Source organism: Magnolia sinica, chromosome 19 (genome assembly GCF_029962835.1).
Source record: "Magnolia sinica isolate HGM2019 chromosome 19, MsV1, whole genome shotgun sequence".
In the NCBI taxonomy this organism is placed as follows: Eukaryota; Viridiplantae; Streptophyta; class Magnoliopsida; order Magnoliales; family Magnoliaceae; genus Magnolia; species Magnolia sinica.
In genome coordinates, this window is record NC_080591.1 from 27,341,370 (window position 1) to 27,413,458 (window position 72,089).

General features: G+C 38.6%; 2 protein-coding genes and 1 non-coding gene across 3 annotated transcripts; all 3 read right to left on the bottom strand.

Annotated features, from left to right (window-relative positions):
* Nucleotides 1–7,010: 7,010 nt before the first annotated feature.
* On the bottom strand, nucleotides 7,011–7,629 carry LOC131234567 (uncharacterized). The gene is made up of 2 exons (XM_058231503.1): nucleotides 7,412–7,629; nucleotides 7,011–7,325 (listed from the first exon to the last, which is right to left on the bottom strand). The coding sequence occupies exons 1-2, from the start codon at nucleotides 7,619–7,621 to the stop codon at nucleotides 7,011–7,013; spliced, it is 525 nt and encodes a 174-aa protein (XP_058087486.1). The 5' UTR covers nucleotides 7,622–7,629.
* Nucleotides 7,630–29,403: 21,774 nt separating this feature from the next.
* LOC131235380 (GDSL esterase/lipase At5g03610-like) lies at nucleotides 29,404–44,273 on the bottom strand. The gene is made up of 5 exons (XM_058232545.1): nucleotides 44,126–44,273; nucleotides 43,839–44,051; nucleotides 34,053–34,318; nucleotides 32,102–32,405; nucleotides 29,404–29,762 (listed from the first exon to the last, which is right to left on the bottom strand). Exons 1-5 carry the CDS (start codon nucleotides 44,181–44,183, stop codon nucleotides 29,548–29,550), a joined length of 1,056 nt encoding a protein of 351 aa, XP_058088528.1. The 5' UTR covers nucleotides 44,184–44,273; the 3' UTR covers nucleotides 29,404–29,547.
* Nucleotides 44,274–52,307: 8,034 nt separating this feature from the next.
* LOC131235832 (small nucleolar RNA R71) lies at nucleotides 52,308–52,414 on the bottom strand. Its single transcript, XR_009166352.1, has one exon. It is a non-coding gene; the product is annotated as a small nucleolar RNA R71 (small nucleolar RNA).
* Nucleotides 52,415–72,089: the final 19,675 nt, after the last annotated feature.

Genomic DNA, 72,089 nt, shown 5'->3' on the forward strand with positions numbered 1-72,089 from the left:
TTGACCAGCTCGCAAATGAGTCTGCTATCGACGATCCGGGTAGGTATTGGTAGATTACTGGTCAGGCGGATAGTGTGGTCTCTTCCACTCGCTGGGTTATGTGTCTAGGGAGGCGACAGTTAGTGTGGAGTGTATTAGACCCCGGTGATTTTTCAAAGAGGAACCGTACTGATATGTGAACTTGATATGATGACTGACATGATATTATGACACCCCGTCACTGTTGCACATGTGGGTGGGCACACGTGGATGGACGCTGATGTTGGCAGGGCTGAGGCCTGGGCGATCTACTACACTGGGCGAGCTACTAGTGGTTGGCAGGCTACTGAGCAGGAGTTGCATACTCATTCATTTATCCATTCACTATCCACTCGGGCTAGTGGTGCGCAACTATTTGTTACGTGTACCTTCGCATGACCAAGATTTCGGTTGGGCACATGACTAACCTGAGATTAAGAGTTTACCACATTGAGTCTGACTATCCAAATTTAGGTATGGGACTAGTTTGGATAGAAGTCCCTTGTGATGGACCCCGTAACCTGTGATACTACGTACTGTCATCCCGACCTCACACTCCAGCTTGATCATTTCATTTGCATCGCATATTGCATCCGTAGGCATATGACATTTTGGGTTATTATGTTTTCTGTACTTATATGGCCTAGACGGACTTAGCAGTATCTGCATATTGCATTGCATCCGCAGTATATGATATTTAGCTCATTATGATCTGTATTGCGTACTCTAATATTGTATGACTCATGGACTTATCAATATTTTTACTTATTCTGTTATCATATGATTCATGATCTTGCCAATATTTATGATATTGTATTGCATTAATACTTGACTTTATATTGTGCACACACTTTCACCATCCTCTAAGCTTTCTATAAGCTTATGTATGATAGATGCGTGTAGGTCGCGTTAGGTTGCAACAGCATTGAGCATGGAGTGTGCAGCTGTCTTCTGAAGCTTTGATTTCGATATATGTATTTCCCTTTCAGCATTATATTCAAATGATTATATTAGTGAATATGTGATAATGATGTTGCCTTTGTGATTTGGGTAAACTTATGGTTATGCTTATTACGGACAAAGGTACATTGAAAAATCCTCCTTATAGGATCCCAGGATCAGAATCTGGCGTATGGACGCTGGGAGCTGAGAATGGGGTACTAGGGAGGCTGTCGGCACAGGATTCGGCGATTGGGAATTTTGTGAGCCCGGTTTCCGAGTTTGGGGCATGACAATACATGACGTGCGATCCTTTATAGGATATGCTTGTTTTTATAGAAGATTTATAAAAGATTTAGTCACCTCTCTCGTCCTTTATGTAATCTTCTCCAAAAGGACACCACATTCGAGTGGAGTGAAGAATGCTAGAGAGCTTTTTATAAGCTCAAGGGCATGCTGACTACCGCTTCTATTATGCAACCACACGATTGGAGAGCTCCTTTTGAGATTATATATGATGCTAGTGACTATGCTATTGGGGCAGTGTTGGCCAGAGAAATGAGAAGAAGTCCAATGTAATTCATTATGCGAGTAGAACTTTAAATTCTACCCAAGTGAACTACTCTACTATGGAAAAGGAACTCATAGCCGTAGTGTTTCCTTGGACAAATTTAGCTCTTACTTGATCGGATCCAAGATCATTATCTACACCTATCATGCGGCACTGAAGTACATTCTCTATAAGAAGGATGCTAAGCCCCGCTTAATAAGATGAATTCTTCTATTCCAAGAGTTTGACATTGAAATACGCGTTAAGAAGAGAGTAAGGAATGTAGTGGCTGACCATCTCTCTAGACTTGACCTACCTGATTCCCTTGAAACGATACCAATAAATGACATGTTCCATGACGAACAATTACTTGAACTTTTCCAATTACCTTGGTTTGATGATATTGCGTATTATCTTACTATAGGTTTCACGCTGATTCATTGGACTGTGCAAGATAAGAAAAAAAAATTCTTACTCCAAGGTACGTAAGTTCATTTCAGATAACCTGTAACGCCTCGTGTTTTCAGGACCCGAGTACACGACCTGTTTTCCAAAAACCCGAGTGTTAACTTATAGAGAACCAAATTCCATACTCTTTTTTTTCATCAGAGTTAACAGATAAGCATAGAATTGACAAATCAACGTAAGGTAAAATTCCAATTACATTTAGAATATACAAGAGAGTGCCCATAATGACTTATACAAACCAACGTCTCTACATTAATAATGACAAGATTTACATACATGAGAAATATAAAAGAAATATATAACGAAAGCCACAAGGTCACACAGCTTCCTTGACAGGTACAACCATGTATCCTTGATCATCATAACAGCTCCTCATCAGTCTGAACCTGCATATCACTTAAGCCACCTATACTACCTGTACAGTTGTATATTTGATGGATGAGTGGCGAACTCAGTGTGAATTCCCCTCAAGATTACACATCATCGCATTAGGTAAGTATAGTCATAAAGCAAAGCATACAAAATAATACATGATGCAGGTTTTATTAAATGCATGGATGCGTGAATGCAGTCACACCTCGAGGATGCTCATTCGTGCAGAATTAGGGCTCATCACCCATGCAAATACGCAATCAATGTCCCGCGGTCAACCGTGCATAATGCAATCATCGACCTGGGAAAAACATCCAGTCGGATAGAGGTTAGTCGTCAGCGAAAGCATACTAAGTGCGACGTAACGACTGCCTACTGATAGACGCCGGTCTGTGCCATGTATGCATGATTAGTCAAACCATTATTAGTCCAGTTACAATCAGTTAGTTTTAAATAAGCTCAAGGTCACTACAAGGGCTCGTCACTAGCGTAAGCCGACAGCTCGGGCATAGGTCACTACGCCAAAATCGCCAATTTGCGACGGACCAAATCCGTCGTAAAACCAAATAAACGACGGATTTCGACCGTCGCTGGGTCCGTCGCTGTTTACTGGGTCATTTTTTTTTCGACGGATAAAATCCGTCGTTCAATCTGCGACGGATAACGTCTGTCGTTTCATAGCGACGGATAAGATCCGTCGTAAAAAATAAAAAATCCGTCGGTAAAATTCAAAAAATCAGTCGTTACTAAAAATATTAGCGACGGATAAGATCTGTCGCTAATATGAGTAAGCGACGGACCTCAAATCCGTCGTTGATTTTCAACGGTCAGAAATTAGCGACGGATAAGATCCGTCGCTAATATGAATAAGCGACGGACCTCAAATCCGTCGATGTTTAACTGTCGGAAATTAGCGACGGATAAGGTCCGTCGCTAATATGAGTAAGCGACGGACCTCAAATCTGTCGTCGGTTGTTGATGTTCAGAAATTAGCGACGGATTTGGTCCGTCGCTAAAATATCTGTAAATAAAACAAAATATTGATAAATTATTATTATTATTATTTTTAATCTTGCACCTGATAGTCATTTAAAAAATAATTCACACTACTATTTAATAAGAATCCTATTCACAAAATTGGTAACAACTCAATTCAATAAAAGAGGAGATGACCCAAGTGGCCCACTCCAACAAAAATTGACTTACCCTACTAACTAAACATTTCCCCCTCTTAAACTAGGACCCGTACAAAAGAAATTACCCGGAACTTCAACTGTTGGCTATGCCTTACCTTGAATTGGCTACTTAGTATCTGCTCTTGTCCAACCTTCTTTTGAGCCCTTCCTACATATATTACAAACAACCAGATTCAATCCAAAAAAGAATAGTTTAGTCAACTCTTCATATATTACAAATAACCAGCTCAAATCCATGAAATGTGAAGAGTTTAATCAACTGAAACCAATTAACAAAATAAAAGATTAGAATTCATCCTAGCCATTAGAGGTTCAGGTAAGAGCATTTCTTAATTTCATAGCATTCACTGGGAGACACAATACAGTTTGAAAGGATCTTTAGATGTTGGAATCAGTAAACAACAGTGCAAGGCAATCTGCATTTAATGCACTAGTGTCTAACGACATGACCAAAGGAAAGTGTATGAACTGGGAAATTCCTATTTCTCAACAATTCGAACTCTTTTATGAGCAGGGATAATGCATCAAGTTCAGCTAAGTTGGAGCGTAGGTTATTGTCCAGCCAGTGGACAACTTCTAACTTATCGTGCATGCAACATCCAACTTGTCCAAAAGGTGGGCCTACCATGAGGAGCACCTTGTGCAAAAATCAGCACAATCCATATATCAGATGAACCCTATATGTATAGATGCCCTTACCCATAATTCAGGCTGGTCCCACATGCATGTTGACTGTTTGAGACCACATAAAGAAACTTGATTTGTATACGAAAATATCATGTGTTTAGTCAAGCACATATTGTCTATTTGAAAGGGAAAAAAAAAAAGAGGAGAAAATGTACCCATTTAAATAGATATCCATGGTTTAGATTCCATGTATATGAGAGATTCATGCCAAAGATCCTAGCAACCAATGAATAAATAGAGAGGCAAACAATTCCAAAGCTAAGGAAGAGCTCTAGGTGTAATGGAAAAGAAGAAAAGATAACTAGATCCCCAAACATGCATTGCAACTAAAACAAATACTGTTAGTAGTAAAATGCAAGAATTTGGAGATCAAACTAAAGAAAGAGAATCCAATGCATGTGCAGTTCATTACCAATTTCCTTGTAAAATCTCACCTGAATCAGTTGATTTCAATGACTGTCAAGTTGGGGAAAAAAAAAAAAACCATGATTGTCAATTGCATTAACATCTTCAGTTTTGCGATAACCATCACCATTGGAGTCAGCCATGTATGCTTTAAAAGATACAAAACTTGAAAATGTCCACAGAAGTGCTTAATGCAAGTGCAAGGGATGATATTATACTAAAAAAATCCCAGATAACTTTGGAATGAAAAAATAAGGAAAAAAATAGCAAATTCAATCACATAAACCGAACACTTGCAACCGTCCATCACACAAATCGCATTAAAAGAAGAAAAAATAAACATTAAAGTATCCATTCATTTCCTACCAAAACATGCCAGGTTGGTATTTGTTAAATCTGAATTCCAAAGTATGAATCTGAAGTTGGAAAACTAGTGGTGAATGGATGTTTGGTTTATCCAAAAGGTATCCAGTTTGAAGCTGAAAGGCATAAAAAGTACATCTTCCAAGTTCTTTTACTCGGTCTTTCACTCAAAACAAAATGTTTACTATTGATCTTAGTATTATCTACTACATACTAGTAACATACAACCAATATTGGGGCACCATACCATAAGCTACAAAATTTCATGTCCCCCTAAACAAGGCATCCTCCATTGATAACATATATATATATATATAATAAGTTTTTTTTTTTTTTTCATTTACATTCACAAATACATTCATCATCCATCAAACTATTAACAACATTTACAAAAAATAAAATATATCCAACCAACTCTTAATAATTATTTGCAACTTAACCTGCTGGGAACCGTTATGCACCGTAATGTCTTACGGCAGAGCGGGTTCTAAGGAGTTACAAGTTGACCCTAACGACAGCATATAAATGAAGCGATAAAGATATAAATGATTTGAGATTAATTAAAGGTTTCGAGAAGTTACATCCACCTCGCTCTTATTGCCAAGTAGTCCTGACGAAAATGCATCCACACTACGAGAAGGGAAAAAATAAATAAATTTTGTGGCTGCACCGATACGGTCTAGTATGAACGGCTGCCTACGTACCCAATGTTTGGAAGATTGGGATCAAGCCACTACGTAGTTCTTAATATTTAAATCAGAACATTTTACGCATAAGCAAAGAAAAAATTAAAATAAATCATAATAGAAATATGTGTACCTTCTGTCACGCATAAGAAGATGAAAAGCTGAAACAAATCACTAGATTAGTCAAGCAAAACTACTAAATAATTCAAGATAAAGATTTAGTCAAATAATATCCAAAATAACCTCAAACACAATCCATATGTCCTGACCAAATTACAAAAATATGTTCTTGACTTAGGAAAAGTTTTAAGTAAACTCCTTTAATATCTATATTTTCGTCAGCACTCTAGGCCAAACGAGAACATCACCCACGTCGCAATCGGCTAACGTCTTCTCAATGTCACCAAACACATTCGCACTGGGAACTTCAACAACATCCAATATAACTTTGATGCAATCTGGAGGGATGCCTGCATTATCTCTAATCAGACACCCACGTGCAACAACTCAACTACAAATATCTGTCAAATGACAGATTTGTTCCACCCGTAGAAGTGGAGGTGGAGGTGGAGCTGACTCATCACGATGACTTGAGGTATCGCCAGATCGAAAAAACGCCTACAAGAAATAATTTTTATTATTTTCATGGATAAAATAGTAACTGTACATTATTCTTTTATTATTAAAATACCTGAGAACCAGCAGTGCCTGGAGAGCATTGCATTGGTTGAACTGGAGTATTTATTTGATTCTGAACTTCAAGCAAATGTTCTCCAATGGTCAATATCATGTCCTTGCACTCGTTGATCTTGTTTTCCATTTGCTCTTTTAATAAAATCATCGATGCTTTAACCTCAGCAATTTCGCCCTTTCCTTCTCTAATTTCATTAATGTAAGGGGTTGAAGCAATAATGGTAGTTTTTGCAATATGACCCAACCCCCTTACACGTCCTCTTTTATCAAGACGACAAACCTAAATAATAATCAACCATTATTAGTAATGCATGTATATTAGTAACAAAAAATGTTCAGAAAGCTAAGTATGTCAAAGTGAAGAGAATGAATGAAAAACCTGTGCAACCGGGTCGTGATTTAAATCATGATGTATACAAGCTGGGTCATTGGCAACTATGTCTTTTATTTTTTCCGCTGTGATGCTCAGCTCCTGTGAAGGGAGAGACCCATCGGATCTAGTATGAGTTGCCAGAAACAATTCAGTTCTTGTGATTTGAGCATCTGGATTTTTTTGTTGCTGTAATTTACAATGAGAAATCATGTTAATTATTCTGTATTCTTAAATTGGATTTAAAAGAAATTAAAGTTATATTAAAAACTTACAATCAACTCTGCCGTCCTAGCAGATCCCCGTCGCCCAGTCGTGTGAGGGAACTTCATTTCGCTTCTGGATTCCTTTCCCTTTCCACGACGAGACTTTACCTCTTCTGTAGATTCGTAATCAACGAATTTGACCCAATCTTCTAGCTTTATGCCATTAGGGCAATTTTTTTTCCTCTCTCCATCATTATCATACATATCCAGGACAGTTCCTCGTAATCGGTTCTTCCAGTCCTTCCACATATCATTAGCACGCTTAATTATGGCAGTTTTACAGCTATCACTGTCGTCAACATCATATTTGGCCTACATATTTCATTAAATAGGGCAATTAGTCAACAACAATTATATTATAAACATTAGAAAGTAAAATCATGTATTTAAATGCTTACCAAAACAGTTGACCAAACATTATCCTTGATGGTATCTGACACAAGCCGCCAGTCTTTGTATGCAATTGGACAATGAGTCCTGACCACATTTCCTAGAAATGAGGTGAATTGATTTTTGTTATCTCCAGTAATCTCTCCAACTGGACTAATTGAAACTTTTATCTTTGTGGTGCTTCCTGGGGCAGAACTAGAAGGCCCTACATACGACATAATTCCTAAAAAAAAAATTAAGATTATTAGTCATTTAATGTGTTGCTATACATAATAAAGAGATGACACTATACACATGCATAAGTTTTTACTGAATTTAGAAAAAATGAAAAGGAAAATAATCTAATATAGTAAAAGTAGTTAAATTTATTTCAACCTGATATGAAACTTGATCAGTTTCTTTTTCGCTTCTGAATACGTCGGTTACTTGATACAATTTCTACATATGACCCTTCTTGTATATCTTCACTAGTTGGGTCATACAGATCATCTACTAAGGAAGGGCTCGAGGAACCTGCAGTCAACCTGGCCTCAAACACTAGCGGATCTTCAAATGCATATGCATCTTTTGTTAGTCGCTTCGGAACATCTAATACAACATGCCAGTCATATCTTGTCAGATCCTTGCAATAGAAGACTTGAGCCGCCTGAGATGCATGTATAAATGGCTCATCCTCTTCCTTGATATTCCTTTTAAACCTTCCTAGGTTAACAAATATCAGATTTGTTTCAGGATCTACATAACATCCATTTGAACTATCTTCGATATGCACCCAATCACAGTAGAACAATGTTATCTTAAAGGTGAAGTAGTTTAATTCAAGAATTTGTCTAATGATACCATAGTAGGTGGCTTCCTGTTCTACCAAGTTCTTATCCCTGGCACTCGCCCTGAACATAGTTAAGGCTTTCATAGAGACTCCGCTATTTTGTGTTGTCAAGTTTTTTTCAGAGTCTGATGTGCAAAAAACATATCCATTTACTGAGTATGTACTGTATGATGTGGCATCGTAGCTAGGACCAGTAGTGATTCTCTTAAATTGTGACATTTCTTCATTCTCTAATTGTTCCCTTAACCAAGCATTGTAGTCTACTTCTTTTTGTACCGACGGATTGCCCCTCCTGTTTTGTCCCTTACGTGTTTGGCCATGAATGTATTCGTTGTACTTCCTACAATTCACATATAATATAATATATGAATTAAACTTTTTACTTTATATGGTACAATTTAAAAAAATTAAGGATAGAAACATAGACTTTTGTCAACTTACCCCAGCCATTGAGCATTTTCAGCGTGATGTTGTAATACCCATCTGCGTGCTTGTTGATATTGCACATTAGTAAGAAGATAACTTTTTCCTTTTTTATCGATTTGAAAATTATCGGCATTATCATCACCCTCATCATAGAATATCTTTTTCACTCTCTTATGGCTTCCTAACATCTTATCAGGCATGTAGTCCATGCAGTACATCATAGACTCTTCCAGTATGTAGCGTTCAGCAATACAACCCTCTGGATAAGTTTGATTTGTCACATACTTTTTGTATGTTCTCATCATCCTATACACATTAAAATCAGATATGGATATAAATTTTTTAAAAAATGGAAAAAGAAAGTTGATAAATTCTGATAATTAATGTTACCTCTCAAAAGGATACATCCACTGATATCTGACAGGTCCACAAAGTTGTGCTTCCTCTGCTAAGTGCACCACCAGGTGTGTCATAGGAACAAAAAAAGATGGGGGAAGATATTTTTCGAATACACATAATGTTTCCACTATTTTTTTTTCATATTTTGAAGCTCTTCACGATTAATAACTTTTGAACATATGACGTTGAAGAATCTTGACATTTCACAAATGGCAGTGTGCAATGTCTTCTTCTTTCCTAAAAATGAGTGCATCAACAAAACTGGTAGCAATTGCTGCATCACAATGTGATAATCATGTGACTTGAGGGCCTTTAGCTGACAATCCTCTAAATTGACATGATGTGTCCAGTTTGCACAATATCCTCTTCGGACTTTCAAATTGCTCAGTGTCAGACAAAACATGTTTCTTTCAGATGTGGACAAAGTGAAAGGAGCTTTGGGTAAGAATAACCTGCCGTTTCTTTCTTCAGGCCATATAAACTTTCTTATCTTCATAGCCTGAAGATCCTGATGGGCTTGTAAACCATCCTTAGTCTTATCTTTTGTATCCATGATTGTTGCAATGAGGTTCTCGGTGACATTTTTCTCAACATGCATCACATCCAGATTGTGACGAATGGGCAAATGCTCCCAGTATGGCAAGTCAAAAAGGATTGATCTCTTTGTCCAGACAGTAATGTTGTTCGGGTCATTCTTAGACTTTTTCTTAGTCTTTCCCACTTGCTTTCCGAAAACGGTTTCAATATTATTTATTTTACGTAGTACATCTGAACCTTTCATACGCTTCGGAGCCTTTCTTTTTTCCTCTTTCCCATTGAATCTGGTTCTATCAGTCCTAAAGTCATGACCTGATGGCAGGAATCTTCTATGTCCCATATATGCAAACTTCTTTCCATGTTTAAGCCAAACCGATTCTGTCTCTTCACTACAAATAGGGCATGCGTACTTTCCTCCTGTCCTACAACCAGAAAGATGTCCATATGCTGGAAAATCATGTATTGCCCATAGTAAAATTGCCCTCATTGTGAACATGTTCTTACTGTGCGAGTCATATGTCATAGATCCTTCCCACAATTCAAGCAACTCTGCAATCAACGGTTGCAAGTAAACGTCAATGTCATGTCCTGGACCTTTTCTTCCAGGGATTAAAAGTGTTAACATGGTAAACTCCTTCCGCATACATAAATGAGGCGGGAGATTATACGTAACAATCATAACAGGCAACTATATGAATTGCTCATATTCCCAAAAGGATTGAATCCATCCGTTGCAAGTCCTAAACGAACGTTACGTGGCTCCGCAGCAAAATCAGCATACTTTTCATCTATAATCTTCCACATAGACGAATCCACTGGATGATGCATGCAAATATCGTCTTGAGCCGACTTTGAATGCCATATCATATTCTCTGCAATCTCTAGTATAGTGTAGAGTCTTTTTAACCTCGGTGTTAATGGGAAGTACCTTAGCACCTTACAAGGTACATGTGGGGCGGTTGACCTTACAACACTATTAAATTTCCATCTGCTTGCTCCACATTTTGGACAACACTGCTTATCAACATGGTCCTTCCAGTACAAAATACAATCGTTAGGGCATGCATGTATTGTCTCATAATTCATACCCAATGAACTGATCAGCCTCTTTGCATTATAAGTACTATCTGGCAAAGAGTTCTCGTTGGGCAAAATTTTCTTGAGCAAGTTTAATAACTCTGTAAAGCTATTGTCTAACCAACGAAACCTAGCCTTCATACTCAGCAACTCCATTGTCACAGACAACTTTGTATGCTCCAGTTTACATGATGGATATAGGGGTTGTTTTGCATCCTCCATTAACTTCCTATACCGAGCCTCATCGCCTAATTCATCATGAGCTTCAATATCATCTCCATTATTAACCTCATCCATACATGCATCTAACTCAATGGGTTGAAAACGACCGAAAGCATCATTCACCAAATCGACCATTCTAGGCAACACATCTTCATTACGATTATCGACAAATGTACTCGCACCTGTTTCAAGACGTTGTTCCCCATGGAGAAACCACGTCGTGTACGTTTGATCTATGCCATTAAAAACCAAGTGTTCGGAAATAGTTTCTAATGTCATCTTCCCACGTATATTACAGCACTTGGCACAAGGACATCTGTGCCAGTTTCCCCATTTGAATTTTGTTTCACGTACTTTAGAAATGTTACAACACCTTCCATGTATTCAATAGTTAACCTTCCTGCCCGCATCCAGTTCTTGCATGGTGTCATGGAAGCCATCTCTGGTAACGTATACATGATGTGTTTAAGTTAGATTACGAATGAGTATGTCTATCTAACTGACTAAATCAGTTGCCCATCCAAGACCAAATAGATTGTAACGCTTTCATTTTCAAATTTAAATGCCTACACCAAAATTCCTGCAGCATCTCCCCATATCTCTCCAGATATATTGATCTTGTATTTGATTCCCACGTCAGGTATCAACACAAAGTGAGGATATTAGACAATGGAAATAAATGCAAGAAACATATCCAGAGAGAGAGAGATGATGCATAGAAAAGGCAAGTGCATTTGAATTGCTAAAATGAAAGCATTACATTCTATCCGGCATTGAACTGTCCAAACAGGGACAATTTAAGGATTTTTATGCACCAAGGAGCACACTGTATCTATGCCTGGCCACATGAAAATCCTTAAATGGGTAACTGATTGTCTTAATCTATATACAATCACATCAAAATTTGTAATCTAAATGAACATAATTCAAAATACAACTCATTTCTAAATGTAGAATCAAAGCAAAAGAACTGGTAACCTGAGTTGTTTTCCTGTAACTAGTCTCACCAGATACCAGCACCACCTGTTCTCCATACATAAACAGATAAAGAAAACTCAGAGCATGACATTGAATAACATTGAATCCTCATTTCACCAGTAGTAGCAAAAAGAAAATGCTCAATACAAGTGTAACAGGTTTATCCTCCTTTCTTTTTATTAAGCATGGTGATGGGGATATTATTTTCTAACAGATGGGTGTAATCTAGTTAGTCCCATACATGAAAGTAGACATGACCAAAATCTGAAAATCCGAATCAATCTAACAAAAACCATCAAAATCCAAAACTCAAAATAAGATTCAAAACAAACCAAAATGGATTCCTAAACTGCAAAAACTACACAAGAAGCATCTACATGCATCTACTGACCAGTTACCACCTGTAGTTTCTCCAACAATGCATGACATCGATAAACTTCTGCTTTTGATTTTTCTATATAGCATAAATTAGAAAAGATTCAAGTGACTAAAATTTTTCTATGGATGGTAACTGGCCAAGAAAAGCTAATCACATTATATATAGTAAAAATTAGAAAAGATTCGAGTGACTAAAATTTTCTCATGGATGGTAACTGTCCAAGAACAGTTTAGCCATTTGTTCTAAATGACATGGATTGACGACTCATCTGAGTTACACATGACTTGTCAGAGTAAACTTGGACCCTAGTTTGGAACCACAAATAATCTATCATGTAGTAGCCAAGGCAAGATCAACTGGTCCGTTTTCAGCATCTATCATGGTCATGTAGCAGCCGAGGCAGGCACACGGCCTCTCTCTATATCGAGACATGCTGGTTGAACTCGCCTCACACGTGTGTAAGATCAGAAAGCTGACCAGGCTTTCCTTATTGTGTAGATTACATGCATCTAAAAGCAGCCAAAACATGTCAATTTGCTCTTTGCCTTCATTTATATTGTACAACAGACATCAGCACTGCTGGGATCAAATGACGAGTGGGTCTGATATTGCACACGTGTGCCTTGATCGCATTTGCAAGACATCAGCACTGCTGAGATCAAAAGCCGAAAAGCTAGCTTCTCTTTCATTCAGAATAGTTATCCCTCAAAGAAGACGGCACTAGACTTCATCACGGCCATCCCTGCATCAGCGTTTAATACAAGCCAGTGGGCCTTTAATAAGGAGCATTCAAGAGAGCTTTGCTATGACTATCCGCATGTACAAGGTGGTATATCGTAAACCCAGCACAGCACCATAGCAAACAGGTGCAATGACCAGGCTATCCATCTACCTAGTGGGTCTGGCCATGTTGATGTTCTCACCTAAGAAACAAATCTAGTCCACTCAGGAAGTGGGCAATGAATTTAGAAAGAAGGAATTGCTTAGAAAACTTCAGCCAAGCTTTTCTAATTAGTTGTACTTTTACTTGGAAAATTTCAGCCCATCCGATTAACATGATTATTGGGCCAGGTCATCCATCCACATAGTCGTACTCTTCTCGTGTGGACCATCTAGATCACACACCGACATGCCATGACACTGCAGCTATTTTGGTTTTTGGCAATCCAAACTGTTTGCGAGGTGGAATAGTCAAAATGTGTCATGTGTTCATCACGTGGTGGGCCATCATCTCATCTATGTAAATCTTCAAATTGATTTTTCCGCCCGCCATGTGACCTATATGAACACGCGTCACATTTCAATAGGTTCACGTTAGAAGTTTCATAACATGAGATTTTTGTAACAAGTGGTACAGGTAGTTCACGTTGTCACACAAAGGGTCCACCAGACCTGGATGGTCATCTATATATAAATAAATAAATAAATAAAAGGAAAAAAAAAGGGCAATTCTAATTGTTAGGTAGGATAGAATGTCAAGTGCAATTAACAGCCCACTCCAGATCACCTTCATTTCAAGTCGATCGACGATCAATATCATTGATCAACAACAGCAAAAGTTTTGCTATGGGCACTTTGTTTTCGTAGTAAAAGACAATATCAAGAAAGGGTTGGTAGCCAGGCAGCATAACACGGTCGTTCCACCGCTTCCCTCTAGGGCCCACCAGCACAACATCACCTATTTTGTTTGGTGGGTGGGTCCCACGTAGGGCCCACCATCTTTTATATATATATAATATAAAATATATAATATATAATATATATAATATATAAATATAAAATATATAACATATATGTGCATGCTGACGTTCAGGCCCTGGACGGCCTGGACAGTCACATACATCAAGGAGGGCCTCACACGTGGGGTGTGGACGGTGGACGGTTTGGATAAAACACATGCACGGTGGTGTGGCCCACTAAAGTGGATGGATGACGTGGGTGGGTCTCATGGACCCCACCCTCAGTCCACACCTTTGTGTTAGCCACTGTACAAGGCACTAATGCCTCAGCGTTAAAACGAGGTACCTTTCAACCAGCCTACCACTGAGTTATGGATCTGGGCATGGATAAACAGGGCCCCACACGGACGTGGGTCCCACCGTCTAGGGGTGGTGGACGGTTGGATAAAACACATACTCTATGGTGTGGCCCATCTAAAAGGGTGGACGGCGTGGATGGGTCTCATGGACCCCACCATCACACACTCCACTGTCAGCACACACCCACCGTCAGTACACACCCACCATCAGTTAACACTTCACTGTTACCAGAGAGAGAGAGAGCATTACCTGTGTTGGTGAAGAGATCGACAGGAAGAAAGAGGTGGGAGAGATGTCTGCGGCCGGCGTTGGGAGAGGAAGAGACGGAGTGAATGAGAGGGAGAGAGAAAAGGGGAGTCATTTTAGGCAGATTGCGTTCTAACTCAGTACCTTGCGTACTGAGTAAACCATGTGGGGTCCACCGTTATTTATTTATTTTATCCACTCTGTTAATACATTTTAACAGATAATTTTAAGTCTTGATACCAAAATGGAAGAATATCTAAACCTCAAGTGGACAACACCACGGGAAACAGTTTTTTTGAACCTCTACCATTGAAAAATTAATGGAGGTCACAGAAGTTTTGGATCAAGCTGATGTTTGTTTTTTCTCTTCATCTATGTATTTGTGATCTTAAGAACAGGTTGGATGACAAATAAACATCACTGTGGGTCCTAGGAAGTTTTCAACGGTGTAAATCATTATTCCACACTATTTCCTGTGGTATGGTACTCTAGAGCTTTGGATTGACTTAACATTTTGGATCAACCCCTAAAATTAGAGGGAAAAAAGGATGGACGGTGTGGATTAACCACATACATTCACAGTGCAAGATCTAGACCATGAATCAGGTGAAAAAAATATAGACATTCCGTTTCACAGAAATAATCTGATAACAAATCACTGGGAACGGATTGGCTACTCCCCCTGACACCAGCCCCGGGGCTGGTGGTCGGTGCTCTGTGGGCCCTGCCATGGTGTATGTGTTTCATCCATTCCGTTCATCCATTTTTAAAGATCATTTTAGGGCTTTATTTTAAAAATACGAGGGTTATAAATCTTCAATGGACCACACTGTAGGAAAACAATAGTGATTGGATATCCATCATTTAAATTCTCCTAAGGCTCAGTGTATTGTTTATCTGACATCCAATCGGTTGATTAGGTCATAAAGACCCAGATGAAGGGAAAAAACAAATATCAGATTGATCCAATACTTTTATGGCCCCCCAAAAGTTTTTAATGGTTGAAGTTCATTCGACACTGTTTCCTGTAATGTGGTCCAATTGAGATTTTTATATATCTCATTTTTTGTGTAATACCATAAAATGATCTATAAAAATATATGGACAGAATGGATGAAAAACATACATCATGGTGGCGCCCACATAGCATCGAACACCAGCTATTGGCTGGTGGCAGGGGGAGTAGCCAATCCGTTTCCCAAATCACTTACTATTCACGTGTACATCGAATATATACCATTGGTGATTGTGTTCCTGTAATTTTCCATTATATAATAAATTAATGGATAGGATATATGGAATATAGAATTAAATTGATCTAAAAAAATCTAATTAATGGGTCAGATCTAATAATATGTAGGTATATCATCATTTATACCGCGATTTATTTCTTCACTCTCTTCTCATGCGAGTCGTCATGGAATTTCAAATTTAAAGAATGGGAAGGTGATGTGGTTGCCTGACCAACCGTGCTCTGTTAGGGGACGTTGATTATATACACGTACACATTCTCACACGCACGTTTCGTACCTTCACTTAATCTTAACCGTCCAAAATATCAGATCCAGTAAGAATTAGGTACATCCCATAAATCGATTCGTAGCCATTTGATTAATGGTCATTTCCTATTGAAATGTGACTGTTGGATATCCAATCAATATTGTTTTCCTATGATGTGGTCCACCTTAGGTTTATATCCCTATCATTTTTTTGATCAAGCCCTAAAATGATCGGTAAAAATGGATGAACATAATGGATGAAATACATACATCATGGTGGGGCCCACATAGCACGTAATACTAGCCAACGGGTGGGTGGCAGGGGAGTAGCCAATCCGTTCCCATCCATGCTGGTATTTGTGGTGTGGTCCATTTAATCTTTGGAAATGATTCATTTTTGGAATAATTCTCTGAAATGATCTCGATGGATGAACGGTGTGGGTTGATACCAAATTTTCGGTAAATCCAAAGCTCAAGTGGACCATGCCACACGAAACAATGTGGAATAATGATTTCCACCATTGATACCTTCCTTGGGCCCACAGTAACGTTAACGTTAATTTATTTGCCATCCAACCTATTCATAATATCAAATATATATGAATGAAGAGAAAACACAAACATCAGCTTGATCCAAAACTTCTATGGCCTCTAAGAATTTTTCAATGGTAGAGGTTCAATCACACTATTTCCTGTGGTGTGGTTCACTTGAGCTTTGGATATGCTTCATTTTTGTTCTTTAGACCTCAAATTATTTGTTAACATGGATAAACGGAATGGATAAAATAAATAAATAACGGTGGACCCCACAAAGTTTACTTTGGTAAAGGTAATGACTAATTCACCTGAATGTAGAGGGGTTTCCTTAAAACATTTATAATCATATATTAGGCTTGCCTTAATGTGATTCACATATCCAACCCACTCATTATGTGTGTCCCACTTGGATGAGGGGTCAGACCAAGTTTTAGCCGCATCCAAAACTCATGTGGGCCCCACCAAGTGCTTTTATATTTTTTATGATGTCTTGACGTGGTTTTAGATGGTATGGTCCACCTGAGTTTCGTTTACGGATGATTTTTGAGATATCTCATAACCTAAAGGGGACACATTAAATGCACGGTGTTGATGTTCGACACACATCATGATGGGGCCCACAAAACTTATCTACATCAATTCGTAGGTTCTCACAAGGTCAATAAATTGGGTCACAATTTCGACAATAACATTTAACCCATTTTATATGTATAGTCCATTCACTCTATTTTATTGATCAATATCCTCAATTTGACTAGTTACTCGCCTCAATCAGGCTAGCTACATGTGAGAAAGGTATTGGGAATACAAGATTGATCAACAATTTGAGTGAAATTTGATTTAAACATATGAAGTTATTTACTCTTCAATCTGGACTAATTCGATTGTCCAAAAATGGTTAAATGTTCAATTAGTGGATGTGCCTAATAATTTATTAAAAAAATATTTTTTTTCACAGATAAATATCATTTCCCATTAAAAAATTAAATTTTTTTTTAAAAATGTATATTTTTTTACTCTTATTTTTTCTTTCAAAACTTTTAACAAAATATCATTTTTAATATAAAATATTTCAAAAAAAAAATTAAAATACAAATTCTGAATTTTTATTTTCAAAATATCTTAAATTTTCACAATTTTTAATTTTTTTCCCATAAATTCCAATGTGCGAATTTGGTTTATTTAAAAGCATCATGTTGTTTTCAACTGTTCAAGTTTTTAAAAAATATATATATTTTTTCAAAATCTTAGTGTTTTTATAAATAACTTTTTCTTTTAATTTCGAATTTTGAACATTTTCAATTGTTTTTCAAAATCACAAAATTTTTCAACTTATTTATTTTTCATTTCAAAATGTTTGTTTTTTGATGAAGTATCGATTTTTTAATATAGTTTTATTTTAAAAATTTTCAATTCTTTTTCACTTCTCCATTTTTTTAAAAGCATTTTATTTGAAATTGTCAATTTTAATTGAACTTCACAATTTATTTATTTTTTTTTTCAAATTTCAAACTCTCATTTTCTTTTTAAAAATATTTTCATTTTTCAACATTGTGAAAATTTTCACATTTTTTAAAATATTTTTAATTTTCTTTTTCAGGATATTATTTTTTCTCAAAATCAAATGCTATTTTTTTTAAAAAAAATTTATCAACTTTATTAAATATTCTTTTTTGTTCCCACAATAGATTTATATTAAATCACGATTTTTATTTTTTCAAAATCTAATCTTTTTCTCAAACATTGTTAAATTTTTTAAACTTCTCAATATTCTTTTTCATGTGATATTACAAATCATTTAAATATTAGTTTTAAATTAAAAAATAAAAATAAAAATTCCACTCATTTGATATAAAAATAAATAAATTTTCTTTTTGCATTCAATCAATTGTTAAAAAATAATCTTAGATACAAATATGTACAATTAAACCACTGAAATTATATTAAAAAACAATTATTAGACTACAAAAAACTTAATTTTCCACCATATTCTAAAGAAAATGAAAAAAAAAAATTTAATGTTTAGGCAAAAGTCCTTTTACGACGGACCTGATCCGTCGCAAAATCAACTGAAAAGCCCGCCATTTGCTAATTTCGGCGGGAATTTGCAACTGTTCGTTTTCCGTCGCCAAATCAAACTTTGCGACGGATTTCATCCGTCGCCTAGTTACGACGGACAAAAAATCCGTCGTAAATACGTCGTAAATCGGATTTTAGCGACGGATTTTGGTCCGTCGCTAAATTTTGCGACGTTAGGCCTACGGATATTCAAGAAAGACAAGCTTAGCGGATTTTAGCGACGGATTTTGGTCCGTCGCTAAATTTTGCGACGTTAGGCCTACGGATATTCAAGAAGGACAAGCTTAGCGACGGACTTTTTTCGTTAGCGACGGATTAAATCCGTCATGAAACCAAGAGATTGTCCGTCGCAAAAATACGTCGCAAAATGGCCACTTTGGCGTAGTGGGTCCCATACCACCATCCCCGACTCATGAGGCTACCATCTTAGGATGTTTAATGGAAACCCGTCGACTAGTGGCCAATTATATTACAGTATATGGGGCTTACTATCGCTTGCTTGTATAGAAATGGTACACCGAGCCACATAAGGCAAATACCAAAACCGAACCATATAAGGCAAATATCAAAACTGAGCCCCATAGGGCAAATTTCAAAACTAAGCCACATAGGGTGAATTTTTAAACTAAGCCACATAGGATAAATATCAAAACTGAGCCCCACAGGGCAATTGTCAAAACTAAGCCACATAGGGTGAATTTTTAAACTAAACCACATAGGGTGGTTATTAAAACCATGCGATAAAGACCATCCTTAAAAACCACTTAACACAACAACCCTGGATGGTTGGCCCACATCAATGGTCAATTTAAACCACCATTCAATAACCGCTAGATCGAAGGTTCATTGAAATCACCATCAATCGAGTTACATCCTAAGTATGGGTGTATATTTATAAGTGGGGGTTTCCTACTGATGTACCAGTTTAAGTTCTGTAAGCAATCCACAAATAATTTACAAGCATGAATAAATATGTAAGATAAACATTAAGCATGTAATGTAGCAATTCAATTCCAACAATTAACATATATGGCTATGAAATGGAGATATCAATTATAAATTAAAATAAAAACTATAACTTAAGCTAATGGAAAAATGGAAAGCTTAAGGGGAAGAATCATCATCTAACTAGTCGAATCGTCAATGCCAACTAAGGTTGCTAGGAAGCGCGTTCCCTTAAAATCAATTCCTACCATAAATTAGGAACTCGTATGATTTGATCCAAGTCTTATAAACTGCCTAATGTTTAAGATCATAGCCTAGGATTTTAATTACTTATCTTTATGTTTTTAGTGTAGAATTAGGGTCTTATCTTAGAGTTTAGTCAAACACTTAGGTTCTAGGATTTGGATCCTAAATTATTTTTAATATTATTATTACCATTAATACCATGCAACAGGTTAAATAATATTCATGATGGGAGTATTAATCCATTAATATTAATAATGGTGGTTCATAAGTTCATCTCTAGATACACCAACATTATTTAATCTTCTTAAAATGACTAATATTCTATTAAACAATACAAGTAATAGCAACAGAATATTTACCAATGATAATATAATAAGGGCTATTACTAAAAGTCAAGTATTACACTAATTTCTTAAGGGAAATGATAAATACTTTCCAACGCTATTAGTTATAATTATCAATAATGAATCTAGCCATGATAATAGTTACCATGACCCACCATGAATTATGAAATTCTATAATTAGCCCGAACCTAACACACTATCTATGTTTAGGGTGTTGTCTTAAAGTTTAGACCACTTAGGTCTAGGATTTAAGTGCTAATTGGTGCACGTTTGACCATAACGCTAATAATATTAATAAATTTCATGGTGATGCTAAACATTGAGGATATGTGGCATTAATAATTATTGTGATGAAAATAACTAGTATGCTCTAATATTTGAGGATGATGAAATGCAACACTAATATTTAACAATTGCAATTTGTTTGTGATAATTAGCATTAGTATAAGTAGTTTACTAATGGTTAATCGTACTACATATTGATAATCCTATTAATGATAATAACGATAACATTGATAATTATAATCACAGAATTTCAATATGGATGGAGAAGGTGGACTCACCTAGATTGACTCAGTTCCAGCCGAGTTGACTCACTTGCTATCTCTCTTTTCAGTTAACAGCCCGTCAGCCCTACGTGGACACGATTTAGCTCGCCCAACACAGCAATCAGCCTCCAACTCCACGTCCAGCATGCCCATTCACTAGGAGGGCCCGGTTAGAACCGGACTCGGTTTGCCTAGCAACTCGGCTCGCAACACTCTCTCTTCTATCTTTCTCATCTTCTAAATCTCCCTTTCCCTCCTTGCTTCTTCCTCTTTTCTTCAAACTGGAATGTCCAGCCAAGGACGTCAGACTCGACCCATGACTCGCTGAGTCGAGCATGGGCTCGACCAGCAATAGGGATCACCGTACATGACTCAGCAGGCCGAGTGGTTGCACCCCGACTCCTCTCTCTCTTTCTCCTTCTTTCTCTACTCGCTATCTCCTTCTTCTTCTTGTCTCCCTTTCTCTCCCCTTCACTCATCAGTGTTGATGAGAACTCGGCCAGCAGTGCGACCCGGGTCGCGACTCGGTTTGGGTCGGGCGAGTGCTGCTTAACGGCAGCAGGCTACCCCATTTTGGACTCTCTCTCTCTCTCTCTCTCTCTCTCTCTCTCTCTCTCTCTCTCCTTTCTGTCTTCTTTTTCTTCTTTCCTATATTCTCTAGAGACGTTCAGCGGTGGGACCGGTTGCAACTAAGTTCAGCAACAGTCTCTTCTTGACGAAGATGGTGATGGCCATTAATGGCGAATTTCAAACGAAAGCTTTTCTTTCCAATCGGCTTCTTCCAGATGGTTCATATGGACCTTAGGGAGCTTGTAGATAAGCTCCATTGAAGCTTGAGGAGGTTAGGCCGGTGAGTTCGGTCTCTCTCTCTCTCTCTCTCTCTCTCTCTCTCTCTCTCCCATTCTCTTTCATCTCTAAAACTTAGCTTCAGAGGGCTAGGATCTCTCCAGGACGGACGGATGGGATTGGAAAGGGGAGAGGTTTCACGCGGATCGCTGAGCTAGAAGAAAAACAGCTTCCATTTTTGGGGCTTGTTTGCACCCAGAATCGTTTGCTTTCACATGCACTGAATCATGTAAAACTTGGTGGTTTTGGTCTCAAGTGTGTTCTCTGTCAGATTGATGGTTTGGATTATCCATATGGACCGTGTAGGTGGGCCACTGATCAGATCTTCAGATGCACATGCGTCTGCTGTTTAAACCGGAAGAAATAGAGGGGTATTTCTCTTTTTCGGGAAACACTTGGCCAGAGCCAGTTTGACCGGGCGTTCCAATCTAGTGCACGGCGAGTGCACGTGTTATGTACACATGCGATCAACAAAATGGGGTTCGTAAGTGGATTTGATGAAATCCACTTCGTCCATTCTACTTTAGAGGCCTCATTACAGCCCCTGACCAAAGATGGGGCAGATCCGCGGTCTAGGTGGGCCATATAGGTTGATTCCTAGCTCTAACGGTGGCTTTCCATTGATCCAACGGTCGGGTCGTCCCGAGATTGAATGGTAACGGTTAAAAGGCCCTAATGGTTCATTCCACCATAGATTTCTAACACATTTACCAATGTTAATACTAATTCTATTATTACCATCTACTACTATCATTATCTTGTAAAATTACATTAATATAAGTAATAGTGTAATTTGTTATGTGTGTGTGTGTGTGTGTGTGTGTGTGTGTGTGTTTATCTTGTAAAATTACATTAATATAAGTTATTAGGACTAGCATCACCTGTTTTATGTTATTAAATGTTCAATTACTATCATTATTATTATCTTTATTATTTTTCTAAGTTATTTGTCGTGGCCTGCATCCTGACCAATGCCTTTTATTTATTGTAGGCTTTGATAAGAAAGATTAGATCATTTTAAAATTTGTAAGTGGGCCACACATAGGTTATTTCACGATCTATGAAGCTCTGACGGTTAGATTGATTCTAAACTTGCTCATTGGTGACCTCTAGGGTTCCTAACCTAATTTAGGTGAGAATCATCAATAAACCTAGTGATCAAAGGGACTAATTTGTAATTATCAAGTGATGTATCACCCGATGGAGTTTCGAAGACCAGATGGATAATTCAAGTCTCGAGATTCATGTTGGACAGTCGGATTAGGTTATACACCTTAGCTTGAGACAACATCTGACTTGATCTATCTTTGTGGTAAGATGAATACCACAAGCCTCAACTGCCGGCTTAGATTATGGGTTGGAGCCGTAATCTTACCATAAATGATCAAGGCCCAAACCTAGGTGGATTGACTTTAGACCCTACATATGCATTGTGGATTGTCCTAGCTCGAATCCAAAAGATTAAAAGCCATCAGGGTCTAGGGCGGATTGAACTAACTCTTACGGGTCCATCATCACCACGATCCACATCAAATGATTAAGATGGACAGGTCGTGAGTTGCTGAATGATGATGTGCAATATATGCTATGTGTGTTCCCACATGCATTCATGCTAAGTTGGTTTTGAATGGTAACACTCAAGCATTGAAAAATACGGGGTATTACATAACCCCTTCTTGTTTAAATATTGCCCAGATCAGATTTTAAGGAGATGTGTGCCCGATAATGAATATCAAAGTATAATTTCCTTTTGTCATTCTCAAGCCTGTGGTGATCACTTTTCTGCTAAAATGACCACGACTAAAATTCTGCGGTGCAACTTTTATTGGCCCACTATGTTCAAAGATACTCATGAGTTTTGTAAAGCTTGTGAGCGTTGTTAAAATTTGAGAGGATTGTCCTCTCGAAACATAATGTCATTGAACCCCATTCTAGTTATTGAAGCATTCGATTGCTGAGGCATCGATTTTATGGGACCATTCCCCCAATCCTTTGGAAACATCTACATTTTGTTAGCTGTAGACTATATTACCAAATGGGTTGAGGCGATCCTGTGCCAGAACAATGATTATCAAACAGTCATTCGATTCTTAAAAGAAAACATCATTTTCTAGTTCGGAGCACCTCGAGCCATCATAAGTGATGGAGGTTCATACTTTTGCAATAGGTCATTTGAGAACTTAATGAAAAATATGGCACCTCTCACAAATTCAGTACCCCCTACCATCTCCAGACAAAGCGGTCAAGATGAAATTTCCAACAAGAAAATCAAACAAATTTTGAAAAAAAAAATAAAAAAATATTAACCCCGATCGTAAAGATTGGTTAATCAGATTGTCCAATGCTTTATGGGCTTACCATACAGCTAATAAGACCCCTATTGGAATGTTTCCCTTTAGACTTGTATATGAGAAGGCTTGCCACTTGCCTGTGGAGTTGGAACATAAGGCCTACTGGGTAATTAAAAATCTGAACTTTAATCTAGACAATGTTGGCTCACTGCGCAAGATTCAATTGATTGAACTCAAAGAAATCCATAATGACGCTTATGAGAATTCAAGAATTTACAAGGACAAAATAAAGGTATTCCATGACCGGAACATTCTTTGGAAATCATTCACACCAAGTCAAAAAGTCCCTATGTATAATTCTCTATTACACCTTTTCTTGGGTAAGATTCGGTCTCGTTAGACTGACTATTTTATTATTACTACTGTTTATCCTCATAGGGCCGTTGAGATAACGAATCCAATGAATGACAACATTTTCAAAGTGAAAAGTCATCATCTCAAGCCATTCGTTGAGAAGTTTGATTTAAAGGATATGTTCATGCCTCTGATTGATCCTATGTATCAGGATTGACCTCCTAGTCTGATGGAAGTGTAGTTAAGCTTATTACTTTCATAAGATTTAGGATTGGGATAGTTTGATTTCAATTTGTTTAGTTTTCATGTTAACCCATTTACATGTTGAAAAACTTTGAAAAAACTTCAATTCTCCTTTTTCGGGTACTATCTAACCTTCACTTCCCATTTCTTTTCGTTGTCTCATATGCATTACATGCGTATGTCTTTTACATTGAGAACAATATAGATTTAGGTTGGGGGTGTGGATTAGGTAAACTAATCAGTGTTTTCTTAGTCTTTGAGAAAATTGTTTGAAGTTTTTTAAAATTCAGAATTTTCAATTTCAAAACTAATTTGGAAAGTGAAAGTTTGTATAATTAAGAATGTTTTGTGTATTATGATATGATAGAAAGTTGAATTTTTGAATTGTTGGAGTTTGATCAACTGAGTACTATATTGCTAAAGTTCTTTAAATCAATTGGTTAAGCGGAAGTTTGAATATCACTTTAATATAAATCACAGTTCATACTCGACTTAGTTTTTTGTGAAATATTAGGGCGTGTTTGGATTCACGGTTTCGAGTGTATAGTATCATATTAGTGGGGTTGATGGGACATGTCCCTCGTTTGGAAACGAACAGCGGGCAACGCATTCAACGCGCGCGAATATGCCTAAGAACCACTTTGCATCATCGATGGGATTGTACCACGCAATCGGCCGGACGTTTAGTCAGACGTAAACAGGAAAAAAGCATTTTTTTCTTTCACTGTGTTGCTGGTAATGCCCAGTATGGCCATCTTTTGACAAATCCACACCGTCCATCATCTTCCTCTTAAGATTTAAACCATGAATGGTGAGCTTTGATCATCCGATGATGTGGCCTACTGAGACAATCAAGCTGAAACAACAGTCGAACAGTCTTCTTTTGATCATTGTAGCGATCATGAGGAAGTACATGGCCATGAAAGGTCAACATGTTTTTGATGAGTTTTCTCCCTCTACCTAATGAACGGTTCAGATCCACTTTTCACTGCATAATGGTGGCCCACAACGAAAAGACGGAACCACTATTTCGCAACAGAGTTGACGTACGTCGACTCTGTGAAGTTTGGTGGCCCACTTATTGAAGCTTCTTGGAAAATCCACTCTGTCCATTGGATTTAGGACGAAAAACCATCCGGAAGGGAGTGCTTTTGGAGTAAAATTAGCGTGGCCCATGAGAGTGTTTACTCCGCCATCCATTTTATATTTAATAGTTGAGATTTTGCAATAGTTTGCATAGAAACAAAAGGATACCTAGGCAAGGGTAATGCCTACCCTCTGAAGTGAATGAACGGCTTAGATCATTCAATGGAACAGTGAGTGAGTCCCACTACACGCACATATATACATCGTGTAGCCCTTATCTGATCGTTTTCAAACATTGATCTGACATGAAATTGTATACATGCTAGAGTAATACGTCCAATCCAAATATTGGTTAGTGGCACGTCTCCGCTGGATGTATTCTGAATATCGCCCAACGTATATGTGAACAGTACCAGATACAATACAATAAAACCAAAACACGAATCCAAACATGCCCTTAGAGTTTCTGATTGTAGTATGTAAATCACTGATGGGTATTGAGAACCAAGTCTAAAAAACTTGATCTACCTTAAAAGATTAAAAGAACCAGCTAAAAAATAGTTAAATCGACTAAAAGGCAATGCATGTAAGAGATTTTCACTGGAAAAGAAGGAAAATACTGAAAATAATGTGAGAAATGTCGTCGATACAAAATCTAAAGCTGGATAAAGAAGAAAGGGGGACAAGTTTGGAATCAGTTCTTGTGTTAATCCATTCGCCTTGAAGTGATGAGCATGGCTAACATTATGAAACAATAGTTATTTCTATAGAAATTGAGTTGGGACTCACTGAGCACATTAGAAACTTGATATTTGAACTTATGCTCTCATTTAATTGATATAGGAAGACTTGATTTAATTGATTACTCATGAGGTTCAACTCTAGGTTTTCAAAATTTCACTCTCTTCTTTAATTTCTGCTCATTCATAATTGTTTGCACAAAAGATTATTTTCTAAAAGCGATTTGAACATTGAGAATTGAGGATTTCTTCACTCATGTTTTGCTTGGGACTAGCAAAATGCTAATTAGGGAGTGTGTCGAGTATGAAATATTGCATATTTCTCTCTATTTATGTCATGATTTTATAAACATGATAGTGCTTAATCGATATAATTATGCATGTTTTCATGTACGAGGTGATTTTGAGAGCTTAAGGTGAAATTGATGTTAAAAGGAAGATTTATACTCAAAAGATTACTAAATGAAGATTTGGAGATTTGGAAGTCATTAATGAAAAATTCACATGGCAAAGAATTAAGGAAACTAAGTGAGAAATAAAGAAAATTGAAGATTTGAAGTAAAGAAAAGGAATCCTGAAAATTGGTCAGAAAAAAACATATTCTGGAATTCCGAGTTTAAAACAGAAAAGTCCTAAACCAGACTTCGGTCCAACTGAAGTTCAATTTTTGTTCGATCGAAATCACACAAAATAGTCCAGTGAGAATTGAGACTTTTAGCCTTAATTCAGTCCGACTGAAGCCAACTTCGGTCCTACCGAAATTGCATATAATTGTCTAGCGAGAAAGTAAGATTTTCAGCATTAATTCGGTCCGACTAAAGCCAACTTCAGTCCGACCGAAGTAGAACTTTTTACGTAAGTTTGAGGCAGTTTCAAAGTTGATACAAGCAAAGTTTATAAATATGGGTCTTTTATTTGTTTCTAAGCACGAATTAGGGTTGGAAGAGTGAAGATCAATGTTGATGGATTGGCCCTGGGGAACCCAGGATTATTTGGGGGTGGGGGCATCTGTCGGGACAAGAAATGGGAGTTTCTCTTTGCTTTTGCGGCTGGATATGGCCAAGGTTCTAATGTCCATGCAGAACTTCGGGCCTTCCACGACGGTCATTATTTATGTCTGACCAAAGGTATGAAAAAGGTAATTGTGGAATCGGACTCTCAACTGGTCATTAATTTCATTTCGGGTGCTGCGAATCCGGGTTGGAAGCCCAGGGCCGAATGGGTGAAGATCAATGTCGATGGATCGGGCCTGGGGAACCCAGGATTATCTGGGGGTGGGGGCATCTGTCAGGACGAGAAAGGGGGTTTCTCTTTGCTTTTGCGGCTGGATATGGCCAAGGTTCTAATGTCCATACGGAACTTTGGGCCTTTCACGACAGTCTTTATTTATGTCTGGCTAGAGGTATGAAAAAGGTAATTGTGGAATCGGACTCCCAATTGGTCATTAATTTCATTTCGGGTGCCGCGAATCTGGGTTGGAAGTGGAGGGCATGGTTTTTCAGGATTAGGTATCTTATGTCTTCAGCCCAAGTGGAGATCACCCACATCTTTAGAGAAGGTAATGGGCTTGCTGATTCTTTGGCCCACTTGGGCAGTGGGAACCAAACCTTCTCGATCTTTGTAGATAAAGATAGCCTCCCATCTCGGTCCAGGGGTCTGATCTTCCTTGACAAGCTGGGCCTAGGAGCGATTAGAGATATTAACGTTGGTAATATGGGGTCATGCTAGGGGCATTTGGTGGCAGCTTGGTGAAGCGGGTCCTTTGCCTAGCGCACCTTTAGATTTTCGTTTTGTAGCTTCTTTTACACAATAGGTGTGGCCTGTATCTTTCTGTTGGGGTGCACCCAAAGAGCTATAAATTTTTCTGTGATTAATGATATCGTGGCAAGAGCCCACTTCTAAATTTTTTTTTAGAAAAAGGTCAGAAGAGTGGAGCAAGGTATTGGAGAACTTCAAGGAGTCCTTTCTTATTCCTCAATCTTCTTTTTATAGTTAGTTTTTATGTTTTTTTTAAGAGTTTTAACTTCAATCATGTCTTTGGTTGGCTAATCTCTTAACTAGAGCTAATAAGTGAAGCTTTTAATTTTTTTAGATGATTATCTTACTTTGATTCACATTTATATTGAACTTCTATTGATTTATAATTTAAATGAAGGAATATTTTCAGTTTTCTGTGATTTATTGTAACTTGAATTATAGTATATGCTTAGAAAGCTTTTGATATCTTCTTATATTATTTTGTAATTATGAGATCCATAAAATTCGTGATTCATCATCGTCTCCTCGGCATGGTGGATGGTCGAATTCCCTACGATCATCACAATGATGATTCATGTGGGAACTAATTCAATGAAAAATTCAGATTTGGTTTAACTGCTCTATCATTCAAATAAATAGGATATGACTTCGATTCCAGTTGTGTTTGTTGGATCAAGTAAGGTAGCATCTTAATAGCTACAAGTGGATCCTTAGTGCTCTAGTGTTCCTTTTCCTATTGATAATTTATTTACAATTAATCTCTCTTATTCCAGATTTTAGTTTATATTCTTATTCTACTTATAATTCTAATTTATTTTAGAATATGTACAAGTTAAATCCCTGTGAATTCGACCTTGGTCTTACTGAGTTATTACTACATCGTAGCCCTGCACTTGCAGTCGTGAACAGTGTGTGGGGGCTTAGGGTCTACACATGAAGGGTCTAGATGAGCGTGCACATTGCGCCGGATTACTAATAACTCATGCTAACTCTCACATTTATTTATAAGATTGAGTTTTCTTTTACATCATAGAAACCAAGTCATATATGTACCAGCATTCCTTGTACCTATTTACTAGCTAGGGAAGATGGACTAACTGTTCATTTCTCTTTTGTATTTTTCTACTCATACCTTTTTTAAAAAAAATAATAATTTATTTTATAGAATTATGCTAATCCGGTGACACCTGCAAGTGGAGATCATCCAAGCTGTGCTGCAGATGGAGTCCGCCAAGTGCTTAAAGGTGACACGGACAAAAGTCATCTCAGCCCATCATGGCCTCATTAAGTGGGCCACACATGGCAGGAAAGTTCACGAAGTAATTCAATCAGGAGGTTTGATCCCAGCTTACTAGTTAAAAAATAGTAACAAAATATAAAATATGTTAAACAAGTTTCCCTTATTTTCATGTGCTCCAAAATTTGCACTTACATCACAACATGCAAACTGAGCCAATTGGAAAAACTAATGGGAAACAGACCAAGCCCATGAAGTTTTAGGATGAGAAATTGTAGAGAGTGTTTTTCAAATATGATGAGATAGCATCCCAGCCCATCTGTGTAGGGTGGACATCATCCCAAAAGAAAGCAGACTCTGGGCTTTCACACACTGTATACATTTTGGTACCATTTTCATCTACACTTGCACACGAGAATGCACTGCTCACTCCTGCGCAGCAAGGCTTCATCGGATTCTCAAACTTCCACCTTCCTGTATAAGGGAAAGAAAAATCATGTACGTTATAATATTGTTGGGCTAGAATCCCGAGTTAGTTTTGGGCCATTCAAAAATGTTCAAGCATATACACTTGGCTTAGTTATACATCAATCCAGACCATCCCAATCAATGACTCAACTTTTATGGTTTTAAGACTCCAGTCTTATGTTCAAGCCCTTATCCGGGTTACCGAAAAGTAGTTTATGAGTTTCAGTCGGTTTTAACATCCTCAACTAATAATTATTTTTAAAAAGTTTTCCTATTTTCGAGGATGTTTCATATTTCTAGAGCGCAACTATGCTGTAAAACACATTTTTGTGGTTCTTGTTGTTGTTTTCAGAGTTATTTCAATCCTGTGTATTCAAGGATTATCCAGGTAGGTGATGTCTCCTCTTTGATCTCTTCTCTTTCCTTTATGCACTTGCTTCCTTAGGGACCCACAATTTAGATGGCTACGATAATTGTGCATCAGTGTCATGTGTGAAAAGGATAAGTCACCACCGTTTTTTAAAATGGTGAAAAACTAACAAAGAGTCTAGCCTATAATGTAAAGGGTGTTTGCATCTTTACAAATAAAAATTTATTGGCTTATTTCTAAAAAAAATAAATAAATAAACTTTTAGACTCTTTGGTAAAAGTCAGTCACGGGGCTTATTTGTTTAGAAAGTAGCAAATAAGCTCCGTTTTTATAAGGGAGGAGTTACTTTTTGAAAAAGAGTTTATTTGACTTAATCAACATTTTTTACCTTTTTTTTTTTTTTCCTGAAAAAACTAGTTTGTCTTTAAACATCTTAAGTAATTCCTATCTTACCATCTTTTCTTCTCTTTACAATCTCTCCAAGGTAGGCCTACATGATGAACCACTAATATTGAAGATGGGGGCCCAAATCATAAATGGTCCACATCAAAGGTGAGCACACATAATGCACAGGCACATCAAATGTAAGCCCCACATAATGGATGATTCTCGTCAAAGTGTGGCCCACATGATAGATGATTCACATTAAGCAGGCCGTACCTGATGGATGGTCCACATCAAAGGTGAGACCCACATGATGGATGATCGTCATTGAAGGTGGGCCCATATGTTGGTTGATTGATATCAAAGGTAGGCCTACATGATGAACGACCCATATTGAAGGTAGGGCCCCACACAATGATGGTCTACATCAAGGTGGGCCCACATAATAGATGAAGTTGGCTTCACGAGATGGATGACCCACATCAAAGTGTGGTCCCTTGTAATAGACAGTGCACATCAAATAGGCCTAATCTAATGGGCAGTCCACATCCAAGGTTTGGTATGATGGATGACCCATATTCAAAGTGGGCCACATGATGGATGATCCACATAGAAGATGCACCCCATACAATAAATGATAGATATCAAAAGTTGGCTTCACATGATGGACAATCCACTTCAAAGGTAGGCCCCACAATATGGACACATCAAATGTGGACTCCACGTGATGGAGGATGGATAGTTGACATTAAGGGGCCCCACGGAAAGGACAATTGACATTGATGGTAGGCCCCAGATGATGGATAACCTACATCAAAGTGGGCCCTTAATGATGAATGGTCCACATCCTAGACTATCCTTGCATGATGGACACACTTTGAGGTTTAGCTCACACGTTGGACAGTCCACATCAAAGGTGAGCTCCATATGATGGATGATCTACATCTAATGTATGACATAATAGATGGCCCAAATGTCTTAAAATATGAGATTGTAGCCTTCCATTCTTTTGTCATTCAGGGCATGCTTCACGTATAGTGAGATACACCAAAATAACCATATGGATTGTTCTTATAATAGAGTTGTTGTAATCTTTTAAAAAAATAAAAATATGACGTCGACTACCATTAAAAACACTCTTATTTCAAAGTTTTATCAAATATCCTTATTTCAAATAAGAGCTTCTTCTTTTTTTTCTTTTTTCTTTTTTTAAAAAGTATTTTTAAATGAAAAAGTCACTTTCCAAATGAGCTTATTTAAAACAAGAGATAAAACAAAAAAATAAAAAATAAAAAACCCTTGTTGAAATAGCTCTTATTAAAAAATCTCTTATTGAATTAAAGTAAAATGCCAAACCGAGACCTTAGGTTCAATTCCACCTCCAACCCATTGCATGTGAATTTCACATGAAATAGTATTACTTTTTTTTTTTTTTTTTTTTTACTATTTTGATTGTCGAAGTAGAAACGAGGCATGTGTATCAAAAGATAGGTTGTAGAAATCAGCGAAACCCAACTAATTAGATCTCCCAAAACCTAAAATCAAAAAACAAAACATGGTTTTGCCTCTAATTCATCATACGAATGATCACCTTGTTTTCCAGTGCTCTGAAGTGTGGAGTTGAATGCTTTGTAGAGATCGAAAATCACGACAGTTGATTTATTGCCATTTTTGTTCAACTCTTCCACAGCATTCTTCAACAAGAGGTTGTGTATATTTGCAACCTGATTGAACAAGTCATTGCATTGTTGGTAGGATGAAGCCTTGGTGTTCTGCGGTAGGCATCCGATGGGCTGGAGACCTGTTACTGCGATCTTTTTTATGCCAAGATCGGTAATGCGTTTTATATCTAATGCAAGCTGACTAATTAAAGATGTGATGAAGACTTGTATCTCCTGTTACCACATTGGATGAAAGAGAAGAGATTAGAAATAAGATGTGAAATGTGTTCAGAGTGGAATGATAATCAACGTTTAAAACCTTGAAAGAAAAAAAGAAACGAAAAGAAAAAAGGGTCCCAACTCACCCATGCAGCCTCAACTATTTAAGATCTCACTAATACTTGATAGAAACATGAATGGTTGAAAATATTAACATTTAAATATTTTATTTTATTTTTTTTTTTAAAGTAGGAGAAAAAAAAAGTAAAGAAAGAGCTCATCCGAGTGAGTCAACTCAACTTGAATCCGACATTTGGGTTTTTTAACTATGTTGTTAATTGCAATTGACATTTCCACAAGTTCCCATGGAAACACATGGTTGACAAGTATAAGATCTTAACAGCTCATCCAGAGGCCCCACATGTAAGTACGTGATGTATACATGCAAACGAATAACTCTTTTATTTCGGGGATTTTTTATTTTTATTTTTTCCCTATTTGGGAACTTGGAGATTATTAAGGTGAGAAATTATTCTAAGAAAATGACATTTTCCTCCGATTGGAAATTCCCTTTTTGGTGGAAAGCATTTTTCAGAATGTGTTTCCATGGAAAAAGTCTTGAAACCGCGTTTCCTACTCTTCCCTCACTTTTATTTCTCACCTAATTCTTTCTTGGAAAATAACTTGAAAGAAAGTGCCATTCTCTCCCATTTTCCAAGCTCCTATATGGTATTAAACACGAAAATTTCCTTTTCCAAATTTTTTGTTTCCATTTCTTATTTTTGGGCATCTTTATAATTATCGATACTAAATTAAACACAGGTGTTTTCCAACTTGGATTACGAAAAGGATGGCTGCCCACTTCTATGATGTAGAGTGGGTCGCAGACACTTTCATGGCAAAGATGGATAAAAAAAGGCCCGGTCGATGACAAAAGCGATCCGGACCGTCAAAACTTAAAATGGACGTATCTCTCAAACCAAAATGAGCTATCGGACGTACCATATATGATTTTGGGGTAGGACGTGCTAGTTTAGCTACCCAACCCCTCTATGTCAGGTTACACATGCTGATTTTGCGAAATAACATCAGATTGACAGCCAGATCCGTATTTTAATTTCATTTTTACTATTTATAGTAAGTTTTAGTTTGAATATAACTCTTCATCCATTGGGCTTTAATTAGGAGTTGCACCCAACATGGAAAGTGCTTAGAATAGTTAGGGGAACATCATGGTTCAGCCAAATAGGACACGTACTATTTTTGGCCGAAAACCATGCACAGTAGTAGGAATTACGACTGTCTATAAATAGTAAGTTTACTATTTATACTAAGTAACAATTTTTAGGAGTTTTAGTTATAGTATGATTCTAAAACTTCTCCCTAGGGTTTATAGTCTTATTTAAAGAGTAGTAAGCTCATTTTTCATCATTAATAAAATTATTTAGAATATTTTAGAATTATTTCTATTTTCTTTTCCTCATGGATTTGAGGTTTCTTTATGAGGAGTTCAGAGAAATTCCGTGGAATTGGAGCAGTTATCCCCCCAGAGGAAGATGGTGCTCAACCACACATCCTTCCTCTATGTCATTATAAAAACCTTAAACTGAATAGATTAAACTTCATTAACAACTCACTTTAGTGAACCGAGACACTACTTACTGCTGTGGAGCCGTTTTTGGCTTGATACGTGGTGTAGTCATTACCGACTACAGATAGGAGCGCCAAGGAGCATTGGAGATCTCTCTTTGTATACACCCCTTGTTTGATCAGCTGCTGAAACATATCGATTTGGGTGGTCATGTTTGGGTAGGGATACAACGTATCGAAGACACCAGTTCCACCATAAGCGAAATTCATGCCGTATTGTTTTGGGCCGATATTCCTCCTTCTGTACGGTATAGGAGATTGTATTCCTATAAAGGCAGCTGCAGAAACCGCATTGAAGCTAGAATTTAGGAGATATCCAAGAAGTGGAAAAAATATTAAACATGAAAAATCGGAGCACTTCGCATGATTGATCAATCTGAACTGTCCATTAGGTCTAACACACATTCAAAGGACGCCTATCCAGCAAAAGTTATACTGATGATCATATTATCCGATCCATTTGAGTTGGCATTATTTTCTGTATCCATTGATTTGTCAAGAGATGGAGGAACGTTTTGTATATGGTCTGATTTGAGGTGATTTATTTGGCATCACAAGCCATGCACGTTGAGCCCCAACAAAGAGATGGTTCCAATTACTGGATGTTCTTTTCTTAGGTGATATAGGAAATCATTTTATAGGTCGTTGATGGCATGCTTTGAATTGTCTGACTTATGTTATTTTTAGATTGATAGCCCATGAAATTAATGTACGGTGTAACACATTGAGAGTTCAAATTTATCAATTAGATGACTCATGCAACCAGGAGAACTATAACTAACTGTGTCTGAGAGTACTCGGTCATTTCTCACTGACAGAATCCATTTACATATGCTTGTAGTTCACTACGATTATGATTTGGGTCCAATTTACACATGTAAGCCGCTTTCCTATGTTTGTTTGCACTGAAAACAGGTGTAAAATGTGTGAATATCACCTAACCTGTGAAAATTACTCACGTGATGGACCAACTATCCGTCCACATGAACAAACATGTGACATCACATGGATCCAAATCATTGTAGAAGGGCTCCACCGCATCAAAACACGAGTTAAATCACATAGATCAGATGAATGTTACCATTGTATTAATGATTGGAAATTAGAGTGGTCTAAGTATTGATATGGACTGGCCATTAATTATCTTGGGCCCGCCTTTAATTACCATCTTTCTTAAATAACTTTGATCCAATGATTCTAATCATCTGATTAGTGGTTTGGAAAATAGAAAGTCCACGTTGAGTAACTAGATGGTCTAGGCATTGATCTAGACTATCTATCATGTGCAGCCCACCTTTGACTACCCAAACCACTTATATTAATTTGATGAGATGGTCCTAAGCATTAGACAAGTGATTTGGGAAGTGGATTGTCTATGTTGAGTATAATAAAAAGGTTTAAGTATCAATTTTGATTGGACAACACATATGGTCCACCTCCAATTGCCATCCATTTTAAATCACTTTGATCCGATGATCCTAAGCATCCAATTTAGTGGCTTGGGAAAAAGACTTTTCACATTGAGTATGCAAGAGAAGTATAAGCATTGATCCAGACTATCCATCATGTCATGATGCCCACCTTTGATTGATCATCCCTCTCAAATCATATTGATTGGATGATCTTACATTTAGGAAATGGATATGGTCCACATTGAATGTACTAAAGATGTCTAAGAATTCATCTGGTCCATCCATCATGTGGGGTGCACCTTTAATTGACCATTTCTCTCAAATCACTTTGATAGGATGAGCCCAACCATTGGAGCAATAGTTCAGAAAATGGACGGTGCATATTGAGTATACCAGAGAGGTCTAATTGCTGACGTGGACTATCCAACCTTTCATTAGCTGTCTCTAAAAGAGAATGAACCTAACCATCAGATTAGTGGTTTAAGGAATGAACGAGATATAGATATATATACATATATATATATATATATATATATATATATATATATATATATATATATATATATATATATATATATATATATATATATAGAGTCCCGGTCTCCTGCGCACAAGGCCGCACGGAGCTTTCATGCGAGAATTCATGTGAGCTGTCGGATTACAACCACTATCATCGGATGATATCAAGATCTAAGAAGTGGTTGTTTGGTAAAAAGATGGTCCATGTTGAGGTGTTAATGCCAAAGAGAGTACTTTGCATATGTAAACACTTACACGGGAGGTGTGAAAATTTTTGGGTCATTTACATCAATGTTGTCAAAATCCTACGATTTAGGATTTGAGTCAAATCTAAAGAAAAATAATATGAATCCCACTTTTGAATTCCAATTTTATATGAATCCTACGAGTTTATGATTTAAATCTTATGATTTAATAAAAATTAATTAATTTTTATAAATTTCAGTTTACGATTTAAATTATACTGGTTTTCTTCTATTATCAGCTTCACTTGGTGTAATGATTTTAAATTGGTTAGGCTTTAGTAATCATTTAGGAAAAAACTTTTTTTTTAAAAAAAGAAAGAAACGATTTTTAAAAAAATGTATTTTATTTTATTTTATTATTTATAAGTAATTAAATTATATATGTTTTTATGAATGGTTCTGATCATGTTGACTTATATATCATAGAATGATGGTTAGAAATCAAAATATATTTTTTTATTGGTCTACATAATCAAATGCCAATTTTTCAATGCCATTCTACATTTAAGAAAGATAACAAGAACATAAATTCTTAAAGTATCCTTGTATGTTTTTCAAGGATAATTTCTTGAAAGACAAAAAAAGGAAGACAAGAATTCTTTAATACTATTATGACAAGGTATCACTTGGTGCATATTTTGGTAAAAGGATGATTGATAAGTTTTTTTTTGTTTTTTTTTTTTCTAATTTATTTATATATTTTTTCATATTTTTAAGAAAATCATTAAAAATCTTATGATATATGATATGATTTGCGATTCGATACGATTCAACCCCAACTAAGATTTGTGATACGATGATGATTTTGACAACATTGATTTACATTTGTAAATGGAGAGGTAGGGAAACATTTGTACATGCAAGTCAACACAACAAAAAAGAAAAATAAAAAAAATACATGTCTAGATCTTTACATATGTAAACGCCATGTGGAGAAAAAATCCCCTAAAATGAAGGGTATATTTGGTTTTTCAATTCTTAGAGTAATTTAAAGTAAATGAGCAATTATTATTTTTTCTAGGTGTCTGGTTAAGAAAGAGTTACAATAAAAAAGGGAAGTCAAATACACATGTAAAGAAAATTGTGATCATTGCATTTATCCATATCAAAAGGTCCATTTTTACGGTCATGCCCCTATATGACAAACATTGGTGTAACGTAATTAATTATTGCAGTCAAATATAAATAATGTCGTCACACAATTATGAGGTAAGTAATCATTATCCATTTTCAACTAATTAACATTATTGTAATTGGAAAACTATACGAGCCCTAAGAGAAACGAAGTATGAAAAATGAGAAGTGTGGATTATTTGTTGAAAATAGATCGAAATTCCACCATCTAGATGATTTTCATAATTGCCTATTGAATTTGGACCATGAGCACTTTGTGTTGGGGGACTGAGGATACACACAAATATGAATCTAGGATAACAATCTAATAGTATTATGCAAACACAAAGAGAATACAACGATTTAATGTAGAAAAATCTTTTCGGAAAAAAACCGCGGTACAAAACGACAAATGATCACTATGAAAGTAGAAATTACAAAGAGAAAGAGCTTACCCGATTCAAACAACCTCTAATCTCACTCTTATTACACCCTTTGAAACCCTATGACGATTTAGAAACCCTTGGAATACCTTTTAATCTCATTTACACCCATATATATAGCCTTGGAAAAAATTCCAAACGAAATCAAAAACAAATTCCGCATACTCGCAGCTCTGCGAAAAATCTACACATAATCTGTTGATGGCATCGAATACTCATATATGGCATCAAAACTATCCTTCGATGGCATCGAATACTCATCAATAGCATCGAACTAATACCTCAACTGTCGAAAGACAAAATGCGATTTTTTGAAAATTATTGTTGGCATTGAAAAGATGCCCAGTTAGTCTAGTGACCTACTGAAAAAAAAAAAAATAATCTAGAAAACATCGATGGGATCGAGAACTGTTTGATGCCATCAAAGGTGACATCGAATAGACTATTGATGGCATTGATATACCCAATATCTAACTCGATTTAAGACATCAAATTGTTCATGACCATGCATGTTTTGATAATCAATTGAATGGTTATGATTGTTTGACCAACGTGATTTATGTTTTATGAATCATTCATAATAGTGAGGCCTGTAATGTAGGTGATCTAGATTATCAAATACTTATGTATGCATGTATCTAGATGTGTACTTTAGCCCATGGACACTTATTGGAAGGAAGGTGGAAATTGTAAGGAGAGGAGATCGTATGGGCTGAGGAAAATAGAAAGAAATTGATAAAAACTTTTGGAAGATTATATGAACTCTTCACTCAATGGGCCTCACTGTGGGTGAATCACAATGCAAAAATCCTTATGAATTGGCAATAACCCTCGAATGGAAGATGATGATAAAAATGCCTTTGGTTTTCGCTTAACGTTAATATGTGGATAATATTTTCTTTTGGATTTGACAAATTGCATGTGGTATGCTTCCACCATTTAATAAAAAAAGAAATATATATATAGATATAACTACCTAATTAATATCTCATTAATGAGAAGTATATATTATCATTCCACCATATTTTGTTAGATTTGTCTAGTGCCCAATTAGGTCCGCAGTGCAAGCAAATGATTGGGGGCTTGAGTGGGCCTCACTGTGATGCTTATGTGAAATTTACCTCACCACCAAGTGTGTCACCCCATGTTAGGCCCAAGGCCTTGTTAGACTTTGACTTATGTCACCCCATATTAGAGTCATCCATGACTGAGATGGTCCACATGATTGGAAACAGTGTACGCTCGCCCTCCAAACTATTTTCCTTAATGTGACTCATCTAAACCGTGTGGATGAGCTTTATTTTTAGGCCCAATGATAAATTATGGTGAATAAAAGGAAAGCAATTCCGAGATAGGTTACAAAGTTGCTTTTCTTATGACAGCATTTTCCTTCGCTACAGATTAAATTCTAGTCTACTTATCTAAGATACTGGCAACTTGCATATAATGAACAGTGTTGGTGATCATTCCCGAATGCCTTTGCAAGGAATCTGACAACAAGATTAGATTCTATTCTATATTTGCAGTCACGGGCATACAATAAAAAATAATGAATGCTCATGGTGGTATTAGAGATGTAATGGAAGAAATAATGAAAACCTATGGCACGAAAAAGTGAATTTCTGAAAAACACAATTCCATAGAGATTTGTGTTAGTACTTATGGTGAAACCTACCTTTATACAGTGACTTATATATAAATATCCAGAAGACATTTGGGTTGGATCTTGTGTCTAAATAAGCATCTTTATGACACCCCTCAACCATTCAATGTATTTCTTGACTGTTTAAACTGTGTTATTAACATACAAATGTTAAATTACAGTTACTTTGTACTCAATGGTTATGTCTTCAACCCGCTACATAGGCACAGTCAGCTGCCACCAGAGTTGTCAAATCAGCAGCCCTCATGCTCACGAGCGGGGATGTGCAAAGTACATCAAACCCTACATACTTATCATGACGATGTATAAAGTGTAAAATGAGTGGATAGGAAAATGATCACATAAAACCAACTTTCCATATTTCATTTTTGGTACAAATACCCTTTGCAAATATTAAAAAGATAACTTTCGAAATAAAAGTTTTGGAAAAATAAAATAAAATTAAAAGAAAACTTTTCATTTTAATTTTGACCCACACCAAAAAATAATTTCTTATTTTGAAATACTCAGCATATCTAGCATATGCAACAAAATTTAAACGATTCAGATAGTTTTTATCAGCTACATATTGATGACACAAAATATATGGTGAAGTTATGCATTTTTCATATTGGAAAATCTCATTCTCATCAATTTCTTGGCGCGAGAACTTCTGCAGAGAGATTTTCAGATTTTTGACGTTTTTCTTGCCATGATATCAGGAAAATCCCGGTGATTTTTTATTTTTTATTTAGGTAAAAATGAATTTATGCAAACTTTTATATATTTATTTCATAAAATCCTGATTTCATGATAAAATTGTGAGAAATATAAAAGTGATGAGAATTTTGAAATCTCACAATATTATCATGAAGGTCTCGTTTAATGAATTTACGATGAAAAGGTCATGAGATTTTTAAAATCTCAGCGATATCTGCCACTATCTCTATACAATGTGATTTATGGATTAAATGTGATTTATCTCATTATAATATAGTATTGTATATAGTATTAATTGGGTACCCGTCTGAGCTCAATACCAACCCGGTTTTCTGAAGGGGTATAAACCATTGGCCAACAGGGTTAGAAACCAGGACCTAAAATCAGATCCGGACCGGTTCCAGCTGGGTCCGCTTCCTCGGGTACGAGTACCCATTGACAGCCCTGCAAACAATCCTGGCCTTTCAATCTAGAGGTTTGCTGATTCCAAGAAAACGTAGAGAGCCAAAAACATCTACACGCTGGGCATGTAAAAATATGAAACAGTGTGTGAGATCTGAGCTGTCCACGAGGTTGGAAACAATGCAGACTGTTCATGAAAAATCAGACAATTTCACTTATAAATGGGGTCACAATGGTTAAAATATATTTTTTATTTTTACCATTTAATGCATCTCTTTACCATTCAAACTGTATTTACCTATGATTAACACATAAATGCCAAGTAACAGTTACTTCACTCAGGGCGTGTTTGGATCATATCAAATCATAGTAATATAGTGGAAAGGTGGTAAAAAAAAGTAATAATTACCATAACTACCTTATTTAAAAATAAAATAGAATATTGTCCTTGTGCAGTACCCTCTTCCATTTTCACTACCAACATGGGAAGTTTCTACTGTTAAATACATTTAGATGTAATTTTGCTCATTTGTTTTATCCATGTTGTTTATATATTTTGCAATATCATTTCAAGACATGTCCCAACAAATATGAAATTAAGATCCAACACTTTTGAGGACCTCTGGAAGTTTTCAAAGGTAGACATCCAATCCCTACTGCTACCTGTCATGTGGCTCATTTTAAAGTTGTATCTGCTTCACTTTTTGTCTTATTATATGAAAGGATCACATAAGATGGTTGGACGGTGTGGATATAACACAAACATCATGGTAGAGATCATGAAATTATGCCACGTCAATCCATATCAAAGAAAACCAATAATGATGCGAGTTTTACTCTACATTATTGTAATTTTTTATAATTCAAAAACCACGGTCATCTTTCCAACCCACTTACATAGGCATTGTCAAATGTCACCTAGTTGTCAAATCAGCAAACTAAAAATTTTCAGCTCCTTATGCCCATTGGGCTGATGTGCAATGTGGAGGGGTGCCTTCTTACACCACATGCATGCACATGCGTGTCCGTATCAAGACGTGAACAATGCAAACGGTTCGGGTGGAATTTTGAACCTTGGTCTTGATAGCGAAATGCCTATATCAAACCAACTTTCCATGTTTCATTTTTATGACAAACCCTTTACAAATACTACAAAATAACTTCTGCAATAAAAGTTTTAAATAAAAAATTTCAAGAGAAAATAAAAGAAAACTTTTCATTTTATGGACACACACACCAAAAATATTTTATGTAATTTTAAAATACCCAACATGTCTAGCATAATTTAGACAATTCAGATGGTTGTTTTGGGTGGGAAGCTTGAAGCAGTGGATTGGTCATTGGACTTGCGCATTATGGCTCGAGGGTGGTTGGTTTGAATATAGAGATTGTTGTATACCGGGTTGAGGATTGGGCTCCTTGGTAAGTGTGGTGTGATGTTAGTAATTGGTTCCTTTTGTTTCCACTTTAAGTTGTAGGGATATCTTTCAGAAAAATAAAGATCTGGTTGCTTGAGAGTAATAGCCTACTAGCCTGTTGGGGTTTATAAAAACCTACTGTGAAGTAATCTCCAATCATGGTAGCAGCGTCTAGATAAGACTACGAATGAATCCCGAGCAGCGGTGGAGCAGGGATATGTCTTTTAGCTGGTAGGAGAGGCCAGTTTGAAGCATTGTTTCTTCAGGGAGGCTATAGCCCTTTTACCTTTTTATCTTTGTTCATTAGGCGATATGATAGGTGAGGCCCGATGTTTTTGTGGAGCCCACCTGAAAGGTTAGTTTGTAGTATTAACAAAAATATAGGGGCATGACTCTCTTTTTAAAAACAAAAAACAAAAAAAAATAATTACATATTGATGACATGTGTATCGAGGTTACCTGCAAGTACACGGTGGAGCAGGGATATGTGTGCGTATGCACATACGGTGAAGCTTCACATGCAGCATAATGACAAATCTCATTCTCAGAATTTCTCGGCATGGGAACTTATGGGGAGATTTTCAGATATTTTTTTCATACCTTAATATAAGAAAAATATTGGTGAAAAAAAAAAAAAAAGAAATTTAGCTAAACATGAATTTATGCAAACTTTTAGATATTTGTTTTATAAAATCATGGAAATTTCGTGATAAAATTACAAGAAATTTAAAACTAATGCAAAATTTGAAATCTCACGATATTATCACGATAATATCGTTTAAAGAATTTTCAGTGAAAAGATGACCAGCTTTTCAAAACCTCAGTTATTTGTCACTATCTCAATACAATGTGATTTATTTTGTTATAATATAGTAGCGTATGAGTATTTAATTGGGAACCCGTCGGGTGCCCGATACCCACTCAGTTTGCTAGCTAAACGGGTATGATCCGTTGGCCCAAATGGGAACAGGTTTGAAAACCAGTAGCTAAAATCAGACCCGGACCTGTTTTAGGTGGGTCGGGTTCCTCGGATACGAGTACCCATTGACAGCCATAGAAACAGTCCTGGCCATTCAATCTAGAGCTCTGCTGATTCCAAGAACGTGTAGAGGGCCATACACATCTGCACGCAGGGCTTGAAACAGTCTGTGAGATCTGGACCATCCACAAGGTTGAAAATAATGCAGATTGTTAGTAAAAAATCAGGCAATTTCACTTATCATAGGGGCCACCACAGTTAAAAATTTCTAGTAATTCCTTTGTTTTCATATGCTATTCATGTCTTTTGGTATGCATTGGCCCACTTGAGGTGTGGAATGGCCTGATTTTGATGGAAGATCTAAACAGTGTAATTCACCTGATGGTAAGTTCAGATCCTACAAGTGTGTTGCACTTTGACACATGCACCTGTCGCGTGAATGTGTAGAGGCGTGTGTGGAATTAGCAAACGTCTTCAATATGCAGACAAATAAAATCATTGAATTGTTTTGAATGGCTCGGATCATCTTTTTCTTTAAAGGTGGAAATGTCCATTGCTGATAAATTGAGGGGCAGGCTTCCTGAAGTAGGTCTTACGACTGATTCATTTGGCCAAGACAGTAGGCTAAGAATTCACTTTTGTAGTCCGCAGGATTAGTAGCGCCTGTTACGTACCCTAACATGATATGAAGATGAAGAATCCCGACAGGTAGGAAAAAACTCTGACACAATCAGACAAACATGACAAACTAAAAAATGGAAAGGATAATGGAAGAAGGGCTTTACAGACGGGCGCGGACCATAGAAGAGAGAGAGAGAGAGAGAGAGAGAGAGAGAGAGAGAGAGAGAGAGAGCTCATAATCATGTTTGGTGTGTGTTTGAGAGAGAGTGGGTAGAAAAACCCACCTACAAAATCCGACAACACTCGGCCATCAGAGAACCGGCCGGTCGGCGTTCCAGGGAAGGTGATCCCATACGGCTTCTTCCATGACTCAGCCTCCGACTTATTTCTATTCCCAGCATCAACATACGAGTCTCCAAAGACAAACAGTTTCTGCACTTGAAGAATTCGAGGACGGTGGTGGTGGCCATGATGATGAGAACCCTTCACTCCAATCCCTATAATAAAGAAATTAGAAAAAATAAAAAATAAAAAACTAAATTTTATAAAATAGAGAAGTTCTCTTTCTGACCAGCTAAGAGAAGAAGGGCGATGATATAAAAGAAGAAGAGCTTTTCCTTATCCGTCATGTCCACAAAATAAGTTTCACTGTTCTAACTAAGAAAGAAGGATAATTGAAGAAGTGAAACTGGAGATGATTGTTTCGTAAGGGATGTCATAACAATGAAACTTTGGGCTATATATATAGTAGTTTCTAGGCCACGTGATAAAAATGACTCTGTTACAATATGGCACCTTCTCATTGATAAGTGCCTATCACAGGATGTAAGCTTCCTCTGTTTTTTGCTGCAGCACGGATTTAATGATCGTGGCTTGTTTGTTTGGTTGGCCGTCTTGTCTATGTAGTTTTTCTTGTATTAATTTTTTTATTATTGCACTCCAATTATTGTACAGTTTTTTCTTTTCTTCTTCTTTCTTTAATCAGAAAAACTGTAGGGAAGGAGACTGCGGATTGAGTAACTCAGCGGGCTAAGTGTATTGAGTAAACTCTGTGGGGCCCACCATGATTTATGTATTTTATCTAATCCGTCCATCTATTTTACTAGATAATATTAGGGATTGAACCCAACATTGAAGTATATCAAAAGCTCAAGTGAACCATACCCCGGTGATTATCCAAAGTAAGAACTATACTGATATTTGATGTTCTGACAATATGCTGCATTGACATATGGATTTAGATGAGGACTGGTGTGCTTGAGTTACATATTGTATCGCAGGGCCTTAGTATGGCCGACATCATTCACTCCTTGCATCGCATGGTCTTGATATGGCCGATAACACTCATGCCTTGCATCGCATAGCCTTGGTACAGCTAATGACATTTATAGACTTACCGATGTTTCCGCATTACTCTGATATTGTAAACTTACATTTCTACCATATGCACACACTTTTACGACCCTTTAAGCTTTTTATAAGCTTATGTACGACCATTGCGTGTAGATGACGCTAGGACGCAGCAGCATCACTAAGCTTGGAGCTTACAACCAACTTCTGGAGCATTTTAATTATCGATATTGTATTTCCTTTTTACGCACTGTCCTTATTGTATCTTAAAGTTTTTTTTATCATAGTGGATTTTGTGATGGTTTCTTGGTTATTGTTTGTGGGTTGTGCTTATGGTTATGCTCATTACGAATCAAAATCAAATTAGAAATCCTCCTTTTAGAATCCCAGGATTGGAACCTAGTGTGTGGGTGCCGGGAGCCGAAAATGGGGTACTACGGAGGCTGTTGGCGCAAGATTCGGCGATCGAGAATTTTGTGAGCCCGGTTTCCGAGTTTGGGGCGTGACAACAAAAAAATCCACAAATGTGAGTAGTTGACATCATGACCACTCCATACTTCTTTTGGAATCTTATAATCTATCGGTATATACGGGGATTGATTTATCAGGTAACAAGTCATGTTAACGGCCTTAGCCCATAACTCATTACCAAATCCAATATTACTCAACATGCTTCATGCTTCCTCCAAGAGAGTTTGATTCATTTGCTCAGCTACAACATTCTGTTCAAGTGTGTACTTGATTGTATTGTGCCTTATAATACCATCATATTTACAAAACTAGTTGAATTCTTTTAAAGTGAATTCACCTTCATAGTTTGTCTTTAGAACCTTCAGTTTCTGCCTAGTTAGTTCTTAACCATTGCCTTCCACATTTTGAATGTGTCGAATACATCAGATTTATTTTTCAGAAAATAAACTCATACCTTTCTAGAGTAGTCATCTATGAATGAGACAGTAAATGATGACTAATAGAAACAACGGGCGATGGGCCCATACATCTGAATGTACATAATCTAGTACACTCTTACAAACATCATTTCTAGTTTTAAAACTTCATACCATGCTCGCTCATGTGGCCTAGATGCATATGTTATAAACGAGTTGATGTGGACTCCATTACAGAAATTATACATCTACCCGATACGGTATTCCTAATCAACTTGTAAATGTTATTATTCATCTACGCTTTCATTACTACGAGCGCCCCTTTAGAAACTTTAAGGGCATGATCAAGCTCGATTAATTTACACACAAGTGCCTCTAATGCCACAAGAAAGATCAGGTTCTTCCTAAGGTCTAAAATGTGTCTCACCTCTATTAGGGTATGCTTCACCTCATCAAATATCTTGATGCGCACTGAACCAACACTAACAACCTTACAGGTAATGTCATTGCCTATAAACACATGTCTACCATCACACATATTGTAACTGATGAACCAATCTTTCAAAAAAGTCATGTAGTATGAGGTCCCCGTATCCAAAATCCACTCGTCGTTGAGGTACTTGGATTTGGATGTGGTCAGAACATCACCACCACCGATTTTCTTATTGGATTCCACTGTGTTGGCTTCCTTTGGCATATTATCAAACTTTTCTTCTGTACCTTTTGATTTCGACAATCCTTCTTCATGTGCCTTGTCATTCCACAATTACAACACTTCATCTTTCCTTTCACTTTCGATTTGGGTTTAGACTAAGAATTCTCCTTCTCCTGTTCAGAATTTCTTCCCCTGGCAAAGCATATGTAGAGGTAACATCGCCATTGTTTTTCTTTCTCAATACATCTCATGAAGGGATAAGACAACAATCTCAACATCGATGATATCCCTACCATGGATCAACGTATTTACTAGATTCTTAAAAGATGATGGAAGAGAATTTAAAAGAATTAAGGCTTGATCTTCATCTTCGATCTTAACCTCTACATTTGTCAGTTAATACAACAATTCGCTGAAAGTGGTCATGTGTTCATCATCTTAAGATTATAGAACTATTTCTTTAAATACAGACGACTGCCCATTGATTTTTTCATGTACAAACTATCTAGTTTCGTCCATATCATTACAGTGGTTTTTTTTTAATCTAGGATATTGTAGAGAATGTTGTCCTCTAGACACAATTGTATCGAGGTTGTAGCTCTCTCATTAAGTTCATCACACTCTTCATTACTCATAAATGTAAGACACTTCACCTTACTAAGGAGAGCGTGTTACAATCCTTGTTAAACTAAAAAGCCTCACATCTTAACCTTTCATACTTTAAAGTTGTTTCTACAGGTGAATTTCTTCGTTTATTACTTCATATTAGATCCCTTCACAGACATGTTTCAGATTATAACTTAAAACCCCAATGTTAGCTCTGATATCACTTATTGGAGATCGCACAAAAGGAAATCAGAATTTAATCAAACAAGATAAAATTAAACGTAAACAAAACATGCAGAGAACACGAAAATTTTACGTGAAAAATGCTTGCGGGAAAAAAACATGCTACAAAGCCACAAGCAATCCACTATAAAGCGATATTATAAGAGATTGATGGACTTACCGATCCCAACAACCCCAAAATCATTTTTCAAAGCCCTGGCTTTGCTCTAGAACACCTTAAGAAGGTTTTAACATCCACTTAAAATATCATAATCCTGATTACACCTGATATATATACTATCACAACCAAAATTACAAACAAATTACTCAGTTATGCAATTCTGCGCACACCGTCGATGGGACTTTCAATGGCATCGATAGCCATCGAAGACCATTTGATGACATCGAAGCCACCTTTTGATGGCATTGAGTAGTACGTAACTTTAAAACTATACAATGAGCAACATGGATTTTTCTGAATTTTCTCGATGGCATTGAGTGGTCTTTCGATCGCATTGACAGACCTTTTATCTTAGTCAGATTAAAGACATATGACAACACGAGAGAGAGAGAGAGAGAGAGAGAGAGAGAGAGATTATTACCATTAGAGATATACACAGGCTGAGGTAGCTCAAAAACCTCTCTCGGCATGGCTCGATCTAGCTTGATTTGACCTAGCTTGAAAGGCGACTAGAGGTGAGCCAAGCCTTACATTACTCAAATTGTTTGAAAATGAGTCGAGTTTGAGTAAAGTGGAGTTCGGCTTGACTTAGCTTGAAGCTCGAAGCTCAAACTTGAGTCTAAGCTTGGTCAGCTCAAGTATAACTTTAAAAATTATATATAATAATAATATTATTATTATTATTAATCATAATCTTAAATTTAAACCCATCTGTCCCTATCTTTCATTTTCACTAGTCTGCCTATCAGTTTCACCAGCCTTATCCCATCCCGCCCACCACACTCACCCGAGTGGCCCAACTGCTCTCCCCCCCCCCCATTGGCATTTGTTCCATTTCTCAACCCGTCGGCCGTCAACCTAACATGACCGATCAACTCAGCTCAACCCATTTTGGGTCTACCCGACTAGGAACTCACCCTCTTTCTCTCAACTCATAAGGTATACTTCTAATCCATTTATGGCTAATTTCTATTTCAATTTATGTAATTGTTTAAAAATAGAAAATTTTCAAGTTCCAAAATTGATATTTGAAGTTTTGATTTCTAAACTATTTTAGGATTTTTATAAATTAATGAATTGGGTTTTCGGTGGGCAAAGCTTGACCCAAACCCAACTTGCTCAGGTGGAACAATTAAGTTGAGCTAAGCCACCATTTTAAGCTTAAAGGTTGAGCTTAGACGAGCCAAGCCAAGCTCAAGCTAAGGTAATCATGAGAATGAGCCGAGCCGAGATTCAGCTTAATGTACAACTCTATATTTACCATAAAGATAGATGAAGCTACATGTAAAGCAAATAGAGAACTAATGGTGGAGGGGTGTTGAGGGTCAAATATTGCATATTAGACCTCAGTTATTACTGGATTTTATGAGCATGATACTATTTAACGGTCCGATTTAATCATGTTTGTAATGCAAGGTACATTTGCGAGCTTGGACCGAAAAAGGGTGCTAAAAGCTAAGATTTAATGCTCAGAATTCACCGAAGCATGGGACCAACCCCAGGAAACCGAGATCGATAGATATACATGCCAGAAATATGAGAAAACCGAGAAACTGAAGCTTAAGTGGCCTGAAAGATGTCCAAAATGCAAGATCGTAGGATTGTCACCATCCATTCGGCTCGAAACTTCATGCAGGACCTGAAAACCATATATTAACCATACATGACGAATTTCAAGCCTCAGATCCCTGTGAAAGTGGTCCAATGATTAGATCAGCCCACCAAATATCTGATTTGAGGCCCACTTGATACTTGGTATGTTTCAAGTTTAGTCTCAACCCCTTAAAGGGGGTGGCAAGGCAGATGAATAAAATGGATCTCTCAAAAGCATCAAGGTGGGGCCTACCGATGTGAGTGCATGTGCACAGCACATGAGCACCCGCCATGTACCGCGCCAAGGAGCACGGTCAGCAGGCCATTGACCGAGCACTCCTTCCTCAAAACGGATCTTTCGTTTTCATGGCTGCAGCGTCCACACAGGGACCTGCGGTTGGGGCCCTGTGGGCCACCATCATGGCTCATATGATGAATCTGGACTATCCATTAGAATCCCAAGGTCCATTTTATCATCACCTAGGTGACGAATTTAAAGAGGACAACTTGATCGGTTTTCAACCGTTCAAACACGGAACGAACGGTAGAAAGAAAAGTTCTGTAGGCCACACCAAAACAGCTTCAAAACCGTCCATTCCCAACAGTTTTTTGAGGAGAATATAATGGACGTAATGGATTTCTCTTTCCCCATCAATCAGTGGGCCACCATCCATACAGCATCGGCTACGTACACTCTGTTTCGCGGAAGGGATGTGCGGACGTTCTTGTGGGCCACCCTCTGAATTAATTAGTCCGATCCAGACAGTCCAATAGAAGCCCAAGGACCCTCTCACCTCAGCCTAAGTGGATAATTTCAAGAAACCATGGAGATAAAATTTCGATTATCCAAACAGAGGAAGGATGGTGGCTATATAAGTTCCGTGGGCCGCAGCATAGAACGTCCAAGAGTACCCTATTCCAACTGAAATTTTGAGGAGAAACTAGTGAATGGAGTGGATCTCCTATCTGAACTCAAGAATGGGCCCCACCAAAAAATCAACGTAAGAGGTCTATTCCTGCTGCGATTTGGACTGCGAAAAGAGGTCAGTTGGTCTTCCACCCCAACAGGGAGTGCGTAACCTCTTACGCACTCCCAGCCACAGCCTTATGGTGTCTATATAAGAGAGAGAGAGAGGCTGCGGAGAAGGGATCTCTTTCGGTGGGCCAGCATCGGGGACGTGGAGTGCAGCTGTGGAAGCGAATTCAAAGCCAACCATCTGTAGAGTTCTTTTCTTCCCTTTATTTTTTTAATTTCAGTTTATGATTTTTAAGAGACTTTAGTTTAATCATGATTATGAGTGGCTAAACCCCTTAGCTAGGGCTAAGAGGTGAAGCTTGTAGCGTAATGGGAGACTTTTTGCTTGTGCCTTTTGTTTAGACTGAAGTGATGTTGATTTTGGTTTAACTAAGGGAATGTTTTTAGTTTTTAATGGGCTGTTGTGACTAAAATTACAATGGGTCTACGATAGCTTTGAGCATGTTCCTTTTCTGTTTATAATTATAACGTCAGGAAGCCCTGTTGTTCACCATCGTCTCCTGGGCATGGTTGGATGTCAGTACCCTTCCTAACTTTCATATATCTATTGATTGGTTGGTAAATAGTTTAATTCTATTGTTTACTTTGTCCCCTAGGCATGGTTTGGTGATGGAATCCATTCTAATTCATACACCTTTCATCTCTTAAAAACTATATCAAAGGAAGTTCAGTTTGATTTTCATGGTTACACCCTTCAATTGGATGAAGATGGGACTCTAAGTCCAGTTGAGTTCTTGAAGCAGGCATAAGATCTCCTTAATCTCTACAAGTGGATCCTCCGACTCCCTAGTTTCCTTTCCCTGAATTCTTTAAGTTTTAGATAATTATTTCATCATTATTCCCCAAATTACAGTCGATTTAGGTTTTATCTTAATCTAGTTCTAGTTCTACTTAGTTTCAAATTACGTACAGGTATTAGTCTCTTGGGATTCGACCTCGGTCTCACCGAGTTTATTACTACATCACAACCCTATACTTGGGGAGTGAACAATTTTTTGACGCCATTGCCGGGGACTGACGGTTCCTATTCTTTGAAATTAATTAGTTTTAAAATAGTTTAAGATTAGGATTTTACTAACTTTAGTTTTAGATTTTTATTTCTATTTGATTTCTAAAATTTACTTGTTTCCTATTTTATAGGATTTTGAGATAGGTTTCTAAATTGGTAATTTCTTTCTTAATTTCTTCCTTGCTATTTCTAAATTAGGATTTATTTTTTTTAGCAAGTTTCTAATTCTAACTCTTTTAGAATCTAACTTTGTTTCCTAATTTATTTTTAGAAATTTTCTACTGATATTTTTTTTAGAAACTAACCTTCCTATTTTGTAGGCTGTTAAGATAGAAATTTCTAATTCGGTAAGCTCTTTCTCTACTTTCTATTTTTCAGATCTCTTTTAGTAACTTACTTTCTAGTTTAGGACTTTCCTAATTTATTTTAAATTTTCACTTTCTTTTAGGAATTTCTTCTTTTAGAAACTACTTTACTTCTATCTTTCTTTTTAAGGATTTTTTAATTTTAGATCTTCTCTTTAGAAACTGACTTGTTTTGTTTTCTTTTGCAGGTTTTTAACTTAGGGACTCCAATTTGGTAACTTCTTTCTAACCCTCTCTTTCTTTCTAGATTTTCTTTTCCTTTCTTAGGATTAGGTTTCGAATTTGATTGAGGGTTGTGAGTGTTTCATGCCCAAGTGGGCCCGTGACAACACTCGACGTCTCTTGACTGAAGGAGGATTGGCTGAGGGGTTAACTATCCATCGCAGGACTAAACACCACTCGAAATCCCCTGAGTTAATTGAAGTAATGGCTGAAAACCAACCTAGGGTGGAGGACATTCAGGATGAGAATGAGATGCATCAAGCACCCCCGCCTCGTACTTTATGAGATTATTTACAACCAGCGGGGGTGAGTACGCCCTCATACATGATTTTTCCTTAAAATACACGACATATGGACATCAAGCCAAGGATTATCCAACTCCTTCCTAAGTTCCATGTGCTTGAATCTGAAGAATCATATCTACATTTGAAAGAGTTTGATGAGATTATAGCCACTTTATATTTTCAAAATGTGTCCGAGGACACAGTCAGGCTGAAACTCTTTCCTTTTTCCTTGAAGGAGAAGGCTGAAACGTGGTTACATTCACTACATTCTAGATCCATTGGCACATGGAATGATATGTAAAGGAAATTTATAAAGAAATTTTTTCCACATCATAAAACGATTATCCTTAGAAAAGCAATCATGAACTTCACCCAAAAGGAGGATAAAACATTTTACCAATGTTGGGAAAGGTTCAAGGATTTGGTCAGTTCATGCCCACAACACGGCTTTGAAACATGGCGCATCACAAATTTTTTCTACGATGGACTGACATCTTCCATGCGCCAAATGGTCGAGACAATGTGTAATGAATAATTCATTAATAAAAACGTCGACAAGGTATGAGATTACCTCGATAGTCTTGCTGAAAACCACAATCATGGGACTATTACCCAAAATCAAACACCACTCTAGGCCGACACAATCTAAGGAAAAATGTGGATTGTATCTCTTGAAAGAAGAGGATGATCTCAAGTATAAAGTGACGACGCTCATAAGAAAATTTGAGGCCATGAAAGGAAAAAAAGATAAGGTCAATGAAAGTGTTTGCGGCATCTGTGATTGCAACATTCACACAACTGAAAATTGTCCTATAATACCTGCCTTTCGAGAAGTGTTGAATGAACAATCCAATGCCGTAAATACTTATCAAAGACCTTTCAATGGACCGACCTCTAATACGTACAATCCTGGTTGGAAAAATCATCCAAACTTTAGTTGGAGAAATGGACAAACTGCTACCCCTTAAGGTTTCTTCAATCAAATTCCAAATCAAGGGAAACCTCAAGAGGATCCAGTTCAAAACATATTCGAGAACAAGAGCTACTTAATCAAAATTCGGTATAAGCGTTTCATGATGTCTACACAGCATTAGGAACGCTTGCATCATCTATTCAAAGGATAGAGTCACAATTAACAAGTGGAGGGAAGGGAATGCTTCCTGCTCAACCTCTCTTCAATCCCAAACTGCAATATGAAATAAGTGACCCTAGCTCTTCGAATCAAATGGAGCACGCTAAATCCATCACCACTCTTAGGAGTGGGAAGATCATTGATAAAACCCTTTCAGTTAGGCCCGAAAAGCATCAAGACCAGAAGAGGACAACAATGATGGACCTAGTGATGCTCCACAAAAATTAGAACCGGAACTTCTAGAAAAGTCAGTTGCTCCATTTCTCCAACAGTTGGTCACACCAAAACCTCTCTCTAACTCTCAGGATATCCTAGAGGTGTTGAAACAAGTAAAGGTCAACATTCCTCTACTTGATGTCATAAAACAGATACCTTCATATGCCAAATTCCTGAAAGACTTATGCATGACCAAACGACGGCAGAATATTCAAAAGAAGATCTTATTGACCGAGAAAGTGAGTGTCATCCTAAAGCAAGACGTGACATAGAAATTCAAAGATCCCGGTAGCCCAATCATATCATGTGTAATTGGGGACCATCAAATTGATCATGCACTTCTTGACTTAGGAGCAAGCGTCAATCTGATTCCCTACTCGGTATACAGACAGTTAGGTTTGGGGGAATTAAAACCCACCCTAACCACACTACAACTTGTTGATCGCTCTGTTCGTGTACAAGAGGGATAATTGAGGATGTGTTGGTCCAAGTTGATAGATTTTACTATCCTGTAGATTTTATCATCCTGGACACCAAACCTATCAATAACATGAGCACTTAAATTCCCGTCATTCTTGGTTGCCCATTCCTTGCCACTTCAAACATAATTATCAATTGCATGAATGGTGTCATGACTGTCTTTTGGGAATATGACATTAGAGTCAAACATCTGTTTCAATAATGGTAGAAACTTAGAGGATGATGACGATTTCCACGACATTAACATGATTGACTCTTTAGTGGAAGATACGATACCTCTGACCTTATCCTCTGATCCTCTAGAGATGTGTCTGGCTCACTCCCATGATTTTGATGATGACATGATTAGGAAGACGTGTGCCTTGCTTGATACTGCACCGGTACTTGAAGTTAACTGGTGGAGGCTACAATTTGAAGAATTGCCACAAATCGATGTAGTGCCTCCACCGTCTAACCTCAAGCCACAGAAGCTTGACCTAAAACCTTTGCCCTCTGATTTGAAATATATTTATTTACGTCAAGATGAGACATACCCGGTGGTGATCTTTGCCCACCTGGAGAAAGAACAGGAGAGTATGCTCATATCTACTCTCATTGAGCATAGGGGGCCCTTGGATGGATGATAGCGGACCTTAAGGGAATCGACCCCTCGATTTATACTCACCGCATATATCTTGAGGATAATGCGAAGACCACTCGGCAATCACAACGTAGACTAAATCCAAACATGAGGGAAGTGGTTAAGGCCGAGGTTCTCAAACTATTGGATGTGGGTATCATATACCCCATATCTGATAGTCAATGGGTGAGTCCAACTCAGGTAGTTCCTAAGAAGTCCGGGATCACCATCGTAGCCAATGCCAATAATGAACTTGTGCCAACTAGAGTTATTACTGGTTGGAGAATGTGCATTGACTACAGGAAGCTGAATACCATCACGAGGAAGGACCACTTTTCTTTGCCCTTCATTGATCAAATCTTGGAAAGGCTAGCTGGTCATTCCTATTACTGTTTCTTTAACAGGTATTCGGGCTACAATCAGATTGAAATCGCCCCTGAGGATCAGGAAAAGACCACATTTACATGTCCCTATGGCACCTTTGCCTACAGAAGAATACCATTTGGATTATGTAATGCCCCTGTCACTTTTCAGCGATGTATGATGAGTATCTTTTCTGACATGGTGGGAAAATATCTAGAGGTCTTCATGAACGATATATCTATTTTCGGTTCATCATTCAGCAAGTGTTTAGAAAGTCTTAAATGTGTGCTGAAAAGATGTGAAGAGAAGAACTTGGTACTTAATTGGGAGAAGTGTCATTTCATGGTTCATAAGGGAATTGGCCTTGGACATATTATCTTGTCCAAAAGAATCGAGGTAGATAAGGCAAAAATTGATCTTATCTCTAACCTACCTCTACCCAAGAACATATGGGATGTGCGATCCTTCTTAGGACACGCTGGGTTTTACAGAAGATTCATAAAGGACTTTAGTCTCATCTCTCATCCTTTATGTAATCTACTTCAAAAGGATGCACCATACGAGTGGACTGAGCCATGTCAGGAAGCTTTCACTAAGCTTAACGGCATCTTGACTAGTTCACCCATCATACAACCACCCAACTGGAGCCTTCCTTTTGAGCTTATGTGCGACGCTTCTGATTATGCTCTATAATGACCCAGGAAATTTTGTGCCTTGACCCGAGTACTACCTCTATTTCTCTTTAGTAGATTTTTGGGGTAATTAGCGCTTATCTCGATTGCTTGTGAAATTTGCATCAATCACTTTAAATTTGATCTGCATGACTCAAAACTTGTAGACTAGCTAGCGCTATGTTACTCTGAAATCTAGGATCCATCGCTAAATCCAGTTGTTCTTGGAAATTTTTGGAAGTTCTGGATCGGACCTGGACCGTGTGTCGAAAGTTCGATAGCAATGATCTTAGGTTGTTGCGGTCACCATGTTGGTCTTGACCATCACTTCAAAAATCAAGTCCATGTGATGTTCTGGGTCGATTTGATTGAGTTCAGAGTGAAGAGTGTAAGAATAGTTGGAAAGTAAATGTGATTTTATGAAATCTGAGTCATGTCACTTACGCGATGATTTTAAGCAATCCGACCGTTGGATTCTGACCCAATTTCACCCTCTGATCAGGGAAGGTGGCCCAAGCATGTCCTTGTGCTTGTGGACCTGATCGAGATTTGGTGACCGTTGATTTGGGTGTGGTTCGCCATGGCTGATCTGAAGATCAAGTCGGTACGAAAACTTAGCTTGACTAAGATCCATGGTCAGTGAGCTTAAGTCTGACCTTTCGTGGTAATAGGCCCACCGGAAGTGCTTCGTTGGATCGTGAGAGGCCGGTTTTGGTTATACCCTGAGTATACCTTGGCCCTGGGGTTATTTTCATCAATGTTAGGCCTATTTATAGACCTTAAAACCCTAACTGTCTTTTCCATACGAATTTCCTAACCCTAGCTAAGAAAGAGAGAGGAAAAGAGAGAGAAAGTGAGAGAGAAGTTGGTGAATCATCTTAGATTCTTTCTTGTTCTTCTTCATCTTTAAACCTTGACTTTGAATCATTATTCTGGCGATTCTGAGTTCATCTTTGGGTAAATTAAGCTAACCCTACTCTATGTTAGAGCTTAGAATAGTCTTTGTGATGTTGTCTCTCATTTCTATTCTTGCCTTGGGTTATCCTGTCGCCGTTGACGAAGACATATCGTCTAAAATCAGTTCGGTGTTCTTTTCTGGCTTAAGGTGCGGACTTTAAGTGTATAGGTTATGATTTTCAAGGCTTTCAATGCTAGTTAATGGTTTATTCTTGCTATGGATGAGATTTCACATGCCAAATGTTATGTTTACTTTGCGTTCCTGATATGCATGTGTTATATTGAGATTTGTGTATTTTATGTGTATATATAAAGTACCGTATGCGTATAAATTATGAACATGTGATTGCCATGATTATTTGTCGTGTACTTATGCTAGATGTATGTACGACAACTCCTTGGTAAGAGGAATTGTTCAAATGTGTGTATTTCCAACATACGTCATGTATGTTGACCTATGTATTCTAAGTGTTTGTAGAAATGTCTGAATGATCTAAAGTGTAACATATTATACAAATTGTGGGCGTTGAGGAGCGATTCTCAACTCTCCCACTAGTGTGTATGATTTCCTTCATGCAAGTTACATTCCTTGTTGTTTAATTTCAAGTCTTACTTATGCTTAAATCTATGTTAAGTTGATATTCTTCAGATGCTTACATACCATATGATTTAAGTTGCTGTTCCATTACTATTCTAAATTGTTGATATCAATACCTGTTATAGTGGAATGTGTTTGGGACTATGAATAGTCTAGGAAATCGGTAATCGGCTTTAAGTTCGTGGCTGAGGTTTCTTTCGCCACGTAGGATGTAATTAGACAAACCCGAGTCGTATTAGAGTTGTCGGCAGTGGTTTAGCCACGCGGAGTGTTTGCGCACTCTATGTCGTTCAACCCAACGTGCGCTCGTGCTAGTCGAGTCCATCAAGTAACCCGATTGTCCGATGTATGTTCACCATGTATGGATGCCACTGTTTGAATCTAGGGTACCAACCTTACCAATGAAATCTTATAAACCATTGTACCTTGATCCGCTAAGACTCATGAGCCGGACATGGTGGTATGGGACACCGTGGTCGAGCTGTCGGCCTACGCTTGGGTGACGAGCCTCCTCGTAGTGACCAGTGAGTAACCAAACTCGTGAGCCGATTATGGTGGTATGGGACACTATATTTGTGCTGTCGGCCTACATTGATTGGTGACGAGCCCTTTGTAGTGACCTTGAGCATGCCTGGATACCGCATTGAGGTGACGAGCCTTAGTGTAATAATGACGGTATGATAGGCGTACATTGATTGGTGACGATCCCTTTACAACGACCTCAAACCATATGATCGTATGAGATGCCTAGGTCTGACGACCCTAGAATGGATCACTGTTTGGATGGTGATATGAGGAAGGAACCTTAGCTTCCCAATCCTGCTGTATGAATAGGACTAATAACAACTTGGTAATCATGTTCATGCACCGCATTTGCATGTGCATTGTAGATGTGGCGCACTTTGAGGCGATGTCATGCGTAACGTAAGATGAAGACGTTGAGGGTGTACGCGTGAGGGCACGCATCATTTTGCATACATCCTTACATTAATAAGAGTACTTAGGACATGTTTGATTGTTCTGCTTTATTATTACTGCTTGATTGAATTGATAGCATGTTAACCTGTGCTTTATTATTTCATTGAGTTGATCACTCACTCCCACATTTTGGGGCGGTGTTAAACACCCAGCAGACTCTGTCTTAGTTGCTGATATTGCAGATGTTGATGCGACTTCTGAGGCAGAGCAGGAGTTTGATGATGATGAGGCTGCTTTCTCTTTTATGCAGTTTTCAGACGGGTTCTAATGAGCCTAATTCTTATACGCGGGATGCTGGGATTTCTTTTGGGAATTAAACGATATAATTTGATACTTGTAATTTTGATAGCAACACTTACATTTCGACCTAGTATGTGTATGTATTTCAGGGATTCGCACATGTACACATATATTTCTTTAAGTCTTCCGCTTGCTTTCTCCACTTATCCTTGAATTATATCTGCACTTTCGCTTAATCTATTCCATGTTTTATGTGCTAATACAGACAACATACATCCATCATTGAATATGTTGCATAAGTGATGTTTTGGAACTCGGGAGCTGAGTTATGCTCGACCTTCGAATTTCAGGGCGTTACAAGTTGGTATCAGAGCATGATTTGGATTAAACCGGACCTAGGTTATAGTCACACACTGCACGCTGTCGCCACTTTAGTGTATTTGGGTGCGAGTTTATCATAGATTATGTGTTTGTGTTCCGTAGCTTCTATCGGTGAAAGTTTACTGAAAACGTTCATCGAGATCGAGTCTGTGCTCTCTCCTGATCACACACAGCGACCCGAAACCTTTCCTAGACCCTCTATTAATGAGTTTAGATGGTTTATCATCCCATTTCAACCCTTTAATCTTTAAGAAATCTCTGTTTATATCAGATTTCTGCCCGAATGGCCCGATAGGCGTCGAATTATGCAAAGGGGCCGATCGGGGCATTTCCAGTGGGGCCCAGGGGGGCCCACATCATTTAGAGCATGGGGGACCAGGAGGACCTCGCCCAATCGGTGAGCCATGACCGGTCAATCCAGAGACTGGCGATTCATAGCCGGTTCGACGAGGGCTCGCCGATCATCGGGCCTGGCCGGGCGGGCAGGCTCGAGCCGACGTTTGTATGGCCTAGTGTGGCCCACCCTTCCATGGTTCATTGGTTAAATCACCTTTTAAACCCTACTTCCTTCACAATCCTCCCTCCCAAGCTCTCCTTTTCTTGAAATCCTTCTTCAAACTCCTCCAAATCTCTTCCAAATCTTCTTCTTCTTCCATTTTCGTGCAAACCCTATCACCCCACCTCAAAACCCCACCTTCCTTTGCTATTTACTTTTCCTTTTCTTCTCATTTGGGCTCTCAAATCCTCTTTTGGGATCTCAAGTGTGTGAAAACTTTTCATCCTTCATATTTCTCTCTTTCTCTCATTTCTCATGGCCCTCTTTGAGTTTATCACGGCCATCTTCTCCGTTTTTACTCTTCTTTCTTTGATGTGGAAGAAGAGAGCGCCCGTGGATGAACTGAGCCTAGCCGCCTAACTCATGCACGGAGGCTGAGAGGTGCCGCTGCGAGCACGTCTACCACTCGTGAATTTCAGACCAAGCGGGACCTCGATCCTCGAGCTACCATTGGTAGGACCTTGTTGGCGGAGTTGTCGCATGGAGTCTATGAAGGCCGTAGAGTCCTTTTTTTAGGCTCATGTTGATTCGCGGCTGTATGGCGAGTTTCTGTTGTTGGAGTGCCTGGAAGGGCCTGGTTAGTGTCCCTTGTTTGAAGGTGAGTATCGCGTGAATGCAAGTACTGTTCGAGCTTTTTATGCCAATATTCGTGATCCTTTGCTGGAGCCTCTGCAGTTCAAGATTCCTTGTGGTAGCGGTCGGGAGGCTATAGTCAATGTCGCTTTGATATCCCGACTCCTGAATGTGCCACTTGGTAAAGTGCATGCCAGTGAGAAGAATTTGAATAGTATGCGCGAGAAGGATCATCGCACCCGATCCTTGTGTGGTCGTCTAGTCAAATGGCAGCCTAATAGAAGTCTTCTGGGTACCAACATGACGGACGACTTCTGTTTACTTCACCACATGTGTACTTTCAATGCATATCCAAGGTGGAGCAAGCGCAGCGAGTGTACGTGCCTGATGGTAGATTTTCTGTATCAGGTGGGGCAAGAAGCGAAGTTGTGTGTGCCGACGTACATCTTGCGTTAGATTATCCTCATCGCTCGTTCGACTAGGAGGACCGACTCGCTTCCATTTGGCTGACTTATCTGTAAGCTTGCACATGAGTTTAGCTATAGGCTTGGAGCAGAGAAGTCGGTTCCTGATCGTCACATTAACCTGACGACCCTTAAGCAAATGGAGATTGGTTCTGGTTGACTCACCTCAGAGAGTGAGGATGAGGCAGAGAGCGAAGATGAAGAGAATTATGTTGAAGGTGGCGCTAAGATTGAAGAAGAAACAGAGCAGGACGAGGAAGAGGTTGAGGCACAGGATACGAGTGATAGCTCTCCTCCTGTGGCACCGGAGCAGAGCGCAGATCAGGCTGCCAGGGATGCCCATCTCTCACGGCTTGAGGAAGGGCAGGTTGTTCGACGCCAGGATACCATTGATCTTCGAGGCCTTGTGAAGCATAATTCAAGAAGGTGACTCGAACTCTGAAGTCTATCCTATGTTACTTGCAGGATAAGGGTGCCCCGCCTCCATCTCCTGATTCCGACATGTAGTTGTCGTTATAGTCGTCATTTACTTTGTTTGTTGTTTCTTTTTGTGGGTAGCCGTTGTTGGCTTTGTAATTGGAGTTGTTTATAGTTGTTTGTGGTTGTTTGAAGTGTTAGATGTTGTAGTTCACATGCTTTCCTAGTCGTGATTCATGTAATGCTGCACTACTTGTATTGCGACAATTTTGTTAAATGGAATGCATATTGACCTTCTTTGTCACACCTCTTTATCATTACGATGTTATTATGGGTATGGATTGGCTCACGAGGATGCGAGCTGAGATTGATTGTGAAGCAAGGTTGGTGACCATTCATGGACCTGAGGGCGAGACAGTTACTTTCCCAGTTCAGGTTAGTTACCCTTTTCATCTTGATTATTATACTTCTTTGTTGGAGAGTATGGCTGAGTCGGTGTTAGTAAGCACGCCGGTAGTTCGGGAGTTTGAAGATTTGTTTGAGTCAATTCCTTGATTACCTCCTCAGTGCGAGATTGATTTTGCCATCGATCTCATGCCTGGTGCGGCGCCCATTTCTTTGCCCACCTATCATATGCCTCCGAGTGAAATGAAGGAGTTGAGGAAGCAGATAGATGGTTTGCTAAATTTAGGTTTTATTCGGCCTAGTGTGCCTCCTTGGGGAGCACCTGTCTTGTTTGTGAAGAAGAAAGATGGTTCCTTGCGATTATGTATTGATTATCGCAGGTTGAATCTGGTAACTATGAAGAATAAGTATCCTTTACCCAGGATTGATGATCTGTTTGATCAGTTGAAGGGGGCACGGTACTTTTCGAAGGTTAATTTACAATCAGGGTATCATCAGTTGCGCGTCAAGAATGAAGACGTGTAGAAGACCGATTTCAGGACTAGTTTCGGTCACTATGAGTTCCTTGTGATGTCGTTCGGCCTTACAAACGCACCGGCTGTGTTCATGGATTTGATGAACAGAGTGTTTCGGCCATTCTTGTTCCGATTCGTCATTGTTTTTATCGATGACATCTTGATTTATTCTGCAAGTCGGGAAGAACATGAGGAGCACTTAAGAGCGGTTTTGGATACTCTTAGAAAGAATCATCTCTTTGCGCAGTTCAAGAAATGTGATTTCTGGAAAGAAGAAGTCAAATTCCTGGAATATGTGGTGTCCAAGGAAGGGATAGCTGTCGATCTTGTCAAGGTAGCTGCAGTGCAGGACTGGAAGCAGCCTGGTTCAGTTACTGAGGTAAGGAGATTTCTGGGTCTTGCAGGCTATGATCGACGGTTCATTCAAGACTTCTTGAAGATTGCCAGACCGTTGTCGCAGCTGACACGGAAAGATTTAAAGTTTGCTTGGAATGAGAAGGTGAAGTTAGCTTTTCAGGAGCTAAAGGACAAGTTGACGTCCGCCCCTGTGCTAGTATTGCCAGAGCAAGGGGTTAAGTATATTATATATACTGACGCCTCTCGCGTTGGCCTGGGTTGTGTCCTTATGCAGAAGGACAGGGTGATTGCTTATGCTTCGCGTCAGTTGAGGAAACACGAAGAGAATTACCCTACGCACAACCTGGAGTTGGCAGCTGTCATTTTCGCATTAAAGCTTTGGAGACATTACCTCTATGGTGAGGAGTTCGAGCTCTTTTGCGACCACAAGAGCCTTAAGTATATTTTCACGCAGCGTGACTTGAATATGAGGCAGCACTGATGGATGGAAACATTGAAGGACTTTAAGTTCGATGTTTCTTACCATCCGGGCAAGGCGAACCTTGTGGCAGATGGATTGAGTCGCAAGAAGGCTATGGAGTTTGCGGCTCCGCTGATGATAGCAGAGTGGGATATGTTGGAGTTTGTGCGAGATTTTGAGCAGAAGCTTACGGTGGAAGAGCCGTATGAGGCTATCGCACACGTTCGTGTACAGCCCCTTATCGACGAGAAGATCATTGCAGCTCAGGCAGATGATGAGCTTTTGGCGAAGATGAGAAAATGGGTTGGTACAGATGAGAACTTCGACTGGAGTGTTAGTTCTGATGGGGGCCTACGATTTCGTTGCCGGTTATGTGTTCCTGACATCCCTGACTTGAGACGGGAGGTTCTCGAGTTAGCCCATAGTTCTAAGCTTGCGATGCATCCAGGTAGCACGAAGATGTATCAGGATATGAGGAGATCTTATTGGTGGGACAATATGAAGGTCCATATTGCTGAGTTTGTTTCTCAATGTCTCACGTGCCAGCAGGTCAAGGCAGAGCAACGCCGACCTCCTGGGTTGCTGCAACCCATGCCCATAGCAGAATGGAAGTGGGACTTCATCTCTATAGATTTTATTTCTGGGTTGCCAAGAACGAGGAAGTAATATGACTCTATTTGGGTGATAGTCGACCGATTGACGAAGTCGGCTCATTTCTTACCTATCAGAGTCACAAACTCTGCAGATGAGTTGGCTAGGCTGTATATTAAGGAGATTGTGCGTCTGCATGGAGTTTCTCTGGAAATTGTGTCTGATAGAGACACGCGTTTCACATCTATCTTCTGGACTCGTATTCAGGAAGCGATGGGTGTGAAACTGAAGTTCAGCACCGCATTTCATCCGCAAACAGATGGGCAGACGGAACGCGTGAATCAGGTCCTGGAAGACATGTTGCGAGCTTGTGTTTTGAATTTCAATGACAGTTGAGATGATTGTCTTCAGTATGCAGAGTTCGCATATAATAACAGTTTCCAGGAGAGTATCGGCATGGCTCCCTATGAGGCGTTGTATGGTCGCCCGTGCAGAGCACCGCATTGCTGGGCAAAAGTTGGCGAGCGTAGTTTGCTTGGCCCGGAGTTGGTGCAGGTGACTTCAGAGAAAGTTGACATCATTCGACGTTGACTTCTAACAGCATAGAGTAGGCAGAAGAGTTATGCTGATACGAGGCGTCGACCGCTTGAGTTTGAGGTTGGAGACCATGTATTTCTTAAGGTCTCTCCTATGAAGAGAGTTTTGCAGTTTGGTAAGAAGGAAAAGCTGATGCCGAGATTTATTGGTTCATTTCTAGTCCTGGATCGAGTGGGAGTGGTAGCATACCGCCTTGCTTTGCCCACACCTCTTGTGGGTGTGCATAACGTATTTCATGTTTCTATGCTGAAGAAGTACGTTCCTGATCCCTCGTATATTATCAGTTGGGAGCAAGTGCAGTTGAGTGAGGATGCTACTTATGTACTGCGACCGACGTGTATTCTCGACAGGAAGGAGCAGGTATTGTGTAGCAAGGTTATCCCTCTTGTGAAGGTGCTATGGACGCATCATAGTGAGGAAGAGGCTACTTGGGAATCTGAAGCTGAGGTCAGGAAGAGCTACCCTCAGATCCTTGAGGAATATGAGAAGGTATGAATTTCGAGGATGAAATTTTCTTTAAGGGGGGTAGATTGTAATGACCCAGGAAATTTTGTGCCTTGACCCGAGTACTACCTCTATTTCTCCTTAGTAGCTTTTTGGGGTAATTAGCACTTATCTCAATTGCTTGTGAAATTTGCATCAATCACTTTAAATTTGATCTGCATGACTCAAAACTTATAGACTAGCTAGCGCTATGTTACTCTGAAATCTGGGATCCATCGCTAAATCCAGTTGTTCTTGAGAATTTTTGGAAGTTCTGGATCGGACCTGGACCGCATGTTGAAAGTCCAATAGCGATGATCTTAGGCTGTTGTGGTCACCATGTTGGACTTGACCATCACCTCAAAAATCAAGTCCATGTGATGTTCTGGGTCGATTTAATTGAGTTCAGAGTGAAGAGTGTGAGAACGGTTGGAAAGTAAATGTGATTTTATGAAATCTGAGTCGTGTCACTTGCGCGATGATTTTAAGCAATCTGACCGTTGGATTCTGACCCAATTTTACCCTCTGATTAGGGAAGGTGGCCTAGGCATGTCCTTGTGCTTGTGGACCTGATTGAGATTCGGTGACAGTTGATTTGGGTGTAGTCCGCCACAGCTGATCTAAAGATCCGGTCGGTATGAAAACTCAGCCTGACCAAGATCTATGGTCAGTGAGCTTAAGTCTGACCTTTCGTGGTAATAGGCCCACCGGAAGTACTTCGTTGGATCGTGAGAGGCCGATTTTGGTTATACCCTGAGTATACTTTGGCCCTGGGGTTATTTTCATCAATGTTAGGCCTATTTATAGACCTTTAAACCCTAGCTCTCTTTTCCATACGAATTTCCTAACCCTAGCTAAGAAAGAGAGAGGAAAAGAGAGAGAAAGTGAGAGAGAAGTTGATGAATCATCTTAGATTCTTTCCTGTTCTTCTTCATCCTTAAACCTTCACTTTGAATCATTATTCCGGCAATTCTGAGTTCATCTTTGGGTAAGTTAAGCTAACCCTAATCTGTGTTAGAGCTTAGAATAGTCTTTGTGATGTTGTCTCTCATTTCTATTCTTGCCTTAGGTTATCCTGTCGCCGTTGATGAAGACATATCGTCTGAAATTAGTTCGGTGTTTTTTTCTGGCTTAACGTGCGGACTTTAAGTGTATAGGTTATGGTTTTCAAGGCTTTCAATGCTAGTTAATGGTTTATTCTTGCTATGGATGAGATTTCACATGCCAAATGTTATGTTTACTTTGCGTTCCTAATATGCATGTGTTATATTGAGATTTGTGTGTTCTATGTGTATGTATAAAGTACCGTATGCGTATAAATTATGAACATGTGATTGTCATGATTATTTGTCGTGTACTTATGCTAGATGTATGTGCGACAACTCCTTGGTAAGAGAAATTGTCCAAATGTGTGTATTTCCAACATACGTCATGTATGTTGACCTATGTATTCTAAGTGTTTGTAGAAATGTCTGAATGATCTAAAGTGTAGCATATTATACTAATTGTGGGCGTTGAGGAGTGATTCTCAACTCTCCCACTAGTGTGTATGATTTCCTTCATGCAAGTTACATTCCTTGTTGTTTAATTTCAAGTCTTACTTATGCTTAAATCCATGTTAAGTTGATATTCTTCAGATGCTTACATACCATATGATTTGAGTTGTTGTTCCATTACTATTCTCAATTGTTGATATCAATACCTGTTATAGTGGAATGTGTTTGGGACTATGAATAGTCCAGGAAATCGGTAATCGGCCTTAAGTTCTTGGCTGAGGTTGCTTTCACCACGTAGGACGTGATTAGACGAACCCAAGTCGTATTAGAGTTGTCGGTAGTGGTTTGGCCACGCGGAGTGTTTGCGCACTCTATATCGTCCAACCCAACGTGCGCTCATGCTAGTCGACTCCGTCAAGTAACCCGATTGTCCGATGTATATTCACCATGTATGGACGCCATTGTTTGAATCTAGGGTACCAACCTTACCAATGAAATCCTATAAACCATTATACCTTGATTCGCTAAGACTCATGAGCCAGACATGGTGGTATGGGATACTGTGGTCGAGCTGTCGGCCTACGCTGGGGTGACGAGCCTCCCCGTAGTGACCAGTGAGCAACCAATCTCGTGAACCGATTATGGTGGTATGGGACACTATATTCGTGCTATCGGCCTACATTGATTGGTGACGAGCCCTTTGTAGTGACCTCGAGCATGCCTGGATACCGCATTGAGGTGACGAGCCTTAGTGTAGTAACGACGGTATGATAAGCGTGCATTGATTGGTGACGAGCCCTTTGCAACGACCTCAAATCATATGATCGTATGAGATGCCTAGGTCTGATGACCCTAGAATGGATCACTGTTTGGATGGTGATATGAGGAAGGTACCTTAGCTTCCCAATTCTGCTGTATGAATAGGACTAATAACAACTTGGTAATCATGTTCATGCACCGCATTTGCATGTGCTTTGTAGATGTGGCGCACTTTGAGGCGATGTCATGCGTAACGTAAGATGAAGACGCTGAGGGTGTACGCGTGAGGGCATGCATCATTTTGCATACATCCTTACATTAACAAGAGTACTTAGGACATGTTTGATTGTTCTGCTTTATTATTACTGCTTGATTGAATTGATAACATGTTAACCTGTGCTTTATTATTCCACTGAGTTGATCACTCACTCCCACGTTCTGGGGCGGTGTTAAACACCCACCAGACTTTATCTTAGTTGCTGATGTTGCAGATGTTGATGCGACTTCTGAGGCAGAGTAGGAGTTTAATTATGATGAGGCTGCTTTCTCTTTTATGCAGTTTTCAGACGGGTTCTAGTGAGCCTAGTTCTGATGCGCGGGATGCTGGGATTTCTTTTGGGAATTAAACGATGTAATTTGATACTTGTAATTTTGATAACAACACTTACATTTCGACCTGGTATGTGTATGTATTTTAGGGATTCGCACATGTACACATATATTTCTTTAAGTCTTCCGCTTGCTTTCTTCATTTATCCCTGAATTATATCTGCACTTTGGCTTAATCTATTCCATGTTTTATGCACTAATACAGACAACATACATCCATCATTGAATATGTTGCATAATTGATGTTTTGGAACTCGGGAGCTGAGTTATGCTCGACCCCCGAATTTCAGGGCGTTACATGCTCTTAGAGCGGTTCTAGGTCAGAGAAAAGATAAGAGGCCTTATGTCATTCATTATGTGAGTAGGACTCTAAATCCTGCCTAAGTGAACTACTCGACTACGGAAAAGGAACTCTTAGCCGTAGTGTTCGCCTTGGACAAATTTAGGTCCTACCTGATCAGATCCAAGATCATTATCTACACAGATTATGCTGCACTCAAGCATCTTCTTTCTAAGAATGATTCTAAGCCCCGCCTGATAAGATGGATCCTTCTACTCCAAGAATTTGATTTGGAAATTAAAGATAAAAAAGGAGTAGAGGACGTAGTGGCCGATCACCTTTCTCGCCTTAATACTTCTGATTCCCTTGAGGCGACACATATCAATGATATGTTCCCTGATGAACAACTGTTCAGAGTCTCTCATTCACCTTGGTTCGCTGATATTGCTAATTATCTTGCCACAAGTTCCATACCGATACATTGGACTGCACAAGATAAGAAGAAATTCTTTACCAAGGTATGCAACTTTTACTGGTACGATCCATATTTATTTAAATATTGCCCAGACCAAATCTTAAGGAGATGTGTGCCAGACGTTAAGCATCAAAGTGTCATCTCTTTCTGTCATTCACAGGCCTGTGATGGTTACTTTTCTGCCAAAAAGACCAGAGCCAAGATTTTGCAGTGTGGCTTTTACTAGCCCATTATGTTCAGGGACACTCATGAGTTTTGCAAAGCTTGTGAGCGTTGTCAGAAATTGGGAGCGTTGTCCCGTCGAAATATGATGCCCTTGAATCCCATTCTTATCATTGAGGCATTTGATTGCTGGGGCATTGATTTCATGGGACCATTACCCTAATCTTTTGGAAATCTATATATTTTGCTCGCTGTAGACTATGTCACTAAATGGGTTGAAGCAATTCCGTGTCGAAATAATGACCATCACATGGTCATTAAATTCCTAAAAGAGAACATCCTTTCCCGATTCGGAACGCCTTGAGCTATCATTAGTGATGGGGGCTCACACTTTTGTAATAGACCATTCGAAAGCTTAATGAAGAAATACGGTATCTCTCACAAGGTGAGCACCCCATACCATCCACAGACAAGCGGACAAGCTGAGATTTCCAATAAGGAGATCAAATATATCTTACAGAAAACGGTTAACCCTGATCGTAAGGATTGGTCAACCCGATTGACCGATGCCTTATGGGCATACCGTACTGCGTTTAAAACCCCTATTGGAACGTCTCCCATTAGACTTGTCTATGGGAAGGCTTGTCACTTACCTGTGGAGTTGGAACATAAAGCATACTGGGTGATCAAAAATCTGAATTTCAATCTGGACAACGCTAGCTCGCTACGCAAACTTCAGTTGAATGAACTCGAAGAAATCCGGAACGATGCATATGAGAACTCGAGAATTTACAAGGACAGAATGAAGGTCTTTCATGACCAACGTATTCTACGGAAATCATTCACACCTGGTCAGAAAGTCCTTTTGTATAATTCTCGATTACATCTCTTTCCGGGTAAGCTTCGATCTCGTTGGACTGGCCCTTACATTATGGTTACTGCTTATCGTTATGGGGCCGTCGAAATAAGAGATCCCAACAATGGCAAGGAGTTTAAAGTAAATGGACATCGATTAAAACCATTTGTCGAGAAATTTGATTTAGAGGACATGTCCATGCCTCTGACTGCTCCTGTTTACCAGGATTGATCTCCTAGTCTGATGGAGGTATAGGTAGGTTTATCGCTTTCATAGGACTAGGATAATTTGCTTTATACATTGTTTTAGAATAGTTTGCTTTTGTTGGTTTCTCTCTTGAGCTAACCTGCTCTGATATCTTTGGAAAGCCTCGTGATTCTTTCATCTAGGTACTATCTTTCCATCACTCCTCTTTTACTTTCATTGTCCCATGTGCACAGCATGCTTACTTCCTTTACGTTGAGGACAATGTAGATTTTAGGGTGGGGGTAGGAGATTAGGTTCCCTAATCAATATTTTCTTGGTCGTGAGCAAAAATTGTGAAAATTTTTAATTTTTTTTTGGAATTTCTTGTAAATTTGATGCGATTTTGACGGCCATATTTGATTTAGAATTACAAGACACGTGATGTTGGTAATTTATGACTCTTGGATTTAGTTATCCATTAGATTTCACAGTTAAGTTTGAAGTATTAATCCAAAATTAGAAGTTGTAAACATTGATTGAGTCATGATTTCACATGTCACATCTTGCTTTCACATAAAGGTTTCAGTTTGATATGGAAGGGTTAATTTGGTAATCACTAAGCATGTAAGGAACCAGCCTGAAAAATTTGCCCGTCATGATCAATTGAAGAAAAAGAAAATACCTAGAAAAAAAATAGATACCTTTGTAAAGGGTTATGCAAATAATCTCCACCATAGGTTTACTCCCTATAGGTATAGATTTAATTCCCCATGAATGATATGTGAAAAGGATTGGGTGTACAGTCTTCACCATAGGTTTGCTCCCTATAGGTGAAGATTTGATTCCCCTTCTTGGTGTTACTTTTAGTGGAAAAATCGAAAGCTGAAAGAATGAAAGAATGATCTGTGAGACATGTTTAGTTTTTAAGTGTCCTGAATGCTCTTGTTGGTTACAAATGGTATCATGAAATAGCGAAATGAATTTTAATGATGATAAGCCGAGATTACACTCTACACTCATGGAACTCAATGTTTAGAATTTTTCTAATTGATGGATTAATACTTTGAACTTGATTATGAAGTTTACGATGCGCTTGATTCCAGGAGACAGTATTGCCCAACATTCATGAATCTCAGATTTCTAGTATCTTGATTGTTTTCAAAAATCGCTCGAATTTTTAGAAATTGTCCTGTATTTCTCAACTTATTTTTCGCATACCTTGCTCGAGACTAGTAAGATGCTGGTTAGGGGTTGTGTTGAGGGTCAAATATTGCATATTAGACCTTAGTTATTACTTGATTTTATGAGCATGATACTGTTTAACGGTCCGATTTAATCGTGTTTGTAATGCAAGGTACATTTGCGAGCTTGGATTGAAAAAGGGTGCTAAAAGCTAAGATTTAATGCTCAGAATTCACCGAAGCATGGGACGGACCCCAGGAAACCGAGATCGATAGATATACACGCCAGAAATATGAGAAAACCGAGAAACTGAAGCTCAAGTGGCCTGAAAGATGTCCAAAATGCAAGATCGCAGGATTGTCACCATCCATTCGACTCGAAACTTCATACAGGACCTGAAGACCATATATTAACCGCACACGACGAATTTCAAGCCTCAGATCCCTGTGAAAGTGGTCCAATGGTTAGATCAGCCCACCAAACATCCGATTTGAGGCCCACTTATACTTGGTATGTTTCAAGTTTAGTCTCAACCCCTTAAAGGGGGTGGCAAGGCAGATGAATAAAATGGATCTCTCAAAAGCATCAAGGTGGGGCCTACCGATGTGAGTGCATGTGCACAGCACATGAGCACCTGCCATGTACCGCGCCAAGGAGCACGGTCAGCAGGCCATTGACCGAGCACTCCTTCCTCAAAACGGATCGGTTTTCATAGCTGCAGCGTCCGCACAGGGACCTACAGTTGGGGCCCTGTGGGCCACCATCATGGTCCATATGATGAATCTGGACCGTCCATTAGAATCCCAAGGTCCATTTTATCATCGCCTAGGTGACGAATTTAAAGAGGACATCTTGATCAGTTTTCAACCGTTCAAACACGAAACGAACGGTAGAAAGAAAAGTTCTGTAGGCCACACCGAAACCGCTCCAAAACCGTCCATTCCCAACAGTTTTTCGAGGAGAATATAATGGACGTAATGGATTTCTCTTTCCCCATCAATCAGTGGGCCACCATCCATCACAGTGTCGGCTGCGTACTCTCTGTTTCGCGAAAGGGACGTGCGGACGTTATTGTGGGCCACCCTCTGAATTGATCAGTCCGATCTGGACAGTCTAATAGAAGCCCAAAGACCCTCTCACCTCAGCCTAGGTGGATAATTTCAAGAAACCAGGGAGATAAAATTTCGATTATCCAAACGGAGGAAGGACCCTCTCACCTCAGTACAATTTCGATTTAGGTTTTATCTTAATCTAGTTCTAGTTCTACTTAGTTTTAAATTACGTACAGGTATCAGTTCCTTGGGATTCGACCTCGGTCTCACCGAGTTTATTACTACATCACAACCCTATACTTGGGGAGTGAACATGGGGTAAGCACAAAAAGATAAAGGATTAGGTCTACACACACAAAAGAAGTGGGTGGGGGCTAAAGTATGGAGAAAGGGTGAGACGGTGCAGGCTACTCAAATGGAAGAATAAAAATCACCACCTCGTCACAGGAGTGGGTAAAATCAGACTCGAATTGGGTGGTGACCTCATTACCTCCCAATTAACTAGTGGAAAAGCATTGTGGGTCCCTCTATTATGTATGTGTTTTATCCACGCCCTCTGTCCATTTTGCCAGCTCATTTTAGGACATGAACCCAAAAATGAGGCAAATCTTAAGTGGACCACATTAGAGAAAACAACAATGATTGAATGTCTACCGTTGAAAACTTCTCTGGACCACGTGTTTTTCTAAGAAGTTTTAGATTAAGTAATATTTGTCAGTTCCCTTCACCCACGATTTTCCAAATGAACAGGTTGGATGGAAAATAAACATTGTGGACAAGTGGTAGAGCTGGTCGCAGGCACTTTCATGTTCAAGATGGACTAGAGAAGGCCCGATCAGAGGCGGAAGTCATCAAGACCGTCAGAACCTTAAAATAGGCATATCTCGTAAATTGGAATGAGTTACTTGACGTATTATATATGATTTTGGGGTAGGACGAGCTACTTTAGTCAACTAACCCAACTGTTGCTCAAGCCGAATTTGCAAGATTCCATTATTTGATTGTCAAATTCCAT

Excerpts from the sequence above, each read along its gene's own strand:
- LOC131234567 (XM_058231503.1), bottom strand. The coding sequence starts at position 7,621 with ATGTCGTATGTAGGGCCTTCTAGTTCTGCCCCAGGAAGCACCACAAAG. Across the intron at positions 7,326-7,411 it reads ATGTTTGGTCAACTGTTTTG|GCCAAATATGATGTTGACGA; the intron begins GTAAGCATTTAA and ends TGAAATATGTAG.
- LOC131235380 (XM_058232545.1), bottom strand. The coding sequence starts at position 44,183 with ATGACGGATAAGGAAAAGCTCTTCTTCTTTTATATCATCGCCCTTCTT. Across the intron at positions 44,052-44,125 it reads CGCCCTTCTTCTCTTAGCTG|GGATTGGAGTGAAGGGTTCT; the intron begins GTCAGAAAGAGA and ends TCTTTATTATAG. Across the intron at positions 29,763-32,101 it reads TCAGAGCACTGGAAAACAAG|GAAGGTGGAAGTTTGAGAAT; the intron begins GTGATCATTCGT and ends TCCCTTATACAG.